The 56,243-nt window shown below is 34.7% G+C and overlaps 6 protein-coding genes and 1 pseudogene across 6 annotated transcripts; 3 read left to right on the forward strand and 4 right to left on the reverse strand.

Annotated features, from left to right (window-relative positions):
- The first annotated feature begins 3,874 nt into the window (after positions 1 to 3,874).
- LOC132046822 (probable WRKY transcription factor 15) lies at positions 3,875 to 5,424 on the forward strand. Its single transcript, XM_059437580.1, has 3 exons — positions 3,875 to 4,709; positions 4,995 to 5,120; positions 5,215 to 5,424. Exons 1-3 carry the CDS (start codon positions 4,000 to 4,002, stop codon positions 5,372 to 5,374), a joined length of 996 nt encoding a protein of 331 aa, XP_059293563.1. The 5' UTR covers positions 3,875 to 3,999; the 3' UTR covers positions 5,375 to 5,424.
- A 6,697-nt stretch (positions 5,425 to 12,121) lies between these two features.
- On the forward strand, positions 12,122 to 17,376 carry LOC132046823 (uncharacterized). Its single transcript, XM_059437581.1, has 3 exons — positions 12,122 to 12,617; positions 14,146 to 14,252; positions 16,295 to 17,376. The coding sequence occupies exons 1-3, from the start codon at positions 12,261 to 12,263 to the stop codon at positions 17,016 to 17,018; spliced, it is 1,188 nt and encodes a 395-aa protein (XP_059293564.1). The 5' UTR covers positions 12,122 to 12,260; the 3' UTR covers positions 17,019 to 17,376.
- Positions 17,346 to 20,861, reverse strand: LOC132046825 (probable 2-oxoglutarate-dependent dioxygenase At3g50210; annotated as a pseudogene).
- An 8,185-nt stretch (positions 20,862 to 29,046) lies between these two features.
- Positions 29,047 to 32,807, reverse strand: LOC132046824 (probable 2-oxoglutarate-dependent dioxygenase At3g50210). Its single transcript, XM_059437582.1, has 12 exons — positions 32,605 to 32,807; positions 32,324 to 32,439; positions 31,963 to 32,081; positions 31,810 to 31,873; positions 30,600 to 30,667; positions 30,429 to 30,487; positions 30,152 to 30,317; positions 29,969 to 29,988; positions 29,840 to 29,886; positions 29,551 to 29,631; positions 29,382 to 29,471; positions 29,047 to 29,292 (listed from the first exon to the last, which is right to left on the reverse strand). Exons 1-12 carry the CDS (start codon positions 32,636 to 32,638, stop codon positions 29,164 to 29,166), a joined length of 993 nt encoding a protein of 330 aa, XP_059293565.1. The 5' UTR covers positions 32,639 to 32,807; the 3' UTR covers positions 29,047 to 29,163.
- Positions 32,808 to 33,572: 765 nt separating this feature from the next.
- Positions 33,573 to 34,825, reverse strand: LOC132046826 (protein IRX15-LIKE). The gene has a single exon (XM_059437584.1). The coding sequence runs from the start codon at positions 34,664 to 34,666 to the stop codon at positions 33,740 to 33,742; it is 927 nt and encodes a 308-aa protein (XP_059293567.1). The 5' UTR covers positions 34,667 to 34,825; the 3' UTR covers positions 33,573 to 33,739.
- A 6,121-nt stretch (positions 34,826 to 40,946) lies between these two features.
- On the forward strand, positions 40,947 to 45,118 carry LOC132046827 (probable inactive receptor kinase At5g67200). Its single transcript, XM_059437585.1, has 2 exons — positions 40,947 to 42,538; positions 44,083 to 45,118. The coding sequence occupies exons 1-2, from the start codon at positions 41,134 to 41,136 to the stop codon at positions 44,649 to 44,651; spliced, it is 1,974 nt and encodes a 657-aa protein (XP_059293568.1). The 5' UTR covers positions 40,947 to 41,133; the 3' UTR covers positions 44,652 to 45,118.
- A 5,150-nt stretch (positions 45,119 to 50,268) lies between these two features.
- Positions 50,269 to 54,381, reverse strand: LOC132046828 (SUMO-conjugating enzyme SCE1-like). The gene is made up of 5 exons (XM_059437586.1): positions 54,110 to 54,381; positions 53,909 to 53,992; positions 51,758 to 51,910; positions 51,553 to 51,666; positions 50,269 to 50,577 (listed from the first exon to the last, which is right to left on the reverse strand). The coding sequence occupies exons 1-5, from the start codon at positions 54,176 to 54,178 to the stop codon at positions 50,515 to 50,517; spliced, it is 483 nt and encodes a 160-aa protein (XP_059293569.1). The 5' UTR covers positions 54,179 to 54,381; the 3' UTR covers positions 50,269 to 50,514.
- Between the last annotated feature and the right edge of the window lie 1,862 nt (positions 54,382 to 56,243).

Below are 56,243 nucleotides of genomic sequence, written 5' to 3' on the forward strand. Positions count from 1 at the left end.
AAATAGAAGAAAGCTCAATGAGCCATATATTTTATTCATTCATGGATAACATTTATTTGCAAGTTGTAGTTTTTTTTAACTTGCAAATAATACATGAGTTGCAAAAAAGTAGTAAAATAATAAAATCAAAAAGTGTCAATCAGTTGGCTAATATCCGCCATATCATATTCGGTCATTAAGATATCTTCAAAGTCTTCCATTTGGTCTATTCCACTTGCTATCAAATCTTCAATCTCTTCCTCTTCGCCTTCCACCGCTTCTGAGTTTTGGTTGCGTCGCTCCGATCTAATTCAATCGCGAATGCAAACTAGTACTTGCAAGCTAAATCTGGATAATGAGTGTCTATGGTGTCCAATTTGTTGTCTTCCTTGGCTAAATGCACTTTCCGAAGCCACGGTTGATATTTGAACCGTAAGGATATCTCGAGCCATTCTTGAAAGTATCGGAAGACTTGTCTTGTATTTCTTCCACCATGCTAAGACGTCCAAATCATCTAGTTGGTTGATATCCACATTTGGCTGCATCAAATAAAGGTGATATTCATCAAAGTTTGCATTATTAAAAGGAGCTGGTTGTGAATGTAAAACTTTTAAATTTGACAAATCCGACAAGCCCTTTTTGCTACTTTGAGAAGTAGTAGGGCGTGGAGCAACGGGTGTAGCACTTTCTTCCAAAGTAGAATAATGACTAAAAAAATTTCTAAAGTCGGAATCAATTGCGAGCTCGGCGTCATTTAAAGATTGTTCAACTTCCTCGTCAATTTCTAAATAGTTATAAATTTGACTAACCAATGCTCTAGTATGAGCCATTTTAAAACAAGGATTTAAAAGAGAACCCAATATAAATGAAGTTGGGATGGAAAAAAATACTTCTTAAATTTTATTGTCATATTAAAAATAGCCGCTTGATAACCGGATTTATCTTTATACTCATATAAAACTCTAGCTATTTTCGCTAAGTAGGCTTAAATTTCGGTCACCGTGGGATAGAATTGTCTAGAAAAGCAAGAGTTGCATTATAAATTTTTGTAAAAGTTCAATACATTCCTTAACATCTTCCCAATCGGTAATATTTAACCAATCATCACTATCCGTATTAAAATGGTTGTGCGCTTGTTGTATGGGAATCTTATAAGCATATGCTTGTTGTAACATAATATAAGTGTAGTTCCACCTAGTGTCAACTTCTACTTGAATTTTCCTAGTTCTAAGGCCATTTTGCACACAAGAATTCTTAAAATCTCTCATTTTTTGCTTATTAGCATTACAAAAAAGAAAAGCAACCGCATTTCTAACTTTTTGAATAGAATTTTCAAAATAGTCAAGATCATCTCTAACAATCAAGTTTAAAATGTGACAATTACATCTCACATAAAAAATATTTTTTAGCGGAGGGTTTAATTCCCTTTTTAAAAGACCAACCGCCTTTGTATTATTAGAAGCATTATCTAAAGCAATACAAAGTGTTTTTCTATAAATGTTAAAAAAATTCATAATAGTTGACGTTGAATCCGCTAAAAAAATTTCGTCATGACGACCTTTCCCTTCATCATATAAAAAAGCTATAATTCTTTTTTGCATCACCCAATTATTATCAACCCAATAACATGTAATAGCAAAAAAATCTAAATTGTTAAGACTGAGACCCAAATCGGCAGTAAGACAAACACTACAATTTAAAGAATTAAATACATGGCGCAAATAAAATCTATATTTTTTTTATATAAATTTATAATATTCGTTCTACAAGTACTTCTAGGAATACCCTCAAACATTGGATTGTAACAACGTTGAATATAAGTAACAAACCCCAAACCCGAAGGAAAGGAAAATGGTAGAGCATCAAAAGCAACCATTTTAGTTATTTCTATACGCTCTTTTTTCTTGTCATAGCTAAAATTTCTATCGGTTCGTGGGTCTATTGTTTGTTGAATACCCCCCACATTTGAACCCGTTTTCTGTCCCCAAACATCCCCATGTTTAGATCTCATATGACCCGTTAGTGAACCCGTTCCATCATCCTTACTAGTTTATTGCCTAAAAATAAATTCTTGTTTACATAAACTATATGTAGCTGTTTATCTTTCCTTATCTTTAGTCATAAATTTTCAAATTCTAGCTGTTGCCTACGAGTTCTTGGCGGTGTCTTGTGTATGTGATTGTGCGGACTCAGTATCTCCTATGGGATTTTCGGGGGCTTGTGTGTCATCATCATCATCATCAATTTCATTAAAAGTCTTTAGATAGTGTTGCATTATCTCATGATCTAAAAGTGAATTATTTCCACCAATATCAATACCTAAATTAGGTGTTTCGTTCACAAATATGTCCTCATTAAGCCCACCCCTAACAATATCACTACTATCGCCACCACGTCTCACTCTCTGCGACATTATTAAATAGAACTAATTTAAATCGCACGCAAATAAATTACAAGAAAATAAATTGCAACAAATTAAATTGCGTAAATTAAATAGCGAAAAATAAGGATAGAGTTAGAACGAAGGTACCAAATTGCTGGACTAATTTCCACCAAAGTGAAGGCGGCTAGAATTGCAAATCCACCAAAGCTTTGGAGCTACTTTGGATTGCTGCAAAATCACCAACTCCACCAACAATTTTTTTTTATAATTGCAAAATTAATAATTGAAACTAGAATAAAATTTTATAATATTTAATTGAGAGAAATTTAAAGTGGCTAATTGTTGCAAAGTAGCTATAATTGAGAGAAAGACAAGAGTGAATTGGTGGATTAAAATTGAAAATGGAGAGGGGTTTATATAGGGGTGGGGGATGGGTTAAAGTGTATAAAAAAAAGTTTGGGGGGTTTGGGAGGCCAAAAGGGACGTTTGGAGCAGTTGGCAACGGCCATTTTTGCAAAATGGACCGTTGCCCAACGGTCCAGTCCACGCAAAAGATATTTAAAAAAAAATAAAAAAATTGACCGGTTAACCGGTCCCAAAATTTGAAAACCGGTCCACCGGTTCCGATTAGCCGATCCAATTATCGATTTTAACCGGTCCAACCGAACCAATTGATAGGCTTAATTGTAGGCATAGTAATATATTGTATTCATGCCCCTATTTTTCTTTGATCATCCACTATGTTATAACAAAAAAGAAAAAAGAAAATACGGTAACCAACAACAAATCCTCCGAAGCAAACACGACTATCTCGTGAATCGGACGGCGTTGTCACATTACTTTGACCTGATCAGTTCAAATTTCCCCTAAAAAAAACCATTGGGCCCACCAACTTCTTGGTCCCACTGCTATTCCCCAAAGAAAGGTCAATGGACCATCAGTTCCATGACCCATCCCATTCGTTTCAGACCAGAATAATCAGAATCAATTTTATTAAAGCAACGTAATATTCTCTTCTTTCACATCCCTCGAGAAAAAATAAAGTTGCTTATTTACCAGTAACAAAAAAGGTGACTCCTACTATTCAAGAATCCAACTCTCCCCATAGGATAAAGTGACAAATGGTAAAATTTCTTATTATGTTGCTTTTTGTTACTACTTGACATATAATGGCAGAATCACAGTAAAAAAGACTGAATAATGAATATTCTTTTTTCAGCTTGAATTAAGATATCAATTCTCTAATTTTCTAACAAACATTTATATAAATATAATAAAAAACAAATTTTCTCATAATAAGCATGTATAAGAGATAACTGCGACAATTGTATTAACATTTCATTTTATTTTTTTTGAGCTTAAAAAAGAAAAAAGTAAAAAAGAAAAGAAACCCTATGTGTCCGATCGTATTCGCACCTAAATTTGACGAGGCAGAAGTTAGATTAGAGTGACAGGTAAGTCACCTACTGTTTACTTTATCATTAGCTTTCTCTCTTTCCCCTTCTTTTTATAATAACTCACCAAAGCCATCACTTTGACTCTTTATCAACTCTCTCATTTCTTCCTATCCCACACAATTCATTTGATGTTTCTATTGTCCAAATCACTATACACCTCAGTTCTCTAAATTAGCTATAATGGCTGTGGAGCTAATGATGGATTACAGAAACACTAGGAATACTACTAATTGTATCAACTTCGTGTCCAAAATGGAAGAAAAAACAGTGGTTCAAGAAGCTGCATCTGGTCTTCAGAGTGTTGAGAAACTCATCAGATTGTTATCTCAGAGTCAATCTCAACAAATCCAGCAACAAAAACAGGGCCAATTAGAGCAAAAAAATAAGTCTCCTATGGAGATTGAAATGGTGGCTGATGCAGCAGTTACAAAGTTCAAAAAGGTAATTTCACTTCTAGATCGAAACAGAACTGGCCATGCCAGATTTAGAAGAGCCCCTTTGGCTACATCTCCTTCTCCTTCAAATTCTAGCAAAGAGATAGTTGACACTAAAGTTTATTCTCCTACTCCAATCCAACAAGTCCCTTTAATTTCATATGACCATTACAACCCTATGGTTAAACCAAAGTCGATTAGTTTCTCATATTCTCCAGAGATGTCTCGTTCAAACTCGTTCAATATCTCGTCGTTAACTGGGGAAACAGAGAGCAAGCAGCAACATTCTTCGTCTTCAGCTTTCCAAATTACTACCAATCTTTCTCAGGTCTCTAATTCTGCTGGCAAGCCTCCCTTGTCTTCTTCGTCACTGAAAAGAAAGTGCAGTATGTCGGAAAATGGTTTATCTGGCAAGTGCAGTGGATCCTCTGGTCGATGCCATTGTTCCAAGAGAAGGTAATTAAATTCACTTTAACCATTCAGTCTTTGTTAAATTGTGTGACCATCCATTTAAAAATTAAGTTATTAGCTATGATGTATGTTCATTTACTTCATTATGTCTAAACGCGTTACGGTTTCGATGACAGCAGTGAGACTTGAACCAAGAACCCTATTTAATTTGTGTGGTCATTTTATCAAAAATCTTACAGAAAGTACACATTTATGTACTTAATTATGTCAATTTCAATGTGGTCTAGTACCGCTGTGATAGTGAAGTAATTCTTTAACTTAATGTGACAGGAAGCTAAGGCTGAAGAGGGTAGTTAGAGTACCAGCAATTAGCATGAAATTGGCAGATATCCCACCTGATGATTACTCATGGAGAAAATATGGACAGAAGCCAATCAAAGGATCTCCACACCCAAGGTAAATATACTAGAGAAAATCCATGAATATCTTCTATGAGTTTTCAAACTTCTCTTTTTTTCGGTATCTAAATATTTTTTCCGGCTATGAACAGGGGATACTACAAGTGTAGTAGTGTAAGAGGCTGTCCAGCACGTAAACATGTCGAGAGAGCTATGGACGATCCAACTATGCTGATTGTTACATACGAAGGAGAGCATAATCATTCACTTTCTGTTGCAGAAACAAGTAGTCTCATTTTAGAGTCTTCTTAAGTTAGAACAAATGTAGTGAATAGCTTTGTTTGCCCTGACAAAAAGAAAAAGGGGTTTTCCGATCAATGTAAACTGGTTGTTAATCAGACTAGTTGTGTCTGTTGAGTAATTCAAGTTCCATCGCAAAGGAGATTAAGCATCGTAATTAAGTATTTTCTTTCTTGCGAAACTAGACTTGTTTTTAGTACATTTAACTAATTCTATGTGTTGATAGTGTTTTATGCTTTAGTATAATTGAACTTGTTAGTAGTAGATTATCTAAACCATTTTTCAAGTAACTAGTTTCATTTTTTAAAAAGCGTTTGGGGTAGGGAGTAATGGATTAGGAGTGGTTGAATAATTCAAAGAAATAGCACATGCAATTTGATTTCTTTATTTTACTTTTTACGTGGTTGCTTTCGTCTTCGGATGCCCAACTTCCCCTCCTTTAATTTCTACTATTGGTCAAACAGAGAGACATCATCTAATGGAGTAGCTATAGCTTATCTTTTTCTTTTTCAAAAACTTCATGTTATTATCATTATTTGCTTAGATGGTCTAAATGGTTAATCATCAAAAAGTAAAAGCAAGAAAGCGACTTGGTCAAAAATGATGATGCCGTAGTGGAACAACCTTCTTGATCTATATGGTCTCTTTTGATGTCGTGTTTGGGACGGTTGACTAACAAAAAGGAAAAGAAGTCGCAGACGGAATTACTTTTGGTAGTTGGGAAAATGGGACGGCTAATTTACTTTTCTACTTGCCATACTAATGACAAATAGTAGTAGGGGAGGAGAAACGTAAATGCAAAATGTGCTTGCCATGGAACAGGTGGATTTATAGCATCGGATAGATATTTGCATCCTGTGTTTACATATGTAGAAGTATGTTGATCCCACATCGGTTGGGAAGTTCAATTTTATCTATTTGCATGATCTTTCGGGCAACCCTCTCTTTATGAGCTAACTTTAATGTTCATTTTCTTATAATGGTATCAAAGTCAGAGCATCTAAATTTTAGTTTACCCGATGTTAGACCTCATATTATACTGTTCACGATCCAGATGTTCAAGGGTGTGTTTACATATGATCTTGTCCTCACCACATGAGTTAACTTTTAAGTTTAATTAAGTTAAGATTCAATGTCCATTTTTTTTTTATTACAGTATGAGTACGTCTACTTTCAAACTAGATACATAGAAGTTAAGTGTGCACTACACTATACATGTATATTTTTCGAGCTGGAAGTATTAAATTCATTTGAACTTGCAACATCCACCCTAAAACCGCCTCTAATTTGCACCTATGATCTAAAGAATTAATTGGCAATACATGAACGCAACATTACCACATATATACTTGAAAAGTTCCAGATGTTTTGTTGCTTTCAGAATGGAATTGAAGCAAAAACAGTTGGCTGTAGTTGTAGAATTATATGAGGAATGGCCGGTGTGAAAAGTCTTGAACGCCACGCACATATAACAGGAGGATTGAATCATTGAAATCAATGTTTTTGGTTCACAAGTCAAAGAAGAGCAGATGGGTTGATTGAAGAATTCATGAGTTATCATTATGGTTCAGATTATGGGGGACCTACCCTTTGTTTTTATGCTCCCTTCGTTTAATTTTCTCTCTGCCTTCGTCAAAGCTGCTGACTATATATCATGCATGGGAATCGTCGTATAGTATGGGCGTATCCGTCATAGTGAACCTTCGTGATCATTTTTGTGGTCTTATTTTCTGCCCTTCTTTCGTTGATTTCCCCCTACCCCACGCCATATATATATATATATATATATATATAGTTTGAAACGTATGAAGAAGCATGCACTAAGATAAATGGATTTAACTTATGTGGATTTACTTATAAAGAACAACAAGAACATATCCAGTGTATTCCCACAAGTGAATCTGGAAGGGTAGAATGTACTCAGACTTTATCCCAATCTTTGTCTTTGTGGGGTAGAAATTATTTACTGTATAAAGAATCTCTATATTATCAGTATATTTTAACTAGTTGCAATGGTAATTTGATCTTTTTTATTTTATTTTTATGGGCAATTACTGATAATTATCATTGAAGTGGATACTTAAAAATTATCTTACATTATTAGCGTATAGAAGTTACCTGCCATATGAAGAAGTATATGCCCACATAAAAATAAATTAATAAGTTTCTTTTGTAAATGCACAATATAAATCTCTGTACATCATACTAAAATGACCTACAACAATATATAACTATATCTAGTAAGTCTAATAAAGTTACTTCGAAGATTTGCTGTTCTCAAGCTGCTTAATGGATTTTCTAATAGTTCTGTATTTGGCACATTACTAATTATTTGGTACACCCAGTTCTCTTAGCTAATCGTGAAACCAATGGGTAAAGTGTGGTGCCCTGGACTAAAAAAGTGATTTATGTCGCTAATGGATGTTCTATTGGAATAGATCGTAAATACTAGGAGTTTTTTTTGTAAAAATAATAATAATGAGGCTTAGTGTTTGTAAAGAGTTAGAAATTATGCCTTGTTGAAAACTATTAATGAAGGCAAGCTTAAACAACCGTGACCAGTAATCTTTATTGGGTGTTGAACGTCTTGGCCTAAATGTTTTGGTCAAAATCTAAATGGTAAAAGAAAGTCTTATTTTATACTTTTAAGGAAAAGAACCATGACTATTGACTAAGAAAAAATACCAGAACAAATGCCCGCTCCAACTTAAAAAAGAAAGCTAAAAAATTAAAAAGAGGACAATATGAAAGAATGTGTTCGACTTACCTTTTGGTGAATGTAATGGGGCACGGTTTATTTCTGTATCTACCATATAAACGGAAGATAGCACCCGTATCAATTTTTTTCTCCCTTTCTGTTTCCTTTTGAAAAATACCAAACCATTCAACAATAACATATCTAATGCAATCCCATAAATGAAGTCCGGGCGGAAAATTATTCGGATATTAAAAAAACAAAAGCAAATTGTATCTTCCACCATCAATTCACAGTGGCATAAGCAGTTTATTACTAAACAATTACTATATACTTGGGGAAAAATAAAAAGAACAGTCCACTGTAACCTGAGTAACATTTAGTTACACTAATTTACTGAAACTTGTGAGTTTTGTTGATAATTTTTCTAAAATACGTTGTACAGACCTTTGTTCAGGTTCCTTTTTCAAATTTAGATGTTTATTTAAATAAAATTACTTCTTTCGTTCAGTTGGATTTGATGTTTTTTGACCGAGGTATAGCTTAATATCCATTATACTTGCACGTATATTCTATAGTGATTATTAAAAATATATATAATTATAATGGAAAATTTTAATTTGATAGATTACAAAACATCATATTAAAATTTTAGATTAAATAGTTAAATATGTTTAAGTTCTTAAAGGTCTTAAAAATTAGCAAAAAAAATTACTGTATTACTGGTGGAAGTGCATTAACTAAATTAGAATATCACAAAATTAAAGTGTTCCACATAAATTGAAAATTGGGACGGAGGAAGTAGATATTTGTGTAAGTTCACTGCAATTTTATCACTGTAGGTGTTAAAAGTTAAAACTCGTACTGAAAGGGAAAAAAAGGTGCTAAAATGGGTCATTGACACTTTTGACCCTCTTTTGTCCTGGTCTTTAACTTTCACCCCTCGTAACAAATAACTTTTTTCGCGAAACATAAATTTATATTTTCGCATAATAATATCTCACAAGTTATATTATATATGACTTTTGCCCTCAAACGTTTGATTGCTAAAGGAAAATAATATAGACCGGCACATTTGAAGGAAAAAAATTAAAGACTAGCTGATTTGAAAGGAATTCGTGAAATTTTCTGAAGAAATTGAACAGTTTGTACCTTCAGATCGACTGGTCTTTAATTTTTTCCCTTCAAAATCGAACCTATGCTTAGGAGGAAATAAGAGTGTGGGGCATAACTTGTGCGATATTATGATTAGAAAATAAACTTATGCTCTCGAAAAAGTTGTTTGCATTGAGGATAAAAAATTAAAGACCACCACAGAATAGGGATAAAAGTGCAAATGAACACAGTTTCAACTCTAATTCTCGAAATAATTGCACGGTTTTCCCTTCAAATGGACTGGTCTTTAATTTTTGCCCTTCCAAATCGAACTTATGCCTATAGGGACATAAGTCCTTTAAGGGCGGTGGCATAACTTGTGGATATTATGATATGTAACTTATGCCCGTATAGGCATAAATTCGATTATGAAGGGAAAAAATTAAAGATCAGGCCATTTGAAGGGCAAAATTAACATTTTTTTTTTTGCACGGATATCCATTCAAAGGCGCTAGTCTTTAATTTTTGTCTTTCACTTAAAAGTATAGTCGAAAATACCCCGAGGCTCGGGGTTCAAACCTGTCACGACCCAATCGGAGGGCCATGACGGGCACCCGGAGCTAGCCTACCGGGTACATCTAAAAATACGTCTCATAGTCTTATTTGAGTGAGCCATAAAGCTAACTCATAAATATCATATCTGAAAGGGGGCACATGCCCAAAGGATAAATAGAGAAATGTACATCATCAATTGTACTTGTATATAGGAGCTGAAATGGCTGACCAAAAGATATATCAACAAAGATAGACCGAGAAGGTCATAAACATCTAGCTATACATATCTGTCTACGAGCCTCTACATAGAATACATAACGTAGTAAGGACGGGACAGGACCCCGCCATGCCCATATATACACAAAAGAATCATACCACTCTGAACCGCAACTCCAGAACAATGGAGTGCTCCTGGACCAACGCTGAAGGGGCAGTCTAAGGATTTGTATCGTCTCTCTGTCTACCTACGGGCATAAACACAACGTCCACAACAAAAGGATGTCAGTACGAGTGTGTAAAGCGTAAGAGTAACACAAGAGAGACATAAGAAAATTATAATGTAAGTGAAAGCAACCTGTATGTCTGAACTATCCCTGAGAGTAAAATCACGTATATGATTTCTATACATCTGAACTGCTTCTGAGGGCTGATAATATGCATAGATACTATGCATGCATGCATGAGGTCATACATATACATATACATATATGCGCATATAACTCCTGTCAAGCCTCTGTGGACATCCCATCATATCGTATCGGCCGGCATCATCATCGTCACTATTATCATCATCATATCACCATATGACCAGTACGATCAGGTGGTACTGCGTATATAACGTTGTCACCTTCCCCATACCCCCATACATATATACATAATACATAATATACGCGTATATAGCGCCTGAGGGGTCTCGGGTCTGTATGCATATGTATATATATAAATGCAATGCATAAACATGATAGGAGTATATGTGACTCTAGAGACCTCACTGGATCTACGAAAGACTTTCTGAAGATAACATTATGGAACGTGAAGAAAAAGGATCATCCTTAATTCTAAGAGTATAGTATTATGGATTTATGCTACATATACGTTTAGCTTACAAGGATCATGCCAAAAAAAAGAAAGAAAGGAATAGCCTTACATACCTCGTCATCTCCTTAATTATCAACGCCTATCTTCCCGAGTTTGCAATTCTACATTCAAGAGGATTCACACTAAGGTCAAGTCCTTGAAACTCTCATAAGGTCAGCTAAACTAATACTTGAGCTAATGAAAATCGGACAACATTTTCTTTATATCCTCTACTTCCACCAATTCTCTAAACAACACCCAAATATCAACAACAATGTCAACAACTCCATAATGAAGAGATTATATAACATTTACACTTAAATCAATCCAAACCTTCCTTCCAAATTCTATTCATAATCAACAACTACAACACAATACCTTATAACCTTCCCTACTACAATTTCCTTCACCTTTATGACTTACTAACCTCCAAATCAACTCAATATAAGAAATAAAAGGAAAAGCATACCTTATTCTTGAAGACTTCAACTCACACAATCTTATTTTTAAACCAAAACCACCACAACTTTAACTAAAAACAAGGACCATCATCATCCATGAGCTAGCTTAGGGTTTCAAAGATTGATTTTCACTTGAATTTGCTTAGGAGGTTTATGAATGGGTAGAGATGGTAGAGAGAGCTTGACGAATCTAGAGAATTTTGATTTTTTGGGTGTAAATAATGACCCAAGGTCGTGGTCCCTCTTAATTTATAACAGAAAGAAACTTTTCACTGCCTGCAATTCGACGGCAAGGTCGACGGTCTGTCGACTTGCAACCATCGAATGGCGACAGCCTCTGATTCTCAGAGGGCTGTTTGATGGTGAAAATTGACTGTCCGTCGACTTGCAACCGTCGAGTTGCCCAGTTGTCAGACTCAGTTTCTTTTGGTTCATTCAGCCTCCAATCTTCCCGATACTTGTTGAACATAACTTAAACTCCCATATACGTGGAATAATCATGTAGAATCTCTTATGACCTTGACAACAACTTCACTTCCTAACTCCACGTCGGCTATCTTACGGCGAAACTCAACATATAAAATACGGGGTGTAACAAAAGGCTGCTTAGTTAAAAAAAAATAAAAAATCACAAGGCAAGGCTTCGAGAAGATTCTGCCTTAGGACAAAAATTACAGACAAGCAATTCGAGGGACAAAAATTAAAGACCAACCCGAATAAGAACAATCGTGCAAATTTTCCCAAAACAAAAGACCAGCACAAAATAGGGCCTAAAGTGCAAATGACCCCAATTTCATGTCTAAAACTCGTCCATCGTCAATTGGGCCTATGACCCGAGAAAATTGGACCCAGGCCTTAACCCAATCAAGGTAGTCTAGTCTACTCTTTATTCCTTCAGCGCGCCCTCTTCTAACCGTATCTCAACGGCGACGGATTGCGTTACCGTTCCCGTTGCCTCTTCATAGTATTCGCCGTTTCTCTATCGCACCAAGTCAGCCAACTATTTTCTACTTTAATGGCGACCAAAACCATAAACCTCAACAACAAAGTCATTGATGACGACGACAGTCTCTGCTCCGAGACCACTACAACTTGCACTATTCCTTTGGATCTAGAAGAGACACAGTCCTTGGTTTTGAATCGTCCAAATGGGTACTTGAAAGGAGAGTCACGGATAGAGAGAGCGTGGTCTCATTGGATGAAGCTAGGCGAGCCCAAACTTATAGTAGCACCAATGGTTGACAATTCGGAACTGCCTTTCCGTCTTCTGTGTAGAAAATATGGTGCAGAAGCTGCTTATACTCCTATGCTTCACTCCCGTTTATTCTCCGAGGATGAAAAGTATCGCGCTATGGAATTTACAACTTGCAAGGTATCTACTTTTGCTTCTAATATGCAAAGTCAGATACATTTATCAGTATCATGTTAACATTTACTCCGTCCATGTTTTACTTGCCACACCATTGACAAGCAATAAATAAAATGGTAATTTTTCTATATCACCTCTAATTATTACTCTAATGTTGGGGGAAATGAATTGGAAACAATTAAAACATTAATAATAAGGGTAAAATAGGTATAACATGATAAATTATCTCTTGGTTTTTCAAACTGGACAAGTTAAATGGACGGACAGAATACGTAATTTTACTTCAAATCCATCTTTTATTTGAGCCTGTTGAAAATATTTTTTTGATAAGTGAGAAATTCGGGAAGGCAAGTTGTTTAAATGAAAAATCGTTACAGTTGAATTTGTGTACGTGGTCAAGGACACGTGGATCAATATGACCGAATAATGAGATAATATGTAAAATTAAGCAAGATAATTATAAAGAAAGCTAAAAAAATTTAAAGCAATAGCATGAGCCTTGGAGAAGCTTTTGAGATATAGTCTCGGGGCAAACAAACAATCAGATCTTCGCTTAGTTGAACAAAAGCAATTAGGAACTAAGAGCAAAATAAGAGCAAGATACTTCTTGTATATATTTTCAGATGATCCTTACAATGAGATGAGCACATCTATTTATACTAGAGCTATGGGGTGCATGATCCACAAATCATGCCCTCTTCATTACCAATATTAATGCCAAAGGTAATAAAAGGTACTCTCTCCGGATCAAAAAAAGTGTCCACTTAGCCTTTTTTTTCTTGGGTAAAAAAAGTGTCTACTTATTAAATCAGGAAACAATTAACCTTATCTTTCCAGATTTACCCCTATTAAGTGTTATGTGACCAATCCCAATGCTTATTTAATTAGGGGTAGTTTAGTCAATGTACATATTTTTTTCTTGGAGTGAGGAGTTTCTTAAGGGGTGTGTAAATGGCTAAATAGACTCTTTTTTTGATCCGGAGGGAGTAATAAAGAGATTTAATGCTATGACAATGAATGGCAATGAAGGGCAATAATGCACATTTAAGACCGGAGGAAGACTTGGGGTTTCTTGTAACGGTTGCACATTGAATGAAGTTTGACCTGTGAGTTAGCATGCTTCTCCGGACCCTTTGTAGTTTTACGTATCCGGTAGTAGATGCCAAGTTACTCCTCTTGAGAGTCGTTATGCTTTCCCGGAGCCCCTCGCTTGCTGATTCAAATCTGACAGGTCACCATTGCCATGTGTCATCCTTTGATACGTCCACTTGGTGTCGACGAATTTTACCATATACATTAGTGTCACATGATTCAAAAATGATAATGCACCTGTTGAACATATTGGTTTTGATTTATCTAGTTCTTTGGTTGGTAATGTAAATGTTTAACAAGAGAAGTGTTCGCTATGTTCTACCTAAATCATGGTAAAGAATTACATTTGAATTGGTGAAATTTCTATGCAATTTATCAAGTTTGGCTCATGTTCTTCCATAATATAGTATTTCAGCTGATTCTGCTTTACTTTATATAGGAGGACCGTCCACTTTTTGTCCAATTCTGTGCAAACAATCCAGATACTTTGCTGGAAGCAGCTCGAAAAATCGAGCCTTATTGTGACTATGTGGACATCAACTTTGGGTAGCCTTCTTTTTCCATTGTTTCGTAATCAAGCTGCATACATTTTTCTCATATACTATGTTCATCAAGCTTGTCTAAACTTGGGTCATGTTATTGGTTCCAGTGATAATTTCGTGTCTTCAACCCTCTAGCTTTACCCTACCAGCTTGATCATATAAAGTAACACAGTAATATTGCCATACCTCTCATTCTGTGGAAATATAGATTGCACCACATTTGAACATTGAATAAGTTTTCATAGCATGTTAAATTCAATGTAGTTTTTTTCTCTGGATTTGGGATAATTGTTACTATTATACAACTCAGTGTAACTGGAACATCATTCCAATTGCGAAATCTATTTCTTCATTGTATACTCTATTTTGTTCATGAATTTCGTTTGGGGAAAGGATAGTCGTTTGTCTAAAAACATATTGAGTATTCAATGATGATTGAAGTTGCACTAACATGAATGTAGTCACACCCCTTCTGATTCCACTCTTGGGGGAGATAAGGTAACAAAAGGAGCAATTAGGTTCCATTCGTTCGTAGAGTTATTTAGAGCCTGTTTGGATGGGCTTAAAAAAAGCAGCTTATAAGCCAAAAAAAAATAAGTTGGGGTAGGGTTCCATTCATTTGTAGAGTTATTTAGAGCCTGTTTGGATGGGCTTAAAAAAAGCAGCTTATAAGCTGAAAACGGCTTACAAGCCAAAAAAAATAAGTTGGGCTAAAAAATAAGTTGGGGTAGCCCAACTTATTATTTTTGGCTTGTAAGCTGTTTTTAGCTTATAAGCTGCTTTAAATCAGCTAAGCCAAACGGGCCCAATTATTTTTTTGAGCTTATTTTAAGCACAAAATGGCTTTAAGCTGGCCAATCAAACACTCAAAAAAGCTGAAAACAGCTTATAAGCTGTTTTTATAAGTTGTTTTCAACAACTTATAAGCCAATCCAAACGGGCTCTTATTCGATCATGGACATTTCTAGAGCACCTTATCTTCACCTTTGAATGAAATATGATATTACTAGATGGGTCTGATTTGGGGGTTATGGTTTGAAAAAAATCCATTTTGACCCATTTAAATATTGGTAGTTAGGCTAATTACTCTCTGATTTATTCTATTATCTGTTATTTGTTGTACTTTGATTATCCTATTTTATCTGTGTCGCTTTTGCTATTTGCATTTCCATATCGCTTTGAATCTCTTAGCCTTATCTGACCTCTTTTTATGCTTTTTATTGAGCCGAGGATCTTTCGGGAACAGCCTTCCTACCTTGGTAGGAGTAAGGTCTGCGTACACTCTACCCTCCCCAGACCCCACATTGTGGGATTTCACTGGGTGGTTGTTGTTGTTGTAGTAGTTAGGCTAATTACTGTGTTCTCTAAACCTGCCCATACCCAAATCTAACTGCCAATTGCCATGTCCCATAGAAGGCAGTGGAAGCAAAAGAATATAAGGAATTAAAATAGTTAGGCATTCCCCCAGAGTTGTCAAAGAATAAGAAGCAAGACAAGCTTCACCTAATTATGGAAGTCAGTTGGTAAATTCCAATTCTTACATTGATGGATTTTGGTAAGTTTTCCAGTTGTGTTGTTCGAATGGGATTAGAAAGTGAACTAAGAAATTAGGAAAGCTTTAGTACCTTGAATTATAAGACGAAAGCATTTAAACATCATTTTGCTGACTCTGAAGACTTACTTAATATACTAGCATAAATCTGATTTGCAACTTGTATAAACCAAATGAAGTCTAACTTAGAGTCTGAAAACAATGAACAGGCTCAATACACGAGTAATAGACTGTACTGGCTTTCCACTTGCCTTTTGAATTCACGTGCTTTCTTACATTGTGTAGAAGGAGATCCTTTATTAAGGGGTAGGAATAAAGCAGCTCTGCATCCAGATCAATATTTGTGGTTTTTTTCTTCCTGCATTTCCTTCTAAACTGTTCTATGCACGAGACTGCAGATTTTGTTGCTATAGTTACTGTATTATCTATGCAGATCATTTCTCCATTCATTTTTTCTATCAGTTCAGTCTGCTAAGAAACTACTTGCTGTGCAGGTGTCCACAGCGGATTGCAAAACGGGGGAATTATGGAGCTTTCCTCATGGATAATCTCTCTCTTGTCAAGTCTCTGGTAGAAAAGTTAGCGAACAATCTTAGTGTTCCAGTATCATGCAAAATCCGAATTTTCCCTAATTTGCAAGATACACTCAGTTATGCGAAGATGTTGGAGGATGCAGGTTGTTCTCTTCTAGCAGTGCATGGACGAACAAGGGATGAAAAAGATGGGAAGAAATTCAGAGCCAATTGGGAGGCCATCAAGGCTGTCAGAAATGTCGTTAGAATTCCTGTCCTGGCAAATGGTAATATAAGGCACATTGATGATGTACACAGCTGTTTGGAAGAAACTGGTACCGATGGGGTACTTTCAGCCGATCCTCTTCTCGAGAATCCAGCCCTCTTTGCTGGATATCGAACTGCTGAATGGGGATTGGGCAGTGAAGGATTCAAGGAAGACGATAAGCTGGATCAGGCTGAGTTACTGATAGAATATTTGAGGTTTTGTGAGAGATACCCAGTGCCTTGGAGAATCATCCGTTCTCATGTGCACAAGTTGCTGGGAGAATGGTTTAGGATCCAGCCAAGTGTGCGAGAGGATTTTAACAAACAATACAAACTTACTTTTGAATTTCTTTATGATTTAGTGAATCGATTAAGAGAACTTGGGGTGAGAATACCGCTTTATGTGAAGGATACTCAGGAGGCAATATCTTCAAATTGACTTGTTCAAGTTTTGTTGTTAATCTGAAAGATGGAGCTTTGCTGTGGTAAACCCACCAGCTTTTGCTGGTCATTCTTTTCACTCCAGCTTGTGCTTGAAAAGGATTCTGCACTCACTAATGTTGGTAAGAGTTTGTGCAAACGTATCTCAACCTTTTACCTCATTTTTTGTATGATTATGTACCGACATTTTTCTTGTATCATTGAGATAAATTGCACAGGGGTATTAGCACATCTCGAATTGTATTCAGACTAATTATTTGTAAGGTGACTAATTGTGATGCAATTGGACTTGATGCTCCAGATAGCACCTACAACAGAAACTTGATGCGTTTAGTAAAATTCTGTATTCTGTCAAATTGTTGTTCACTCTTTCAGATATACAACCTTCATCTTGTTTCTTCTTTCCCTCTGGATCTTTTTTTTCCCCCTCTTTTTTTTTTTTTGAGAGGCAAGCTGCCACAAATACACGACAGAGTCCGTTCTAATCTAGTCACTAGAAAAACAGTTGAAGATACTAACAATAAAGGAGATAAATTCAGACTTGTCTCATCAATCTCTACATCACAAAATTGGTCGTGACTTTGCTGACCAAATGCTTTCCGTAAACAGCTCCTTCAAAATTCTTAGTGGCACCAGTCTTCTGTAAACACACATCCAGCGGCTCTATTGCACCATCAAAGTTGGGCTATGCGAAAAATAAATGAAACACACATAATCAGAAACTTATGTTACGCCGTATCAATCCATCATTCTTTTACTTTAATTGTCACAAAAGAAAAAAAAAGAAAAGACTTTAACCTCTCATAAGAGTAGGCAACACAAACACGATATTTGGGAGAGTTATTGATGACCCGGTGCAACGTTGATTCATAAATTCCGTTTGATAAGATCTATCAATAGCCAGCAGACAAGAACAGCTTCAGTAGAGGTGGTAAAAATGATGCAAAAGTTACAAAGTAAATTGTGTACCTTCAACATATCTCCTATATTGCACACAAATGTGCCAGGGATTGGTGGTGCTGATATCCACTCGCCCGATTTCTTTCTCACCTTAAAAATACCCAAAATGATTAGTCGTCAAACAAAATCAGAAACTTATCTCATGAAAGATTCAGCATGCGTTAAGTACTACAATTGTACCTGAAGGGCAACAATGTCATCATCCTGGTTGAGTAATGTCAATAGTCCTGTAAGACAACAAAACAAGTTTTTACATGATCGCCAATCAATGAGGATAAGGTGGTATCCATGTACAGATAACAAGTTTTACCATAGTCTGTATGCACTCCACTGAGAATTATTTGATTCCAAGAAAATAGATGGACAACGCAGAAAGCAAAAAATATCACTCATCAGAAAAGAGATAGACCAATAACAGTTAGAAAAAAAAGGAACTTGATGAACAACACCACGACTTACCATCCAATATTAACTTTTTTTTTTTTTAACTAACTTACCATCCAACAACATTTTCAGCTTTATCATGTCCATCCGAGATGGATGCAGCAGGGTAACCAATTGTCCGCAAGACCCAAAATGGATCTCCAGCTATTTACCCCTCCATTTCAATCGCTGATCCACCCAACGCTAGAGCAATTCCCCTCATTATCTTACGTGATAGATCTGCCAAAAGTATTGTACAAAAATTCACCAGTGGAGAAATATTTTGCAAGTATAGACACTGGAATATATCAAAAGATTATCTTATTTAAAGAGCAAGACACCTGTGCAAAGGTCAACATAGTGCTCCATCAACTGTTTGAAGTTTGAAGGGTTACTTGGCCTGCATATGAAAAGCAATGTACGGAGGCCAAATGAAACAAAGAAACACCAAATGCATAACAACTTATAACTTGTTTAAAGAAACACCAAATGCATAACAAGTTATAACTTGTTTACCTACCATATGTTGGAACCTTGCAGAACTTCTCCAAGATCTCCATACATCCCATGTTTTACTTCTCTATAGAACTGCAATCCACAAATGAGATTGAGACAAAATACATCAAACATGATTTACTAACAGAAAAGGCACCAATTACTAATAATTACTATTAAACAAATCATCCCTATAAAAGCTTTGTCAAGATACCTGTGCAAATAGAAATAGAAGTTCACATTCTATAACATTGCAAACAGCAGAAATGTTGGCCATAGTTGGAGAATGGTCTTTAACAGCAAAAGCACTGCAATCCACAAATGAGATTGAGACAAAATACATCAAACATGATTTACTAACAGAAAAGGCACCAATGGTCAAGATTAGAAATAACACATTCTATAACAAAACAGCAAAATTTTCTTTAACATTTTTCATTTTTCAGTAGAGCTCAATCAATTTGTGAATGAATTTATGATAAAGTTCAAAGCTGAACCAGAAACAATCTTTCTAACGCACATGCTCGCGCGCACACGCACTCATCTCGTATTTAGACACTCAAACTGTGACAACAGGCTTATGGGGTGAGAATTAAAATCTTAGGTAATGGTGAAGAAACCCAAGAAAGCTCGAAAACCCTTATACAACAAGTGGGACACTTATTTTCTCTAATATATAGACCATAAGTAATTAATATAACCTACATCAATAGCTTCTTGCATATCAGGTATGCCTTTAGTTATATTCTCTCAAATTCTTTGATATCCTCTGCATTCAAGATACATAAGCAATCATTAGTTAAGATAAAATATCGAAGTAATACCAATTTAAGAGTACTAGGAAACAACAGGAATAAACCTGTATCCAGTTGATGCAGAAAGTTTGATCTTGAGTTTCTCCTCATATGGTTGATGAAAATAGTCACATGTAATGCTTCTAATCTCTTCCATAAAGGAAACAGGGATACCATGCCCCTTCTGGGAAAAAAAAAATGAAAAACAGAGAACAGAAAGAGGTCAAATGTACAAACCTTTACTAACAATCTAGTTTGTCTAATGCAGAGAATAACCGTATAAATCGCAAAATGTGCAAAAATAACTTAAAATGCTCAAGAAAAGAGTAGTTCTCTCACCGTGACATCATATTAATTTCTCAGATATTGCAAACTTGAACAGCATGAAGTAAAGCCCATAGAAGTAATGAAGATGTATAAATAGATGACAAGCTTATCTTCGCTAAAAAGAAAAACTGAAATTTGATTTAAGACATCTAGAGAACTTCACTGGTCTTTGTGTAGGCATAAAAGCGATCACATTTGTGTATTTGTCACATTTAATACAAGAAAAACTAAAAGAAAAATTATATATGCTGCAATCAAGAGTCAAGACCACCAATAACATCAATACAGAGAAAAAAATTGGAGGAGAAAAATAATTACCACATAAAAGAATCCAGCTTCTCTACAAGCCTGATCTAATTGTCTAACAACTTGAGCTACACCTTCATCTTGAGCCACATTTGGATGATTCCATTTCTCCAACAAAGGACTTACATCTGTCATATGAAACACTAAAATAAATTTTCACAGAACCAATGGGAAAAAAAATTAAGAAAAGTATCAATAACCATGTCCAAGAAAAGAAGATAACTTGACAGTACGCAACAAAAATAGACCTTAATACTAAAAGCCAAGACAGTGGAGGGAAATGCATTGGTGTTAAAAACAAAAGCAAAATCATGAGAACTTCAAAACAGGGCTTCAATTTGGTTTGAAAATGCAGACCTATTAGAGGGATAGACTTGAAATCTGTAGCCATGGTGTCTCGAGCTCTCTTTTTCTGGCTCCAGAGACTGACTGTTTGTAACACTCAAGCAGCAATATAACAGAGAAAAGAAACAGAACAAGTAAGGAAATTATATTTCACACAATAGTAGTACATAGTACAGCATATATGGACAAAAGAATGTACATGAATTCTAAAATACACGGGGGGGCGGAGCTAGAGGCGCAAGGGGATTCGTTAGTAGGAAATTATACCATATATACAAGGTCAAAATTACTTTTTATGTTTATATAGTAAATGTTAATCACCTCGACTTATTCATTAATTTACTTTTTTATATTTTAAATCCCTTTGTTAAAGTTTTTGGCTCCGCCACTATCGAGTAGCTATCCACATTGCTAATAACACCTCAGCATGTTCCTCATCATTAGTAACTTTCTGCTCCTGATATGGTCCAATTGTTAGGTGGTCACAGGGGAAGCTTGTACAGTTGTATTGCTTAGCTCATTTTAGCGCTCTACCAGAAATCAGTTGTAGCTAAAATCCACGAAGTAGGTGTAGATTTGTGTATACTCTACCCTTTCCAGACCCACTTGTAATATTACATTGGGTATATTGTTATAAGGGAAAAGGGGCAACTATACATATATTCCTCATTAAAACAGTGGTGCTATATACCTTTGTCGTTACCCAAATGATGCATATTTACCCTTTTGTTAAGTGTTAAGAGACTTTTATTTTTGAAGTAAAAATTATTTTCCTTGTTTTTTAATTTAAATATTATCACATGACTTAAAAAAATCAAAAAATTATTCATCCTCTTCATGTTAACCCAATCAATCTCCAAAAAACCACCCAAAACCTCACCAAATTATTACAAATTTCAGATATGAACTCCTCAATCGCTTTTGATAATTGTTCTTGGATTACATTGGGCGAAATTTCGGGTGCTGAGTTTGAGTGGAGTAGTGGTTGCAAAGTGTAAGCGTGTGAAAGGAACATTTCTAACTTTAGAGCAGGTTTGTTGCTTGGAGCTGTCTGCCTATATAGATAATCAAAAAGGTGATTCTTTTTTGCCTCAACCCTGTTTTTGAGTTTTAGTAGGATAGAGGCTGTGAATTGGGATTGTTACTTTGTTTTGATTATGATAGGGTCGATCAAAGTGCTGCATTGTACTCAATTAAACTTTTGGCTAGTTTTTTGCTGAATCTATGTATCCATTAAGTAATCTTTAGGTCAATTTTTCATTCCCTATCCGAAAAGAAAAGTTTCATTATTTTACTGAGAATTGCGGCCATGAAAGTTCAGCTAATGCAGTGCATAGACTGAGAAGTTCAAAGAGCCATTAAAGCTCAAGTTCAAAATTTCGGATTTCGCAAGCTGGCTATAAAAATGCGTGTTATTTCAAAAGATCAGGAATGTCTTGAGAAGTTCATATCTGAAATTTAGAACAATTTGGTGAATGTTTTGGGTGATTTTGTTGGAGATTTAAAATTGGGTTAACATGAATGATGAACAATTTTTTTAAAGTCATGTGGTAATTTTTAAATTTAAAAACAAGGAAAATAATTTTTTTAATCCGAAAAAATCAAAGTCTGTTAACCAAAGGTAAATATGCACCATTTATGTAATGCCGAGGATATATATGCACCACTTTTTTAATGAAAGGTATATCTGCCCTATATCGAAAGTTGAGGGGGATATTTGCCCCTTTTCCCTTGTTGTAATGCCGACCACTAAGGGGTCTTTTGGTATCTAGTTAGGAGTAAGTTATTCATGTATTAAAATTCTGCATAAGTAATACTGTGTTCGGTAGCTAGTTATGAAGTGAGTTATTCATGTATAAAATTAGTACAGTGTCTGGTTTGCAATTTAGAAACCCGCATAACTAATACATGTATAAATTATGAAAGAATCTATATATTTATATAATTTATGACATAAAAGCTAAAAGGACGACGTGGCGGCTTCTACATATCAAAATTGTTATTTATCTTTTTTCTTGTTTTTTTGTCTTTTCCCACATTTTTCTATTAATTATTATCAATTGTTTCCTCTAAAAAAGTGAAGGCCGAAAGGTTGCATCTCTTCAGTAAATGCTACAAATGCCTACGAACAGCAATGGGTTGTGGTTAAAAGCAAAAGCTGTTTTCATTAAAAATTTCCATTACCGTTCACATTAATCCACTTCTCTTATTAAGATCAACTTTATGTTAGGAAACAACATGTCGCCAACAAATCAAAAGGTACATCGACAATAGTTTATAAAAATATTTTTTTAGTGTTCTTTCATTTTGGAGAAAGACATTTCATCGGTGTTACTTTATTCACTATGATTTTGCCTGTCATTGTCGAATTTATTTACATTCATTATTTCATCCATCATTTCCTAAAATACCAAGTAACTTTTAAAAAACACCTTCATTGATTTTGGTACTAAGATTTGTGCATTTTTGTTGATTTGTTATTGTCACAACCCAAACCGATGAATCGTGACGAGTGCCTGATCCCTACTGACCAAACACCCCTATACTCGTACCTGGATAACAAGGGCCCACAAATCACTCACTTTGAACTATATTGACTCATAAAAGGGTGACATCATGAACTCGGTACAATTGTATATATATATATATATATATATATATATATATGTGCGAAAAAAAAAGTGCCGGCCCGACTAGGCGGCGACTACATATCTTGTACGCAAAAGAATAGGAGCCGACAAAGCTACATCATCTGACATAAACATACACACAATCTACAAACCTTTAATGGAATAGAAAAGCGTAGAAAGGCGGGACAGGGCCCCGTCATACCCATATGCATATACATCTCAAAAGAATGGCATACCAAAATAGGCTAAACTTCGGATCAAATGGAGCGCCGACCCTTTTGCTAGATATAGAGGTACTACGGAGGCTGGACCACACAATACGCCTACCTCCAACTGCGGGCATGAACGCGGCCCCGAGCAATAGGAGAGTCGGTACGGATAATGTGCCGAGTATGTAAGGCATAAGAATCATGATAAGCATAAGAATCATGGTGAATTTGGAACTTTCAACAAAACCAAGCATGTCGCATAGATTTGTATGAACAAGTATACGTATCGCGACAATGCCTCGTGGGCGCATAATACGTATGCTCTCAATGATAATCATGCTCATGTATATAAAAATAGGTCATAGTGCTGAGGAACGTTCAGCCTGATCCATATCCCATATACTAATGCTGAGAAACGTACGACCCGATCCATATATCATATAATAATGCCAAGGAACATACGGCCCGATTCATATATCATATAATATGCCAAGGAACGTATGGCCCGATCCATATATCATCACGAGTGCACCGCGATCGGTGGTAATGCGTATATAACGCCTATCCATTTTCCCATACCCCATGTACATATAATATACACGTATATAACGCCCGGGTTATGGGTCAATATATACATATATATGAATGCAATGCATAACTGAGATGTATACATAGAACTCTCGGAGTGACATAAGGTCATATTACCTCCGATGGATAAGCTTTGAGCTAACATCATCAACATAAGTAATCTCAAGACCCATGAACAGAAGGAACAATCATACGGGGTGTAGGGACATCAAAGACTGAAATACTCCTAGTGCTTCTAAGAGTAGAGTAATATGGAAGCTCATTTAATCGTTTGTTGGCTCATAACATAGGATCATGCCAAAAGGAAGAAGGAATAGCCTTAACGTCTCCTTAATCGTTTAACGTTCTCCTTCCACGTTCATAAGATCTACATTTAAAAAGGATCATACTAAAGTTAAGTCTTAAAGACACTCTTAAGTTCAAACTAGAATAATTCATGAGCTAGCAAAAATTGGGCAGCATTTCCCCTGTTTTATCGACTTCCATTATATCATAAAATAGCTCCCAATCAACAATGACATTATCATCAATTTCGTAATTAAGAGACTTCATTACATGCCCAAAACTCCTTTTCATAACCAACACACAACAACAATTTCAATACAACTCTACATACACTCGTATACCACACTTCCTCATCATCATTACTACCATTCATAGCAAGATTATACCCAAAGTACTCCAACAATTACAACTCAAGTCAATTTATTACCCATAACATCATCAACCCCTTTGAACTTCCTCTTTTGCTTTCTTTCCCTCAATCAAGTTATTCAACAACTAGACATTCTTAATAACATGGAAACAAGTATAAAAACTCACCTTAATCACACAAGAGCAAGCTTTGAATCAAATCATCCACTTAAGTGAAACCCCAACTTCATCACTAAAGAAAATCTTGAGTTCTACAAACCCTAGTAAGCCTTCCAACACTTGAATCTCTTGATTCTTGCTATTTGATCTATGATCTCTCTTAGGTTTGTGTGGAATATGCTTGAGAGAGGATTCTAGAGCTTTTAAGACTTGGGGAAATGTTGGAAATGAAAAAATAGAACAAGGGTCGTCTATTTATACAAAAAAGAAAAAGCTGGCCCGACCAATTATACGGCCATTTATACAGTCTGTATAACTTATACGGTCCGTATAAATGGACCGTATAATCCACCATGGAATTACCCTTCTCTAGAATGGTTATATGGACCATATAACTTATACGGTCCGTAAAAGTGGTCGTACAACCCAACATTTTCCGAAACTTTCTCGCGTCGATTCGTTCAACCTCCAATCCTTAAGGAACCTTATTGACACTTATATAACACTTCATTAACCATCTAAGAATCCCTATAGCTCCTCCTCAAGTCATTACTAAATAATTATTAGCTCAATTATTACGAAACCTTCTCAACATAACTTGCGTTTCACTTTCTTTGACGAATTTTGTCCACCGATTCGTATGACTTCAAAATCTCATGGTACGCACTTGAGGTTAACAAATACTCTCCTTTATCTCGTAAGGACTTCATGTTCATCTTAAGCTCACGTTGATCTACTCACAATGCAACAAATCCGAAATCTCCGAGATGTAACTGTTATCTTTTGAATGTTTAGATATATCAACAAACTTTTGTTTGTAATTTGATTATTGTTAAAAACAAAAGATAACTTTTTTCCTATTTCGATTAAAGTTATGGTTTGATTTGACTTTTTTTAGTTATTGAAAATTTAAGTTTCGCAAAATACAATTATGTTAATGTTATAAACTTGTATAATTACATTATTTCCTGGGGAAAAAACTTAAAGGTATTCTAACTTTTACAAAACTTATTGTTTGGTTATTTTAAGATTAGAGTATTTGAAAAATATCATTTCATAAATTAAATTTATGAAATTCTTAAAGATGCCTTTTTTTATAGTCTATATATTAATTACGGATAATTTGAACAACCTCCTTCCATGTTTTACTTCATAGCACCAACCTTTCATGTAATTCATAATATTATGCTTATCACTCTTATTTTGATTTCTCTGAAATAATTTATTTATTTATTTCTAACGTTAAAAATTTACAATATAACAACTTTACTTTTGCTATTACCACACCTATAATCAACTAAAAGAATAATTTTTTGTTTGGAAATCAACATGTATACTAGCTAGTCCGTCAAACAATAAAGTGCAAGGACAAGGGTGGGTCAGATTGTGCACAGGGATGGACAAGAATTGAATATTAATATAGAAGAAGAACCCCTATTTGACCTTAGAAGGTTAACTAAATGCATCGAGAATATTTTGGTTTTACCTCTTATATTATTCTTTTACAAAGTCAAAATAAAATAGAAACTTGAGTTTAAATATAGACTTTTAGTATGAAAAATGTTTTCTTGGTGTGTTCATTTTACTAATTATCCGTTCATGCATTAATAAATTCATTATCTTCTAAAGAGATAGGGTAAAGAGAGTTTAACTGTTTTGTTTGCATAATCTTATTAAATTGATAACAACGTTTCTGAAAAGCGTTTAAACGGGAAGGAAGAGCGAGAAGACTTATAACTTTTCTCTCTATGGAATAAGAGCTAGCTTCCCTTCCCAATAGAAATTTTTTATTTGAATTTGTTGTTTTATTTTATTTTTTGCATATCGATCTTATTTATACTTTTAACTTTTCATCTTATTAATATTTGTCTAAGATTATACATTTATTTTTTGTATTATAAAAATTTTCATATCTTTTCTACATCAATTAAGTTACACATGAAATGTTTAACCCGCGCTTCTAGTCTATGTATAATTTTATGCAGGGCAAAAGGTGGAATAGCTAATGAGTGAATAACCCATACATGAATAACCAAATCTTGCATAACTAATACCTGCATAAAATAATACATAGATTTCCTCATAACTAATCCATGTATTAGCAGATTAATCCTTCGACATTCATGGTTTACACTTGGATTCTTTTTATTTTATCTATATAACTAGTACTAAGTCTTACTACTTAAAATCACTATTTTTTCAGTGAATCTCCTACTGAAAATATTTAGTGGCTATTCTCATTAAACGTCGGTGGGAAAAACCTAACTAGCAGTTTTTTCACACGGAAAAATTAGAAACTTTTTCAACTTTTCAATGGGAACCTGTTTCCCACCATGCGTTTTCCCAATGAGCTGGTTCGGTGGGAATGAGGTGGGAAAATCTTTATAACACAAATTTCCCACTGAATATCGGTGGAAAAAACCTCTTTGCAGTAGTGTCTCTTGACTCATGTTAAAGAGCTCCAAGCACATTACCTTCTTAGTGTTTAATTAGTTGCCTCTTATCTGGGACAATTACCAGTGTAAAGTTGTTAATAGATGTTGGATTCTTGCACTTTGTCGTATAATCATTTTATTCTTACATATGCCAAAGCTAAGCTTGAATTCATGGAACATATGCTATGTGGTTCTGACCAATATGGTTTAATCTTTCAATTGCTGTGTGATACTGCATGTATTTAAACTTGGTCATTGATAAAAGAACGCGAAGAAGCAGTTTCAATTCTTGCTTGGTTTTCCCACTACTGCCTGTTTGAAAAGTTCGATTAACAAATGCCTTTCAAGAGGTCAAGTGCCGACAAAAAACTCTGCTAGTTTTAAAACTTGAAAGCAGGACTCTAATAGAACCTTCTCTTTCAATTTTTAACTTGTCAAATAGTGCTGCATGGTATTTAGGCGTTTGTTATCCATGGTACCGAGGACATGAGACATGACCTTAGATAGAAGGGTTTGGAGGTTGCGGATTAGAGAAGAGGGTTAGATGATAGTTGAGCGTTCTCTTGCTTTACCGCTGGATAGATTAGGTGATCGAATCTGTGCCTACATTCTTATCAGTAGTATTAGCACTATTCTCGTAGTTTCTTGTTCTTCATTTTCTGTTACCACCTGTGTTTCATGTGCTTTGATAATCGCATTATTTAGTTATTGTTACTGTTCTTTTCTCTTTTCGAAAGCTATGTATTGTTTTCCATATCGCATTATTTCGTTCTTGTTACTGCTTTCATTTTTGTATTTCAATAAAGCCGAGAGTCTATCGGAAACATAACCTCTGTATCTCTATGAGGTAGGGCTATGTATTGTTTTCGATTGATTCTGAATGTCTTGGACTTCTGATTTCACTAGTTGGCATCATTCTCGGTGAGTTTCCATCACACAGCTGGTAAGTCCTAGATGCATCCAAAATTACCTAACGTTAGTGGCACGATGGCTCTTGCGTAGTTAAATATCTTTACAAGGAAAAAAATATCCTCCTGTATCCTGCTCTCTCTTTGCTATGCAGACGAAAAATATCCAATAATTGGCTAATGTTATTGTTCTTTAGACTGGCAGATTTTACTGAAGTCCGATAGTAGTCTAGCCAACAACGGTTACGTTTGGGATAAAGCGTCCGATAGTAGTCTAGCCAACAACGGTTACGTTTTATAAATATTTTTAAAAATCGCATTTTCTTAAAAATTTAAAAATAAATCTGTAGGTTTTAAAAAACGGGTTTTCCATGTAGAAAATAATTACAAAATTTTATAAAAAATTCTGGTTTTTCCAGTTTTATTTGAAAAATAAAAGTGTCCTAAGGCAACATAAGACATTTTAAAAAAATAATCAAGTTTTCAAAGGTCAAATTTTCAATTTTTTTTTTTAAAAAGGGTTTTAATCCTTTTTTAAAAGCAATCCATGTTTTTATATTTTTTTTATTTTTAAATGCATCTGCTCCATAATGAAAATTCAGTTTTTTATTTTTATTTTACAAAAAATTGACACGTAAGCTGAAAAATTAAAAAAAAAAAAGAAGAAAACAAATAAATACACATGTACATTGTGTGTAGCAAATTGAAGATCTTAGTTCGGGGGGAAGTCTTCAGTACGTTTTATAAATATTTTTACGTGTAGGTGAATTAGTTACTACTGGTGGCAACATAATTGTAAAGGTCGAATGCTCCATATAGCATCTGCTCCATACTGTACATTCTTATTTCTTCAGTAAACCAGTTGAAGAAACCAACAAAAGAGGAGATAATTCGAGACTTAGCTCAATCTCTACATAACAAAATTGGTGGTGACTTTGCTGACCAAATGCTTCCCATAAACAGCTCCTTCAAAATTCTTGGTGCCACCGGTCTTCTGTAAACACATATCTAGAGGCTCTATTGCAGCATCGAAGTTGGGCTATACGAAAAATAAAACACACATCATCAGAAATGAATGTTACCCCGTACCATCATTTTTTTTACTTTAATTGTGAGGAAGTCTTTAACCTCATAAAAGTAGGCCACGCAAACACGATATTTGGGAGACTTATTGATGACCCGGTGCAACGTTGATTCATAAATTCCGTTTGATAAGATCTACCAATAGCCAGCAGACAAGAACAGCTTAAGTACAAGCGTAAAAATGATGAAAAGAGTTGCAGTGCAAATTGAATACCTTCAACATATCTCCTATGTTGCACACAAATGTGCCAGGGATAGGTGGTGCTGATATCCACTCGCCCGATTTGTTTCTCACCTTAAAACAACTCAATATGATTAGTATGAAACAAATCGAGTTATATATTTCATTAGCAATTAAGCCCTGTAAATCAGGATGAACTTCAAATCATAAAATAACGATGTAAGACGAGGCTTTACAAGGCACTAAGGTCTGGGAAGCCAAATCTTCCTCAGCAGCTTTCAAAGAAAGAAAAAAAAAATTTGCACAAGGAACATAATTGTACCTGAAGGGCAACAATATCTTCATCCTGGTTGACTAATGTCAATAGCCCTGTAAGACAAGAACACAAGTTTGTCATGATTAGTAATGAATGTGGATAGGGTGCTATCTTTGAAAAGATGGGAAACTTTACCATAATCTGTATGGGCACCACTGAGATTTATTTGATTCCGAGAAAAGAGATGGACAACACAGAAAGAAAAAAAACATCACTCATTGGAAAAGAGATACACCAATAACAGGAAGAAAAAAATCTGGAAAAAAACAAAAAAAAAAAAAAGAGAGAAAAAACATAACGACTAACACCGCGACTTACCATCCAACATCATTCTCAGCCTTATCGTGTCCATTTGAAATGGAGGCAGCAGGGTAGCCAATTATTCGCAAGACCCAAAATGGATCGCCACCTATCTCACCTTCCATTAAATCTGCAGATCCACCCAACGCTAGAGCAATTCCCCTCATTATTTTTCGTGATAGATCTGCCAGCAATATAACATAAACCTTCACCAACTCTTTTTCAGTTCCAGTATAGAAGCTTTTTATCAGTTGCAAAAATGTCAAAGGAATATGTAATCTACAGAGCAAGGCACCTGTGCAGCGGTCAATATACTCCTCCATTAACGGCTTGAAATTAGGAGGATTACTTGGCCTGCATAAGAAATAATGTACTTGGGCTAAACAAATTGAAGAAACAACAAATCCAAAGTAGTCATTTAGCAGTCAGCAGCATAAATCAAGGGGAAGTAATAACAAGGATCTACCATATGTTGGATCCTTGCATAACGTCACCAAGATCTCCATACATCCCATGTTTCACTTCTCTATAGCACTGCCAACCATAAATGAAATCGAGGCGAAAATGCATCAAAGATGATTTAGTAACAGCAGTAGCACAATTACTAAGAATCGTTAAACAAAGTATTCCTACAAAAGCTGTGTCAAAACACATGTGAAAATAGAAACTGACATTGAGAGGAGTTCACATCTATAACATCGCAAACAGCAGAAATGCTGTCCATAGTTGATGAACGGTCTTTAACAGCAAAAAAGAAAAATTTCTCGTTTTCAAGAAGACTTTAATCAACTCTTCACAGTTGAACCAGAAACCCAAATAATTGAAACAAGACCTCACCTAAAAGGGAACGAGCCCCAATGTCAAGAGACGGAGAATATATATATATATATATATATATATATAGAAACTCCGTACATTGTTAAAAAGCTCTGTTCCTCTTTAACACACACACATACTCTCATATTTAGACACTCAAATGTTCTTTGTTTCCACCACAGACTACTTTGATCAGACAAATACCACAGGCTACTTCGATGTTGCCTTTCTTGTCCACCTTTGCATCAAAAGATTGTGTATTTACACGTCTAGAATATTATTGGGCTAAAATAGCCCAAATACACTCTTAACATGGTACGATATTATCCGCTTTGTGCCAAGCCCACACGGTTTTCCCTAAAAGGCCTCACACCATTAAGAGTTTTCAAACCTTATCAGTAGCTTACTTTTCTTTCCAGCTACCAATGTGGAACTTTGTTTACACACACTCTACAAATATCTTATAGCCACAGTAATGCAATCCGTTCCAGTTTTATAGAACATCATAAACTGGAGCAAACACTCCCAAACCTCCAAATTGTTAGTTAATAATGGCGAACAGCTATGTACTGCATAATGTGTGAGAAATTCTAAGCGTGTAATCCGAAATGGTAGAGTAAAAGAAACATCCAAAGAAACAGAACTAATAGAGATAATAAACAATTGGGTCATAATAAGAAAAGAATATAACTATAAGCACGAGGTTACGCGTGAAAATAGACTTAACTTTGATCCAATGCAAATCAAAATCCAGCTCAAAAACTTTAGATAATGGTGAAGAAACCTAAGTAAGCTTGAAAAACCCTTATACAAACAAGTGGTCTCCAACATATATACCATAAGTAATTAACGTAACATACATCAATAGCTTCATGTATATCAGGTATGCCTTTGGTTATATTCTCTCCAACTCTTTGATATCCTCTGCTTTCAAGATACATAAGCAATCATTAGTTAAGATAACATATAGAGATAGTAACAATTTAAGATACTGGGTAACAACAGGAATAAACCTGTATCCTGTTGCTGCAGAAAGTTTGATCTTGATTTTCTCCTCATAGGGTTGATGAAAATATTCGCGTGTTATGCTTTTAACCTCTTTCATAAGGGAAACAGGGATACCATGGCCCTTCTGCAAGATTGCGAAACAGAGAATAGAGAAGGTAAAATGGTTACTAATCCAACAACAATCAGACAGTAACGATTTGTATTACGAATGATCCATATATAATTTAAACTCAGGAGAAATTTAGCTTCTTGCACAGTGATAGTACACTATTTTCCCAAAAATTGCAAATTCGATTAGATATAAAAACATTAGGCTCCAATCAAGACCACCAATAATACAAATATTACAAGGAGAAGATCAATTACCACATAAAAGAATCCAGCTTCTCTACAAGCCTGATTTAATTGTTTAACAACTTGAGCTACACCTTCATCTTGAGCTATATTTGGATGATCCCATTTCTCCAAAAGAGGACTTATATCTGTCTCATATAAAAAAACTATATTTAATTTTCACAAAACCAATGGAACAGTTTTAATCAGCGATGTCCAAAACGAGAATACATGAAATTATATTAGTATCCAACAAAAATAGACATGATAAGGAATTGAAAATAAGGCTGCAAAATTGGCTTGAAAATTCAGACCTATTAGAGGGATAGACTTGAAATCCGTAGCCATGTGCTTCAAGCTTTTGCAACTGTTGTTCTGCTTAGCTTGTTAGAACGATGTTGTCGATGCAGTTAGAATCTATCAGCTAAGCCAGGTCATCAATATTGGCTGATTCCTGTAGATAAGATTCCTCGCATGGCCAAATCTAATTAACTAACCGAGTAATTATTTGACAAAAAATGGTTACTTATGCTTGGAGTATGTTTAAAATAGTTTCATAAATATACTTTATAGCAGTTTTAGTCCTTTAAGTTTATAAAGTGAGTATTTTCCTTTTTATCTCCATCAAATATTTAACAAAGTTTTGTGGTTAGGTTTAACAAGAATTGTGAAAAAATCATCGATATCTCATGGTTAGGTTTCTGGTATATTTTATATCATTTCTTATCTATAGTTTTTTTTGAGGTGCAATCTTTGCTATTCTGGTCTATTTCTTGTGTATGATACAATTTTTATTGTTGTAGGATCTAAAATCAACTTGGCAAAATATGAAAGAAGACTCACACAAGTTTTGTCGCCACGTAATACTTGTGCGTCGAGCATAATAAAATTTTTGTTATTACTACGGAGTATTTTTTTAACCATTTGAAACATGGACTTATATGTCGGTACTAGTTTTTCCCGTCTCTGTGTTATTTTGTTAATACGTGTCACTTGTCATGTATTGCATCCTATACATTATTGACTATCCAGTACCTTTTTATTTAGTTAGCTTAATCGAACAAAGTTAATTCAGAAACTAAATGAAGTTAAAAAAAAAAGTACGGTACACAACACAAAGAGTGAGAAGACAGTCACTAACGTACATGCATACTTGTAATGGAGATAATATTTGTGACATTTATGTGTATAGTTTGCTCGCGGTGCACTACTGTTTATATGCTGAAACTGATCTTTACGGGGTGAAATTTTTCCAAATTTGTTGTTGTGAACGTACAAAAGCTATTGAAAATACAGTTTCCCTTTTTCGTTCAATTGAGAATACATTTGACAATACCAAAAGAGAAGGTATTTTTACACCAGCCTTCCCTAGCTTAACAAGTCCAAAAATTCGCGACATCTTTAAATAAATGAAACAGAAAATGAAGCTCATAGATCACAACAAAGCAACTAAGAAGAGGAGTTTGCTGTTGTCGAGTTATGGTTGCGGCAGAATTGAAAGCTGTTTGCATCCATTCTTTCCAACACAAAATGCCCCAACATATCCTTCGACTTCACCAAATTCTCTTTGCATAAGAACTCATCGCTTGTAATTTTATCCACTTGTTGATTAAAATCATGCACAAAAATATGCGTCTTTGGATTTCCTCCTTTCTTGCTCCGCGCCAAAACACTAGCAGTAAAAATAGCTGCCATTCGGCCTGGTGCCTCAGGCCAATACCCTCTTGGCCCATCAACCAAAATAACATCCCAACCCACTTCATAAAATTGATTTGGCAAGTCGTTAAGCCCAAGTTTGCACTCCGAAAACAGCAAATTCTGCACTGGCTTGCACTCATTTCGCACTTGTTCTTTAACTCCTGCAATCAATTCCTTCATTTCACTCAACTTAGTTGTGTACTGCACGTCATAAGCTTCAATTTCTGGATATTTTTCCTCAATATAAGCAGCATAATATCGATTTTCGTCGATGAAAACCGTTCTGCCATTGTGATTCAAGGCTTTCCAGAGAAGGGTCTCGTGAGTAAGTCCAAAAACAAGTAAATTGCAAGGTTGAGAGCATTTTTGGAGAACATCAGCAATATGTTTGATATCTGTGTAAGACATGTGTTCTGTATTGTTGGAATTTGATGCATAATGGACAAGGGCCCTAGCCACAGCCTTTGACAATGGTGGGGTAGTTGAACTAGTAATTGTGGACGTAACAGCAACAGAGGTGGTGATTTTATTTTCTCTTGTATAAATCAAAGTAAGAAGAAAAGCAAGTGTCAAGAATGAAACAAAGGCCAAAGCCCAAAAACGATTTGAACTACCCTGTTTTTGGATATAAGGGTGAAGGAGTATTAACTTTGTGCTACTTCCAAGAGTATTCTTCATCTTTGCTTTTTTTGTAGGAAGATAAAGATTTCCCTTTTAGTAAAGAGGGATTTGGAAATTCTTGGAAAATTGGGATGAGTTTCTGAGAGAAATGGAAGGTGAGTTTTAAAGTAAGATACCTATGAATTGGTAGATGGTAGAGATTAATACTATTAATCATGACATTACAATCCCACCAATATTTGATTAAGTAAAGCAAGGTCTCGTTGGCAAGAAGAAGATGACTTATTGACCATCTGGCTGTGTGATTGGCTAACTCAAGTTTTGTTTCAACCACCACATTTTTCTTCTTTTTTATTTCCTACGTAATATGGTATCATATTGAAAATGGAGTAGTTGAAGGGAAGGTATTTGGTGTGGTGCTAGCGACTTAGTAACTAATTTACCAGCAGGAAGTCGCTTTTCCTTGCTCATTCCATCTTCATTTCTCACGTAACCTCTACTTATATTAAACTCACATTTTACTCTTGGAGCAGGCGAACCAGCTACCAGCAGATTCCAATAATTAAAATGCATTAAAATACCATCACATGTACCTTACAAAATTAGAGATAGTTGATGACATATACTAGCTTCTTAAGTGTATCTAATTTGTTGCAACTTCCGCTCTTTAATTATTGACCACGTTTATTAACTTATAGGACATATCCCGTGTGATAGAATATACAAGTCCACCAAGCAGTGTAGAAAATCAGATTCTCTATTTGTTCCCTTATGTAAAGACAGAAAGTAATTAACACTAGATATTTATATGAAACATTAAACTGCCCGGGGATTAAAAGCCTAACGACTACTGCTTAGGTAGAATTTTCAACTTCACTAAACTGAGCAACTTCAGATTACAACCTATTGCAACCTAGGAATTAAACTTTTAATCCCTCACAACTTACAACAACTCTATTGCAAAGAGCAAAACTCGACTAACTCTAGCCAGGAACATAAGCAAAGCTTGACTAACTCTAGCCAAGTACACAAACTCAAATTAGTTGAAAGCCAGGTAGGAAAACAAGTTAAGAACACAAGATAAAGACCCAACAAACCTAAGAACTCAATATATATTCAGTGGTAGGGAGCATGTCCTTCAGTTTGTTGGAGCTTTGTTCTTAAGAGCACCTTGAGAGGTGGCTGCTTGCACTTCGAGATATATGAACTTTTCTGATTTTGCAAAGTGCTGGGGTTTCTCTTGCATCATGTTGTTTATATATGAGAGATAAGTGTTGAGATAAAAGGGACATTACATTATTCTCTAGCATGCTACAGCTGTAAAAGTTGAACGCATCTGGCTCCTCGAATAAGATTAACCACACCGCAGGGTGTCATGAGTGAGAGCACATCAGCCCATCTGGTCCCTTCAATGAGACTTGTTATTTTCACGCATTATAACACATTGTACAGCTCAAATTAAGTTTGTCAAATCATCAAAACATAAGTTATCATAACTCATCACCGTGCAATTAATTGAAAAAAACACTGGATCAAACGAATACTAGTGGTAATTTTATGTAATGTGTTTGGAATTAAGTCTGTCCTTGTTCCATATTCTAACACAAACATTCATATATTTTACTAGATTTAATGTATAGTGTTCAGACGAATCAGGTGTCTGTATGCTACATTCGCCTTTGTATATACATATACTTGTTCGTCTCAGGTTAAAATATTAAAATAAGCCGATAATACTTCCTAAAACATCATGGAGTTATCCAAATAGTTACCAGCGAAATTAAAAGGGAGTAGACGTATAAATTATGACCGGACGATTTAAATTCCTTTTTTCCCTTATTAAATCTTGAGGAAAGAAGTCAGATGGTATTTACTTCATAGGAGCGAAACTCGCTCAGTTGGTGAATCATCTCTATCTTTAACTAGTATGTCGGAAGTTCGGGTCATAATAAGGGGTGGGGAGGTATCTGTGCTTTGGACTGTTCGAGCACAATTTCAATTCTGAATGCAAGGTGCCAACCATAATGTTAGGTCAGTTAGAACAATCAACTAACGTAGAAAAAGGCAAACTCTCTAAATTTAGTACGTGACATTTGGTGTCAAGAGTCTTAAGCTTCAATATAAAAGTCAATGAAGTCTACATCCTTCACCAATCCATGTTGCCCCCACAATGACACAGTGCAAAAGGGTTCAATTTCCATACAATGCAACTTATGTAGAACCTCCTGTATTGAATTTGGGGCAGTTTGGGAAATAATTCAAAAGACAATTAAAGTGACGTGATGAATCCTTAAACATAGTGCTACTACTATAAATTTGCTCCTAAATTGTCTCTGTCGTCTATGAATTTCGAACGTTAGTAATAACTTCCATATAGCAAGAGCCAGTTTCAAGAATAGTAGGAAAGAAATGTTGGGGCCTTGCTCAAAAACAATTATGATTGTGGGCCTTGTGATGTCATTAATATTAAATCTCACACTGATGAGACACAGTGCTACAGACTTGGGCCAGCATCATGAAACTTCAGCCTCAGCCCTTGTCATGTATGAGTAATTGTCTCTAGATCCTTGACCAACCCTGCGTCAAGTCATTGTAACTGATTTAGAATGCAGAATTTAAGTTAGTATATAAAGGATCACTAAATCCATGCTCTTTTATAATGATAGGTGTAAAACCAATAATCTATCCATGTCAATTTAAGTGTTTTACTTTGTATGTCCCAAAAATAGTCTTTTTTCATATTTAGTAAGTTGACAATTTAAATATCCTACATGACAAGTTTATAACAATAAGATTCAAATGACATTTAGTACATTAGACACATCTTTAATTTAAGACTACAAAATTTAATAATCTCTCTTTATTTCATAAACTTCGTGTCTACTCAAACTAAAACACGTAAATTGAGACGGAGGAATATAAATATATACTTCTAATATTTTGAACTACATATTTAGTTCAAATCAGACTCGTGTGTATCGGCACACCACCTCCAGAGCTTTAGATTCACCATCAGTGACCCTGTGGCTCATTAATTAGTGATTCCAAGAAAATCCTACGTGTGTTACAAAAAATCGTGCAATCGTCTAGCTATGAAAGTCATTTTGTGCTTTTGTTTTGGTGAGCAAATGATGAATACTCGGCCCTCTTCCACAAGATTTCTTTCAACTCAAGTGTGTCATTATTGATAAGAGCAAGTATTCAGAGGAATTATTGGCAATTAGAACTTAGAAGCTGCTCAACAAAAAGAAAAGCATTCTCTTTAGCTTTGGTAGCTAGGCCCACGGTAAAGGAGAAAGGAGAACTCTAGAGCTAAATAACTTTTTTCGTGCCTCAATACATTTTGTGAGGGATTAAAATCGCCCTTTTATGAAATACTCAATAAAAGACGCTACTTTTGGGAAAAGAAGGATTAAGGGTGGCAAACTTTGGTTGACGCCTTTAAAGTATAGACTTTAAATAAAAGTAGGAAAGATGCCATTTTCCTTCCTACTCTGGCAAAGAAGCTCAAGACAAAAAGAATACAAAAGGAACAGCTTAACGATATAAGACCAGTACAAGGCCCATGTATTTATTTTTCTTTTTTACCATTTGAAAAGTATTGTACCAGTTAATTTAATGTAATAAAATTATCAACAAGACACAGAAAAAAGAAAACACACTTATCTTTTTTTATAGTGATTCATTTAAATCTTGAGAAAAGTCTTAAAATCTTTTAAGACTTAGAAAATGTTCATTTAAAAGATTCTTAGCCGAATAACATTTTTACTAATATCATTACTTTATTTATTATTATCATTGCACAACTAACACCATCAAATATTGAACCTCAATTACCAATGTTCCACTGGCAGCTACCATCACTAATCACCTCCATCGTCATTACTTCACGAATCATTACTATCGCCAATCACTACTGCACAACCATCAGCTCCTGTCGCCCCTAACTTTTAGGATACACTTTATAGAACAAACAACAATTAAACACCATATAAACTAAATTTATTTAATATTTTGTAGATATATTAATATCTAATTATTAATTTATTAATTTTTAGATAATATATATCATACACGGTTAGCTGATGATAAAACAAACAATCTTAGTTATGCCATAGTTAAATTTAAAACAATTTTTTAATAGTCAAATATACTGATATATCAAAATTTAAGCATTTTAATCTTAACAAATACAAGTATGTACACGCAAGTAAGCTCAAGTGGGCAGGGACAGTAATCGCCCACCTCAGAAGATCACGCCTGATTGTCTTAAAAGGATGTGTTCTTAGTCAAAAAGACATAGCACTACCAGGTCCATTAATTTTCACTCTTCCAACACATATCCTTATATTCTAATTTGTTATGATAGCTTTCTCATTTTGAAACGTTTCTAAGTATTTGACAAATTGTCATTAAAATTACTATTTATAAAATTTGTAAAGATGATTCATAACTAAAAACTCATTTAGCTATTTAAATTTATGCTTTTTAAATGAATGTATCTTGTCAAATTAGATGTTTAACAGTTATTTTAGTACTAAATTTAAATGATTAAACAATATTCTAAATGAGTTGTCTGATGAAATAGTGTTGCATAAAATAAATGAAAAAGGGTAAAAAATGCCCCTCTTCTTTAGGAAAAGGGCTAAAAATATCCTGCGTTATAAATTTAGGTAAAAAATATCTCTCCCGTCATTAAAGTTTTCAAAATAACCCCATCTTAACGCAAATCCCCAAAATAACCCGATTTCATTTTTAAACCCCCTTCATTTAAACCCGACCCAACTACATAAAAAATCCATATGCGACTAATTTGTTCTCGAGTTCTACATCTGGAGCCACTAGGCACAGGAGCTGGTAATCCATATGGGTTTTTATTTAGTTGAGTCGAGTTTAAATGGTGCAGGTCTAAAAATAAAATCGGGTTATTTTGAAAATTTTCGTTAAGACATGGGTATATTTGAAAACTTTAATGACAGAAGAGATATTTTTGACCCAAATTTATAATGAAGGATATTTTTAATCCTTTTTCCAAAGTAGAGGGTTATTTTTGACCCTTTTCCCTAAAATAAAATTGACAAGGGAATGCAAAATATGTCTACCAGTGAAGGTGTAGCAAAGTTATAGGCTACTCAAGCTATCGTTTGTACTCCGGTCAGGCTTTGTGACACACCAAGCTAATTAGAACTTTACAGTTTTATTACTCGTCTTTATTTTTTGCTTGTCAATTCTTGTACAGTATTTCATTTATTACGCTATAAGCTCAATTTTAACTTCGTCAGTATCAATTCCGTCAGGCCTCAACTGCTGAATTTTAACATCCACAAGTGATTAATTAAGTAATCTGGAAATAATATAAGTATTATAATAAAATTGGTTAATTAAATTAACGATATAAAAAATGTTTTACCCTACATGTGTTAGTATCTAGTAGTATAGCATATACTAATTCTGTTAAGCAGTTAGCTTACAGTTCATCATTGATGCAAAAGCAAAAGACGTTTAAATACAACAGGAAAGGGGACTTATTTGGGGATGCAGCAGTGTTGTGACAAATTCAAAATAAGAAAACATTCACGGGGCCCTTGAGAGTAAACAAAACGACTAAAAATTAGCAGGAGTTTCAGAGCGTCGGACGAATGAATAAGCCCCTACAATTTCCAATAGTTTTTCTTCTAAATAATCCTCCACCTTTCACGTGACACTGACCCATGTTTTCAGCCAGCTGCTCCGCAACAACTATTCTCGTTCAAATGACAAAAATGATCCCTTATTCTTGATCGCAGGTTCACAAGTAACCCTCCCTTAAAAGTTACTTGGAAAAGTTTTGGTCCTTTAAATTCTATAAAGAAAAAAGGCTCAAAAACTATCAGAAACAGTCCATCCATGCCGCTTGTTAATAATTAGGCACAATAATGCCACCGCCGTGACACATTTGATTCATCCGTGCCACTAATAATACAATAATGCCACCGCCGTAACACATTTGATTCATTAAATGCCACTAATAACCCAATGGAACCTCTTCTTGCTCGATTTTACCACGTGACGCTCCCTAAAGTCTAAACCATTCATTACTTACCAACTCCTAGATTTTTTGTCTATTTCAAATGTCTAGTATAATTTTTTAAGGTGCAATTTCTGTTATTTTTTTTTTTTTTGGTGTCTGGTATAGCTTTATATGTTGCTCTTGACGGAAATTTATGGCGTTTCTTTGACTTTCTTTTTATAGTTCTGATTAAATTTAACAACCAGAATTTAAATAATCAAAACTGTTCAGGCGATACTTGAGGACTATTTTGAACATATTACCTAAGATAAGGGACCAATTTTGTCATGTTCTCTCTTTTTCACCCTACACCCTCTTTTTTCCACTTCACTCTTCTCCATAGCTCACACTGTCTCCCAAAATTCAGTCCATTTTTCAGACCTCGTTTCCCACATTAAACCAAACAACATGAAAACAAACACTAACTTGGCCTTTTGTCACTAAACCAAAGAACTAGTCTTTGTTAGTTCTTGCAATGTCCCCATTGATGCTTCTTCTCTGCTTTCTTCTTCTACTATCTTACACTTTCCACTTCAGTTCTTCTTCCACAACCCCATCTGCTCCATTAAACTCTTTACTTCCATCCGACGCCGTTTCATTACTCTCCTTCAAATCCAAAGCTGACCTTGACAACAAACTTCTCTACACACTTAACGAACGCTTTGACTACTGTCAGTGGCAAGGAGTTAAATGTGTACAAGGTCGTGTTGTACGTTTTGTTCTTCAAGGTTTTAGTCTACGAGGTACTTTTCCGACAAACAGTTTAACTAATCTTGACCAACTCCGAATCCTTAATCTTCGCAACAACTCACTTTCCGGTCCTATCCCTGACCTTTCCAGTCTACCCAACCTTAAAACTTTGTTTCTTGATCATAATTTTTTCTCTGGAACTTTCCCTATTTCTCTTCTTTCTCTTCACCGTCTTGTTATTCTTGATCTTTCTCGTAACAATCTAACCGGTTCACTTCCTGTCGAGCTTACTGTTCTTGACCGGTTGAACTATCTCAAGCTTGATTCTAACTTGTTCAACGGTTCGATTCCGGCTTTGAACCAAACACAACTCAAAATTTTCAATGTTTCCAATAATAACCTTACTGGCCCAGTACCTGTTACTCCAACTTTGAAGAAATTTAACGAACGTTCGTTTTTATTTAACCCTAGTCTTTGTGGTGAGGTTGTTAATAAGCCATGTCGGTCAGCTCCATTCTTTGACTCGCCTTCTGGTGTTGCTTCTCCACCTACACCGTTATACCAAGATGCACAGTCACAGGGTATTCTTCTTGCCCCTCCAACTCAACATAAACACAAAAAAGTTGGTGTTATTTTGGGTAGTATGGTTGGAACATTGATTGTAATTGCAGGTGTTCTAAGTCTTTTTGCTTTTGTGAAAAAGAGAAGAGAAGAAACTGAACCAAAACCAACAAAATGCGCCATTGAAACCATTACTAACAGTGCAGCGAACACAACAGCTTCTGGGGTTGCAGATAATAGTATCCAAGAGATTAAATTAGAAAAAGAAGTGAAATTACCTCAAGGTCCCCAGCAGTTGAAGAGTGGAAACCTGATATTTTGTTCAGGGGAAACAGAGCTGTATACTTTAGAGCAATTAATGAGAGGGTCAGCAGAGTTACTTGGAAGGGGCACAATTGGAACAACATATAAAGCTCTAATGGCTAGTCAGTTAGTTGTTACAGTCAAGCGATTGGATGCTTGTAAAACTTCAATTACGAGTAGTGAAGCTTTTGAGCAACACATGGAGTCAGTTGGGATGTTGCGGCACCCCAATTTGGTTGCAGTTAGAGCATACTTTCAGGCTAAACAAGAAAGACTTGTTATCTATGATTATCAGCCTAATGGCAGTCTCTTCAATCTAATTCACGGTAAAGTTCCTAACTTTCTGATTTTCAGCTAGATATTCTTTCATTTTTTTGCCCGTCGGCCGAAATTAATTACGAGGACTAGCCAAAATATACAAAACAAACACTAAACACTGGTTATGTATATGATATACACTTCTTTTGGGCCGAGGGTCTTTCGGAAACAGACTCTCTACCCTGATAAAGTTAGGGGTAAGGTCTCCTTATATCCTACCATCTTCGGACCCCACCTGTGGGATCTATGTTGTTGTTGTTATGTACTTCTTCCGTCCATATTTATGTGGCACCATTTGACTCGGTTAGGAAAGAAAAGGAATCTTTTGAAATTTGTGATCCAAAACAAGCCTTAAATATTTGTGTGGTGTTATATATCTCATAAAGTTAAATTGTTTCTCATTACAAAAAAGTGACATTCTTCTTGGATAGACTAAAAAGGAAAGGAAACTGTGCCACTAAAATTGGAAGAGAGAGAGTATACAATATGTATAGTTATGCTGAGTATAAAAATATCTATAAATTTACTGGCTATTTTTAAAATTGGATCCTCAAAAGGCATGACTGTAATTATCTCTTCTCTAAATTACTCATCCGAAATGGATCAATTTCATGTGGAAGTTTTGTTATTTAATTTTGGTGATCTTGTAAATTGGTCAATGTGGAATCGATTTGGTGGACCTGTGAAGGAGGAAATAGTGGAAAAGTGAGTTGTCTTTGGCTAATTAGTGGCTACATCAATAACTAGCTTTTTTTTAATCTAGACAGAAATTTGCTGTAGTCTAGTCATTTAGATCATTCAGTGGTTGCAGTAGCAGGCGACTCTTTTAGCTTTTAGTGTGGATGCCTAATATGGGCTCCCACTGAGCCTTACTACCGACAATTGCAATGTTTGAGTTTACAGGCAGCCAAATAGTAGTGTGATTTAGTTTTCAGGCTGTCACTGACTGATCCGTATGGGTTGATAGCACTATTTCCCCCAACTAACTTTCATTTTTTATTATGCATTTAAGCAAATAGCCCTTGGCTCTTTTCATCTGTCTTTTGGCATTTATGTTAATTGGTCAATGTGGAGTCAAGTTGGTGGACCTGTGAAGGAGGAAGCAGTGGGAGAATGAGTTGTCTACTTACAGTAATCTTTTGGTGTTTTTTTTTACCTGTCCAAATGTTCTCTGTTTGCTAAATATTCAACTTACTTTAAGTGAGCGTTAGGGTCTAACGACAGAAGGATTTAGCGAAAGAAAAACTTCAATGATATTGATTCTATAGCACCCTTGTCCCTTCAACAATGCAGTGCTACATGTAATGAAGGGGTTCAACTGAATCCGCTTCATTAGAACATTATATTTTGCAAGTAGGGTAAACAATATTTTGTTGTGTATAATTAAATCGTTGAATTCTCGACATAAGAGTAACTTTTAGGGTAGTGACAGAAGTGGTATGAAATTACTTTAAGGTTATATGTTTGAATTGTTGTTCTTTTCGCCTAAAACCTGATATTCAGTTGTTGGTTTACTTACATATTGTGCTCAATTTTTTATTGTACGTGGCAGGTTCAAGATCAACAAGGGCAAGGCCCCTTCACTGGACTTCGTGTCTCAAAATAGCAGAAGATGTGGCTCAGGGCCTGGCTTACATCCATCAAGCGTCAAAGCTCACTCATGGCAACTTGAAATCCTCCAATGTCCTTCTAGGATCTGATTTTGAGGCCTGTCTAACAGATTACTCCCTCATCGCCCTTGCGGACATTTCTTCGGATGATGATCCTGATTCAGCACGCTATAAAGCACCAGAAGTTCGGAAATCTGCACGAAGAGCCACTCCAGGGTCCGACGTATATGCCTATGGCATTCTGTTATTAGAGCTTTTAACGGGTAAACCTCCATCTCAGCATCCGCATCTCTCTCCCCCTGATGTGCCGGATTGGGTTAGAGCTATGAGGGAGGATGATAACGAGGAGGATAGATGGCTTGCAATGCTAGTTGACCTTGCTAGTATATGTAGCTTGACATCTCCAGAACAGAGACCGACGATGAGGCAAATCTTGAAAATGATACAAGATATAAAGGATAATGAAATGGTGGAGAATAACAAACGTGATGCACACACTGGATACTCATAGCTTCTTCTGAATGGTCAGTTGTAATTAAGAGTCGCACCTGAAACCAATGTGGATAATGAAATCATTTGTCCGTGTCTCCCACTTTGGCAAGGTGCCATTAGTTGACAACAGATTCTGCCACTGAGTTTTGCCCCGATGGACCAAATGACCTGTCAGCTGTAATGGTGCTGGTACCTCACTACTCAGTAAACAACCTAAAACTGACAGGTTAAGGTCTTTCTACTAGAACATGGTCAACTTAGTCACTGATCATTATGACACACATTTTGTACTCCTCCCCGAAATCCCCCTCTATTTTAGTCACAACATATGGATGCAGAGGGAGAATTGTTTACAGCTGCTACGCCTATGTATTTAGGTGGTTTTAGTTGGTTCTTTTTCTAAGTAAATGTGAAATGCACTCGCTTTACCTTAATGGCAGAAGGATGTTGTATAATCTTGAATGGTAAAGCTACTCAAATTCTCAACTTCTAGGGGAAACCCTTCTCTGCATGGTTTAGTTAGTATCAACTTAGCAGAAGATGAGGACAGTAAAGTGTGTGCCAAGAGAAATCATGTACTATCAAAGTTCTGCGAGTTATTTTTTGTCATCTTTTTGTTTGTTTATAGAGTACTGACTTTTTTATGTTGGCCGAATAGGGTAATGACTTTTAAGTCCCTAGGCAATAAGAAGAATCGACTCATAGTCTCAAACAAACAAATACGAGTAATCTAAAAACCTTTCCAAAATTGAATCAGGATAGCTCGCAGGTTAATAATTGAACTTTTTATCATAGGTTCACATCCAGCCAGGTACACTAAGGGTGTACATGGATCGGGCTGGTTCGGATTTTTTAAACACCAAATCAATAAAATTCTTGTTTTTCAATTTTGGGTTTTCTCGGGTTATTCAGTTTTTTGGGTTTTTTTCGGAGTAATCTTGATACAAAACATATAACTTTTACTTCAAATATTTCTTTAGTCCTAGTAAGATACAACTATACAATTAAGGTATTTTTTAAGAAAATAACACAAAATGTGAGAAGAGTGATGATATTGTATTAAAATATTCAACAAAAGCTAATAAAATCGGTTAAAATAAATATTGCTAATTAACAAGCCATAAATAAAATGACTATAATCTAAAAATACTAAGTCATGCTAAAATAAGTACGGCTAATAAGTATTAATTACATGATAAAGAAAAAATAATTAAGTTATGTATTTTCATTTTCTAAATCAATTATGCAAAACTAAAGAATGTATATCCAACATTATTGTCATTTCTAGTGCTAAATTGAATTTCTTTTGTTAGCATTAGTATTGAGTTGGTTTTGGTTTGGACTTTATTTGAGTTACTAATATAATATAAAACTTATTGACATTCAAAATTCTAAATGCAAGCTTGATTAATACTCCATTTGTTTCAATTTATGTGAATTCATTTGACTGGATGCAGAGTTTAAGAAAATATAGAAGACTTTTAAACTTGTGGTGTTAAATGAGTCACATATGTTTTGTCTGGCTATAAATCATTGCATAAAGGTAAAGTGTTTCTAAATATAGAAAGAGGTCATTCTTTTTTGCACGGACTAATAATGAAATAGGTTCACATTAATTGAAACGGAGGGAGTATATAATAGATAAAAAACTACGAAAAAAATTTAAGAAATATTTATAAGTAACATTACAAATAGATATTTTTATGTATAAAATATTTTAAAAATTGAATACATGTAATGTCGGGTTGATTTGATTCGGTTTGACTTTTTTTAGTTAAAACCAAACCAAACCAAACCAATTATGCTCGGATTTTTTTTTTCAACACCAAACCAAATCAAACCAAACCACTAGTCGAATTTTTTTCTCGATTTGACTCGATTTATCTGTTTGGTGCGATTTGTCGATTTACTTTGTACAGCCCTAACTGGTACACTAAAGAAACTGCTCCTTCACATAAAGCATTTCTTCTATTTTATATGACTGATTATTGAGAAATCGAACGGTTATTTCTTGGACTAATTTCTCAAATGTTTTTCTAAAGCTATCAATTATCATTCATCAGCCGTACTTCTATTGTTTCTTGATCTCTATAAGTAATTTAAGAAAGATCTATGAATCAATCCGGAAATTACACAAAAGTTAAATGAACTAACCCTACCAAATCTTATCATAGGAGTGAAATAGAAGAAACATATTAATAGTGTAACTTGGTGAAAATTAATTTACTGAGTTAGATATCACATCAAACTTAAATTTAAATTGTTAAATGGATTTGAAATCTTGAAATTTTTGAATGTTGATTAGAATAATGTTATTAATAGAATTTTAAAAACAATTTTGGGTGTCATGGAATCTAAAAGTGTGTATATATTTATGTACTAGTTATCAGAGGCCCGGACTTAAACTCAAAATATAAAAGTAGTCATATTTCAGTTAGAAAAGTATAATTTATTACATATTTTCTTACAACATAATTAACAATTCAATGGCACGTTAAATATGTATTGTTGATAAGTCTTTCATTTTTATTAATGTTCTTTAGTCAACTAATTAGATAATTTTTAAACAAAAAAATAATTGAGGAAGGAAATTTAGCAGAAAAATAATTGCCAAAGGGACACAAGTGACTCAACATTATGTAAAGTAACACAATTTAAATTATGTAAAATAATACAACTCGGTGAAAATCATAAACTGAAAAATATTTACATTTTTATGAATTTGTGAGCATATAAATTTTGTATTTATAGATAGAATTTTTTATTTTTTTTTGTATTATTAAGTTTTAATTTCACTCATAATATTTCATGCTAGCTAAATGTGGTGATTTAAGCTTAATTTTAGACGAAATTAAGGGGAAAAATTAAATTCATTAAATGAATGTCAAGAATCAATTTAGTTATTCCTATATGGTTTATGCTTAAAACTATTTCTTCTAAGTTAATATTACAATTTATAGTACTTTTTGTATTTTTGATATCTAAATTTAATTTAAAATATCAAGTTCATATAATTCAATTTAGCTTCATAGTTTAGTCAAATACTCTGGCGAAAATAGAAAGTCTCACATAAATTAAAACCAGGGCAAGAGTAATTAGTAAGATCTAATAAATGCTACAGTTGAAAACGTTAATATGGCTCCATAATTGCCTAAATTGTACTACATAATATGTACTTTATGATAACAAATAATGTAAAGGGTGATTTAATAATCCTTTCTGTCCATATAATATGATGTTTTTAGCTTCTGCTAAAAAGTAAAAAGCGTTTTACTAAATTACCTTAGTTAAATAGTACCAACTTAATATGATTTTTTGGTTATGTAAAAATTTACTTATCTAATAAGAGGAAATTTAGTAAAAAAAAAAAAAACTATTAATACCTTCTCAATTTATATAAAAAATTATTTGATTTAAATATAAAAGCTATAATATGAACCGAAGGAAGTAAAGAGCAAGCAAAAATTCACAAAAGTTATTACAATTCAATATAGGGAAGAGGACGCTGTGTGTCCACTCAGCCAAACTAATTCCACATTTAACCACTGTTTGGCTTAATTTCACTAGGTGTCCGTTCGATCCAAAATAATACTAAAAAATGGCCGTTTGGCCCAAAATAATGCCAAGGCTGGCATGCCCAACAGCCTAGGCGCTTAAAAAAAAAAAAAAAAAAAAAAAAAAAAAAAAAAAAACGACCGAGTCGCCACTATAGAGTCACTACGACATATATACATATGTTAGAATTATATATACACTTTATATACAAGAATTATACATTTTATATACATATCTTTGGAATTAATCATACATTTATTTTACATAAATTATACGTTAATTATACATTTATTATACACATATTATGCAATAATGATATGATATTTTTTTTTATATATACAATAGTGATACATATTATATACCACAATGATACGGTTTCTATTTTACATTTTTTATACGTATGGTACACTTTCTATACAAGACTGATACAGTTTATATACACATGCTAGAATTATATATACACTTTATATACAAAAAATGATACATGTTATATACAAAAATGATACAATTTTCTATTTTATACAGGGCAATTGCACTGTGCTGATACACATTATATACACAAATGATACATATTATATGCAAAAATGATACATACCTTAGTGATTCATGTTTTATACAGTTTCTATACATTACAAATAGGTATGCGATACATATTTTATACACAAATGACACATATTATATATAAAAATCGCCTTAAACATTTTTGTATTTAGGTTTTTATTTGAAAATTATCTTATTTAAATTTTGACTAATGGATGGGATTAGTTTAGTGAGTATAATTTGGGTTTAGAAGAATCATTTTTTTGCGCGGATTGCCCTTCTTTTGGGGTGATCTTTAAATTTTGCCCCTCATATTTGTGGTCTTTAATTTTTGCCCTTCGAATTGCAACTTTGAGCTTTCACGCAGAAATCATGAGGTCCTGAGTTCGAACCCCCGCTCAAGCATAAATTAAAAAAAAAAAAAAAAAAAAATTGCAAGGCAAGATTTGGGTCGCGTGTATGCTGGGACACACGGCATACTCTTGTTAAGGAATTACAAAATTTATCTTGGGACAGAAACATACTCATGCCTTATGGGCAGACTTGACATAAGTATGCCGGGTCCGGCATAACTTTGATAATTCGTTCATAAGTTTATGCCGGTGGGGGCATACTTTTATGCCGGACCCGGCATAAACTTGTGAAGGAATTATCAAAGTTATGCTGGACCCGGCATACTTATGCCAAGTCTGCCCATAAGGCATACTTTGGTAATTCCTTCACAAATTTATGCCGGTGGGGGCATACTTTTAATGGGCAAACTTTTATGCCGGACCCGACATAAACTTGTGAAGGAATTATCAAAGTTATGCCGGACTCGGCATACTTATGCCAAGTCTGCCCATAAGGCATAAGTATGCCGGGTCCGGCATAACTTTGGTAATTCCTTCACAAGTGTATGCCTGTGGGGGCATAGTGAAATTTAAACTCTGCCTTGCGAATTTTTTTTAAATTTTGACGGTGTGTGAGTTCGAACCTGGAACCTATGAATTTTAGCTGAAGGGCAAAATTTAAAGATTTTAAATATAAGGGGCAAAATTTAAAGACCACCCCAAAAGAAGGGCAATTCTGAAGAATTGTGGCCAGCGGGTGGAATTAGTTTCACCCCACCGGCCAATTATGTCCTTTTCCCTTCAATATACACCAATTACATAAGCCCACATAAAAATTTACTTAAGATAAATAATGAGTCCAAAAAATGAGATCAGGCAAAAGACAAAACAAAGTCACATGAAGCAATACCATAGGATTAAAAAATTTGTGAGGAACCTCATTCCCTCTTATATATAATGGTAATATATTTGTAACGAGTAACGGAAATCAAAGGTAATACTTGGCGTAGACAAAGTCAAAACTTCCCAAAGGAATCAAAACGTACCCCAGTTTTGCCAGTGAAAAATGTTCCCTTTGGTAATTGTTAGTATTTGACATTGTCAGACGAACAACAACAAAAGAAGATAACAAAAAGAGCAGAGCTAATGCTGGATTCAAAACACAGTATATTCCCTGAAGCAAGAATTTTGGTTAATTTGAGACAGAAATTCTGCTTTTGCAAAAGAAAATAACTTTCAAGACATTTCCACCATATAGATAACAATTTGCAGTTGTGCTTGTTCTACACATATACTCTGAAAACAATGAAAGGCAATATCAGATATAAAATCCTGTAGTTATAAATATTTACTTCTCCACTTAAACAAATACCAATCAGCATCACTAGCTGGCAGATTCCTTGACAGCAAACTTCGACGTACAATCCAGCAACCACAATATTAGACAAACATTCCTCAAACAAGAGGTGGATACTGCTTAGACTGCAGTCGCACCCTCTTTCGGTACTCCAGAGCATCCTGCAGGAATCAGCAAATGAGCGTGGGTCAAACAGGGAGTATCAAACTCCTATTCTGAACTTATACATCTTTCAACAGTTTCAAGCATGACCAATAAAAGACACAAAAACATGGACCTGTAAATTATTAATAACATCCTATCACCACATTGTCTGTCCCATAATGAGATAACTACGAATCTTTCGGTCATTTCCAAAACGTATTAGAATCTAAAATAATTCGAGAAAGAGAAAGCAGAAAATATTCTTGAGCTCCCAAATGATGACGTCCATGAAACCTAATAGCTATCACTAATGCCTTTAACCTACACCAAAAGCCACCAGTACCTTTCTAATCTCCATGTGCAGGAACATTATTGTGACATAAAGCTAAAGCACACTCTAATAGTGCAAGAGATATGACAGTTAGCACTTCCTTCATTCAATCTCTTATGGTTATTAAGGTAAAGGTCAAAATTCATCCTATCCTAGTAAAAGGGGGCTGAAGTAAAAGTTATAATTCAAACTATTAAAGAAAACGGGATGCGTAGTCAGCTTGAAGAATTTCTCGATAAAATTTCATCCCATTTTATGCAACACTAAGTTAATTGAAATACAAAACTCAAGAATTTTGTATTATATCAGAGAAAGCTGAAAAATAATGTTAAGAAACCTGTTAACAGCTGGATTGGCAGAAAAATATTTCATCAAAAACTAATTTTGACTAGTTAAGTACATTAAACTTCTTGCGATTTGAGAAAATTGTATAAAATAATAGAATGGTTCCCAATATTTCGAGACATTCCAAGATAAAAAGATTGTTATATTAATTGAGACAGCAAAAGTAAATGAAAGTATGTTCAGTTGTACATCTTAACATATTATAATGAAAAAAAATTCTCTTACAGAAAAGTAAACACAATTTAAGGATAACATCAAGAGTAGGATAGTGAATTTGGAAGAGTGGAGAATCAACATTTTTTTGAATCAAAATTACCTGAATAAACATATGATACCCTTCAGTTTGGGCAGGATCAGCTGGATTTGGCTGATCTAACAAGTCCTGGATACCAACCAGTATCTGTTTCACAGTGATGGCTGGTCTCCATCCCTAAACAAGAAAAATAAAATAATAGCCATCATACATTGAGCACAGTGAGTAAGCAGAAGAATAGGACAAAGAAACAGCAAACCCCACATACACTATCTTCATTGAGGATCGACAAGCAGACTGTTCCAGACGGATAGACATTTGGATGGAAAAAGCCAGGTGGGAATTTACACTTTGGCGGTTTACTCGGATAATCTTCACTGAAGTGAATTGTAAGTGGATAAAAACCACCGTCCCAATCAGTCTGCAAGCATTAAAATGTCATTTAAGGACAAAGAATAACAAAAAGATAAACACAATTTCCCTTAAATGAGACAAGCATAGTACTTTCACTGAATTAGGATAACGCTACATGATTAGAAAGCTTTATATGCTCTGACGATGGCTTTGATCTGAGAGAGGCAGGGGAAGAAACCAGAAGCATAAGAGAAATCAACTCTGCACCTTGCACTGTACATAAACCAATTGATCCATCCTAACGTACATGTAAACATACATGTACTCTGCATGTTTACACTTAGGGGTCGTTTGGTAGGGTGTATTAGGTAGATAATGCGGGTATAAAATCTTAGCACAATGTTTGGTTCCAAATTTAAGTCTAGTACAACTAATACCAGTATTACTTATACACCCTATTCGGTACTATTCTTATACATAGTAAACCATGGCATTACCAATATTATTCTTATACTTATACACCCTATTCGGAACTATTTAGAAATTATGCAATGTGTTATTTGTAATACAACAGACCAATCTTATCACCCCAAAAAAAACAGTAGATAAGAAATAATGCCGGCATAACTTATCTTCGAACCAAACGACCCCTTAAAGTTTGACGCTAATGCATCCACTACGTATACACTATATACTCACTCCTATATCCAGAAAATCTTTTACCACTTAGGAGTAAAGAATACAAAGCATACCACTTCAAATATTATGCCTATACTAATAAAACATAAGGCTTGCTAGTGCACTGTTCTACTTCATATGACTATACGAAAGTGTAAAAATTGAGTTATCCAACTATTTCTTAGGGGAAAAGAGGGGCCAGGACGATTTCCCTTACCCTCGGAGATATGAGAGAAGAAAAAGAAATCTTGTAAATGGTTTTTTTTGTTGAAGGAAATCCTGTAAATGGTTTTCCGTCTTCTATTTCTTTTTCTTCCCTTTCTTGAGGTTTTACAGAGCTTTTCTCCATCTGAAGGAGGTAGCAGTGATTTTTAAAGAGCCTCCCACTTGTGTTCAAAAGACGATTAACGAGAACAGGTACAGTTTTCTATTGAGATATGCCTTCTGTTATCTTAACCATTTTAAGGAATAACAAATCATCACCACATACTGAAAAGTCATAGATATGAAATTGATGCCAAGATTTTCAAATAAGGGATGGAAAAACATACAGCAAAGCCTAGTTAAAGGAACACCAACAACTCAAACGACCTCATCTACATCCCTCAAGGTCTTTTTCACAATTTTGAAAAGGAGGCAACATCAACAAGACGTTATGCATAGCATAACACTTTAAGAAAGCATAAGAAGATAGCCAGAATTCTAATGCTGTTAATGGAGTAGGTTGTACTTTCTTTCTCCATGTTGTGGAGAGATGTGGAAGACGATTCATACTCACCCGCCGGAAAAAATGCAAATAGTTATTCAACATTAACTCTTTAAAGTGTGACTTCTGCCGGTATTAAATGAGCGTAATGCTAAACTACACCAGGAGAACAGCTCAATTTCGAGTCCATAAGTCAAACAACGCATCAACACAAACAGACACATAAAATGGGTGCCCAATCGCTGAAGGCCTCCCATAGTTTTTCCTCATTCTCTCAAATATTAAGGGTGTGCTTGGTGTTCTCCAATTTTTCCATATTTGGTTAGTCAAAAAAAATTCTCTAGGAAAACAAGTCCCTAAAAAATGAGGAAAATGACTCCATAAGTGAATTCCAAGTTCATTGTCTCCTCTCCACCCACCAAACGCCCCCAACCCTAGACCATCCGACCACCACCCCACCCCCCCAAAAAAAAAAATCCCACCACATAGTATTTCGCAAAGATTACATATAAATGTTTTTGGGATAATATTTTGTTGCTTACTTAGCAAATACTAGAAAATAAGTAAGAAACCCACTTATTTTCCAAGAGAACATTTTCTTTCATACCAAGCACACCTTAATGCACCCGTCTTTTCAATTAGTAATAAGGAAAACTGGAAAAGGGAAGAATGAAAACGTACCCCAGTTTTACCAGGGATGGTACAGTGCCAAATCATCAGGTTAACTGACCCATCTGGAAGTGTCTCCGGCTTAGCAACAAAACCCTGTCAACCAAAATCATTACAACAACAAACCACAAAAACTATAAATCAAAAAAACGAACTCAACAAAGTTAAAAACAAGAAAACTGAAAAACAACAAAAAGGGTCATGGAATCAAACATGGGGATGATTCTTTCTCCAAGCTTTGCGTTCCTCTGCAAGACGACCACGAGCAATACCTCCCGACATTGTTGTCTTTGTTGCTAAGATTATTAAACACTAAATGAGCAGTGAGCAAATTCCTCTTGGCTACTCCTTTTATAAAAAGAAAAAGGGGAGAAAGGACGTTAAGTCTTGTTGGTGTGGGCGTAATAAAGCTGTAAAGTGGCAGAATGAACGGTGCAGATCACATGAGGAAATTGTGACGGAATTACCTAATAGGATTAAAGATAATCAAACTGTTGTCTTTTTGTTAGGTCGGGCCCTTTTTTATTAATATGGATTTTGATGGAAGTCAAAGGATCTAATTTTATTTGGAAAGATAAGGGCGATTTTATATTCTACTTCTAGTTTCTAGCGTGAAAACCACGCCACTATGTGCGTTCACGTGGAAAACGTCAATGATGCTTCTTTCGTAAGTCGCCATTGCTTTTGGGCCTATTATGGCTGCTGGGGACTTTAGCCAGTCTAAGGACCAAGACTACAAAAGTGGTTATTTGCTTAATTCAGCCTGCTTATCATAAATTTCTTAGTTGGGCTCACTAAATCTTGGCCCAACCCACTATATTTGACTTGGTTGTCAAAGTACGAGTATCTTGATCTCATAATTACAATCTTTAGTTTATTAGTTATGTGAAATACGCCTAATCTTCACCTTCGTCATGCATATTTAATTCACGAAATACTTGGTGTATAAGAACTTGATGCATATTTGGTACACATGATAAAAAGGTGAAGAGGCATCAGAATGACGGATTGTCTAATCCTATTTTTCCAATGTAAGATAGAGAGGCATTAGATTGTTTCTCACCTCATCATACCTTTGTATGCAAAAATGTCGTCATCATGACAAATTGTTTGGCTATACTTTTTATTTTCAATATATAAGATTATTTAATTCCATTGAAGGTGATCGATATCACCCAAGGATGAAAGATTAATCTAAAATGTCCTATTCGATAATATTTTACTTTACCTTATTTAGTCCGTAATATGCTCCTTGAATAGTTATGCTCTACCTGCTGTCTGTCTTGTCCTTTGTTGCATACATGATGCATCTTAAAAAATGAATAACACTCGTCATCACTATTAGTTTTAAGAAATGAATTAACATCTTATGAAGAGAACATTTCGAACAATTTAAAAGAACAAAATTTTAAGATAGAGAAAACACAAGTTATTTCGCTGGCGTTGGGACATAAATTTGACTGAAATTTGAGAAATTTTTTTGAAGATGAGATAAAAAATGATTTTTGAATGTTAAAATGTGTTTGATAGTTTACTCGAAAGAAATTGAAGTTTTGTGTTAAAAACTAAAACAAAAACTACTCTTAACAACTTTTTAAAACTTGAAAAATTTATCTTCAAAAACTGGTCACTTTTTATAATCAAACAATGTTTTCAAAATACTCTGGAAAGGGCATTTACACAAATAACTACATTTTAGGAGCTGAATAGTAGCTACCTTTTACTTATTTACGGTTCGTAGCTATATTTAGGCAATTCGCATGTATTTGAATACATTGTTCAGTTGTAATACATGCAACTTTAATTTCTCTGAATACATGTGTATTCAAAATAATTGTATTTCAACGCATTTAAATACATGACAGAGCTGTGTATTTTAGTGTATTTATATATTGATATATCCTTCTGTTTTGGCTGTATTTGAATGTATTCCAGCTCCGATCACCAAGGTCACCATCGGCGTCGCAAAGTTGAATGTTTTCGACTGTATTTGAATGTATTTACACTCAGAAATCCTTTTAATTAATGAAGAATAATCATTTTGAATGTATTTGACTGTATTTACACTCAAATAAATGAAGAATATATTCAAATCCTTTTAAAAATACACTGTATTTACTCAAAAAAAAAAATTAAAATACTCTGTATTCATACATATCTGCAACAATTCCACCGGAGATCATGCAAATGTGACCTTGTTGAATAATGTATCTATTAAAAAAATGAAGAATACACTCAAAAGATATATTGTATTTCATACATTGTATATAAATACAAAAAAATCGTGATTTGGTATATAAAGGATACGTTGTATTAAATCCGGTAATGTATTGATTGCAACTTCGTG

The sequence above is a fragment of the Lycium ferocissimum genome, chromosome 2, assembly GCF_029784015.1.
Source record: "Lycium ferocissimum isolate CSIRO_LF1 chromosome 2, AGI_CSIRO_Lferr_CH_V1, whole genome shotgun sequence".
NCBI lineage: Eukaryota > Viridiplantae > Streptophyta > Magnoliopsida > Solanales > Solanaceae > Lycium > Lycium ferocissimum.

Bases quoted from the DNA above. Each gene is read 5' to 3' on its own strand.
- LOC132046822 (XM_059437580.1), top strand. From the start codon at position 4,000: ATGGCTGTGGAGCTAATGATGGATTACAGAAACACTAGGAATACTACT. The intron at 4,710-4,994 runs GTAATTAAATTC...TTAATGTGACAG, and splicing joins TGCCATTGTTCCAAGAGAAG to GAAGCTAAGGCTGAAGAGGG. The intron at 5,121-5,214 runs GTAAATATACTA...GGCTATGAACAG, and splicing joins AAAGGATCTCCACACCCAAG to GGGATACTACAAGTGTAGTA.
- LOC132046826 (XM_059437584.1), bottom strand. From the start codon at position 34,666: ATGAAGAATACTCTTGGAAGTAGCACAAAGTTAATACTCCTTCACCCT.
- LOC132046824 (XM_059437582.1), bottom strand. From the start codon at position 32,638: ATGGCTACGGATTTCAAGTCTATCCCTCTAATAG. The intron at 29,472-29,550 runs GTATTCAATTTG...GGCTATTGGTAG, and splicing joins ACATAGGAGATATGTTGAAG to ATCTTATCAAACGGAATTTA. The intron at 29,293-29,381 runs GTTAAAGACTTC...TTTTTCGTATAG, and splicing joins GCGTGGCCTACTTTTATGAG to CCCAACTTCGATGCTGCAAT.
- LOC132046828 (XM_059437586.1), bottom strand. From the start codon at position 54,178: ATGTCGGGAGGTATTGCTCGTGGTCGTCTTGCAGAGGAACGCAAAGCT. The intron at 51,667-51,757 runs GTATGTGGGGTT...TTTCTTGTTTAG, and splicing joins CGATCCTCAATGAAGATAGT to GGATGGAGACCAGCCATCAC. The intron at 50,578-51,552 runs GTAATTTTGATT...TGATTCCTGCAG, and splicing joins GGTATCATATGTTTATTCAG to GATGCTCTGGAGTACCGAAA.
- LOC132046823 (XM_059437581.1), top strand. From the start codon at position 12,261: ATGGCGACCAAAACCATAAACCTCAACAACAAAGTCATTGATGACGAC. The intron at 12,618-14,145 runs GTATCTACTTTT...TACTTTATATAG, and splicing joins TGGAATTTACAACTTGCAAG to GAGGACCGTCCACTTTTTGT. The intron at 14,253-16,294 runs GTAGCCTTCTTT...CTTGCTGTGCAG, and splicing joins TATGTGGACATCAACTTTGG to GTGTCCACAGCGGATTGCAA.
- LOC132046827 (XM_059437585.1), top strand. From the start codon at position 41,134: ATGTCCCCATTGATGCTTCTTCTCTGCTTTCTTCTTCTACTATCTTAC. The intron at 42,539-44,082 runs GTAAAGTTCCTA...TGTACGTGGCAG, and splicing joins TCTCTTCAATCTAATTCACG to GTTCAAGATCAACAAGGGCA.